A 60000-nucleotide genomic window follows, 5' to 3' on the forward strand; every position below is an offset into this window, starting at 1 on the left:
TAGCTGTGGGGGTATGGCCCCCGGTATCCACAAGACAAGACATGGGCCACACCATCAGAGGTGGCTCAGCCCATAAGATCAAGGCGTGCACGGTACTGCTTGGCGTGCACCGCAAGCTATTGTATAGTACCAAATAGGATACTTTCCTTGTAACCCTGCCCCTCCAGACTATATAAGGAGAGGCAGGGGTCCCCTAGTGGACAAATCTATCTACTACATCTCAATACAATACACCAAAGACATAGGACGTAGGGTATTATGTCGATCAGATGGCCCGGACCTGTCTAAATCGTTGTCTCTACGCCTTGTGTCACCATCTGGTTCCTGATTACGCGCACCTCCACCGACAAATCTACCATCGTGGGATACCCCTCGGTGGACTGCCAACGATATTCTATTGACACTGATGCTACAATGCAGAGTGCTTGAGGCACGGTGACCGCACCCATGCGATGAAATCGGTCGAGAGCATGCCGCGCACGATTTTTAAAGCATTCTAAAAATCTAACCCTTTGATCCAATCACCAAACCACCTTTTCTATACTTAAGAGGGCATGTCAGGCTACTAAAACAAGCCATAAAACAACACCACTCCTTAACCAAATTACTCTACAAAATTTGCAAACATAGCTTTGTCAAACCATTTTTCAGCCTTAGAAATTCGACAAAGTCTTGATCGGATTCGCGTCAAATTCAATTTCCAAGATATTAGACCAGTTAGCTAGTGAATTCATTTTTTGACCATAGGTATTTTATCGTCATCTACAAAGTTTGTACTTCTCACTTTATTAAAGTTCTGTATATACATTCTATAGTGTTTTCATTCAATAAAAATTCACGAACATCCTTACTTGATAATTTCATAAGTCACGAACAACCTTTCATTTTAAGTTTTTACGGTTCGTTTTGAGTTACAAAACTTGATCTACACTCCATATTTCATGCACCAACACACAAAACTTGATGCTCATGCAGTGTTTTAGTAAGCGATTTACTGTGTAACACCAAGGGTGTTACAAATCTACCACCCTAAAACAAAATCTCGTCCCGAAATTTCATGTGACTAGTGTGGTAAGAGATAAGAAATACATTCCGAATTTTAAACAATTACCTCGGTTAACTAGAAAGAAGGTGGGGATAATGCTTCAAGTTATAGCTTTCTTATTCCCACGTTGCTTCGTCCTCCGGGTGATTTTGCCACTAAACTTTATAGAATTTCAGCACACTATTTCTAGTCATTCTTTCTTTCTCATCTAAGATCTTGATAGGATACTCAATATACGTCAAGTCAGGCTGGAGGGGAAGTCCTTCAATTTCCATAGCTTCTTTAGGGACCCACAAACATTTCTTCAACTAAGATATGTGAAACACATTGCGTACCGTCGATAAAATATCTAGAAATTGGAGATAATAAGTGTCGGTGTTTCGGACGGGGGGGGGGGGGTCCTTAACCAACGAGTGAATTTGTGCTGCGTGCCCCTAATCCCCGATGGTGATGCAAAGAGACACAAGGTTTATACTGGTTCAGGCAATCAACGCCCTACGTCCAGTCTGAGAGATCGATCTTGTATTCCTTGCACCGGAGTGCTCGTAGTAGGGGGTTACAAGCTAGGTGAGAGAGGGAGCTAGCCCCAGGTCTCGGCCGAGGGTGGTGCGGGCTGCTTGAGGCGTTGTTCTCAAGCAGCGTAGAAGTGTGTGGTTCTATTGGTGAGTTCCTCTTTCTGCTCCTCGTTCTCCTCGTTCCTAGAAATGGCCCCGGCCCCTCCCTTTTATACACTAAGGGAGAACCAGGACGTACATATGTTGCTACATAGCGTCCGATAAGTGGGGATGGCATGTCCGAGCCCTGCAGCCGGCCACTGTTGTGGTATGGTCGATGGAGTGGCCCCGTCCTTGTCGTGCAGAAGTGACGCGCCGGTCATACTTGATCTTGTGCGTCGTGGGGCTCCAGTACAGCTTGAGGCAGGGCATGGCAGGTGACGTGCCGGTCATTGTGCGATGACGTTGTAGGGGGCCGAGGCTCTGCAGATGCCGAGGCCGAGCCATCGTGGGGGCTCGGCGGACATGGATCCCCAGGCTGCCGAGCCCCTGAAGCAAACTGCCAAGGCTTTGGAGGGAATTATTGGTCCTGGGTACCGATTCCGAGGCCATAGTATCCCGGTCGTGGCTCCCCACGCCGCATTGTTCTCAGAGCAGGAGTTGGCAGCACAGTGAGGCATGGGCGTCAACCATGTGCATAGCGGTGGGCACAGTGGCGGGTAACCCTTGTCCAGTCCCGCCCCCCGTCCTATTGGCCATTCTGTTGTACTGTGCCAAGCATGTGGCTGATGTTAGTGGCAGTAGTTGGCTGAGTTAATGCGATGCGACGTTTTGTCAGAGGGACAGGTGAAGGAAGAGGCAGCGGAGTGTTGCCGAGCCCGCCTCGCGTGAGGTGGAGGATCGGTGACCCGGCCGAGGCCTGCGACGAGAGGGGGTCGGCCGAGGCCTTTGGTGGGGGATCGCCCGAGGCCAGTGGTGAGGGGGCCTCGAGCGATACAGAGAATTGGCCGAGGCCTTTGGTGAGAGGTCGCCCGAGGCCAACGATTGTTAGCTGGTTTCGATCTTTACGAAGTCTAAGCAGTCGTTTTTTGGTTCTTGCTTAGGGTACCCCTTCTCGCGGTATCCGATAGTAGCCCCAGAGCCTTGGGGGGAGTGGAGGCACTCCCCCTGAGGTTTTGACAAGAATTGGCTCTTGATAGTTCCTGTTGGGATGGTGTTTCATACTTAGGGTTTCGGTGGGTGCGCGCGAGCGCACCCACCGGGTGTAGCCCCCGAGGCCCTGGAGGAGTGATTTCACTTCTTCTGGGGCTTTTGTCTCTTTCGAGTGAGGGGTTTTCATTGTGTTTGCCGAGCCTGTGGATGCAAGTTCGAATCGCTGGGCCTCGACGATGCTATGGGAAGAGCCCCTTAGCCTCTACCTGGAGCGAGAGGGCCGTTAGGGGTTCTCCCAGCTTTTTGTACTACCCTCACGCTTCCTTTTCGCTTGGAAGGAGGGGTGGAAGATGCCATGCTACCCTCGGTGGGCGCAAGCGATAGCATTTCTGGTGAGCTGTTATCGGGTAAGTCCGAGTGGAGGCCTGTACCCCATTCGCTAGGGGTAGGCTAGCGGTCCAGGGATGCACTCCAAGAGTACCAGAGGGTTTCTCTAGTGGGTGCTGAGGCCGTTCGCTGGGCCTCGGTGGCTCGGTGCCTCCCTACGGTGGGATCCCATTCAAAGACCTCCCTGCCGGTCTCGGACACGACACAGGGCGTCCCAAGCGTTTGCTTGGGCCTCGGCCTCGTACAGGCTCACCCGTAGTCGCCCCTGACTCTGTTGCCCTGGGGCGGCTGTCGAAACCCCTAAGGGCCCAGCCTTTGAACCTCTGGACCATAACGGGCTTGGGTCGCTTGCCTTTATCTTGGGTGCAGGAAGAGCCCCTGAGCCTCCGCACGGAGCGAGAGGGCGGTTAGGGGTCCTTTCGACTTTTTTATCCATCCCCCGCATGTCCTTTTCGCTCGGACGGGGGGTTGTTTGTTGAGCCCACTCGTGTGCGAGCCTGAGCCGCTGGGTCTCGGCAAAGTTGTAGGAGGAGCCCCCGAGTCTCTCGCATGGAGCAAGAGAGCGGTCAAAGGTCCCCCTGGCTTTTGGTTCACCCCTCGTGCGTGAGGGTTTGTCTGCCGAGCCCCCCTCAGGTGCGAGCCTAGGTCGCGGGGTCTTGGCGTCTTTGCAGAAGGAGCTCCCTAGCCTCTACACGGAGCAAGAGGGCCGTCAGGAGTTCTTCTAGCTTTTTGAATGACCCTCACGCTTCCTTTTCGCTCGGAAGGAGGGTTTGTTTTGCCGAGCCCCCTCGTGTGTGAGCTTAAGTCGCTGGGCCTCGGCAATGTTTTACAGGAAGAGTCCCTTAGCCTCTGTGCGGAGCAAGAGGGCCATCAGGGGTTCTCCTGACTTTTTGTTTGACCCTCGCACTTCCTTTTTGCTCGGAAGGAGGGGTGGAATGTGCCACGCTACCCTCGGTGGGCGTGAGCGATGGCATTTTCGGTGAGCTATTATCGGGTAAGTCCGAGTGGAGGCCCGTACCCCGTTCGCTGGGGGTCGGCTAGCAGTCCGGAGACGCGCTCCAAGAGTACCGGAGGGTTTCTCTAGTGGGTGCCGAGGCCGTTCGCTGGGCCTCGGTGGCTCGGTGCCTCCCTACGGTGGGATCCCATTCAGAGACCTCCCTGCCGGTCTCGGACGCGACACAGGGCGTCCCAAGCGTTTTGCTTGCTTGGGCCTCGGCCTCGTATAGGCTCACCCGCAGTCGCCCCTGACTCTGTTGCCCTGGGGCGACCATCGAAACCCCTAAGGGCCCAGCCTTCGAACCCCTGGACCGTAGTGGGCTCGGTGCCTAGTTCCTTTACCTAAAAGGAATCGGGTGGGGGTTATTTCTCTCCCTACAGCTAACAACGGCAGGCGTGACTTTTGAGGCAGCTTTTTCGGGGAGGCGAAACGGCACCTGTTGCTGCTGTGGTTGGACGCGACGTGGTGTCAGCCGATGAGACGTGACCGTATGTGCAATTAATGAGGAGGGAGTGGGCGCGTGGGTGGTAAGACCGGATCTGGATAACCACAGCGAATTTTTTGGGGGTAACTTCCCCGATTTTGTCGCCCACGATTTGCTCCCTTCCTGCATAAATACGAAATGAGCCTCGCCCCTTCTCCCCTTACCTTGCCTGTGTCTGCCTTTGCTGCCTTCTAGCTGTTGCTAAAGAAAAACAGAGAGCACCAGGAAGAAGGGAGAAAGGGGGGAGTGAGAGGCGGAAAGCGAGCCTTACCGCCGTAGTCGCGACCTCCACCGTGCGCATGGCCAACGTCGTGGTCCTCCTGGCAGACCCATGGGATCGGTCTGACGTGACCGTGGGAGTGCTGCAGTCGCTCGTCGATGTCGATCTCCTCCGCCCGATCACCGATCCTAGCAGGCCAGAGTGGATGGCTCTGGGAGGCGAACCAGAGCCGAGGCCTCGCGATGGCTACGTCGTGAGCTTCGTGTCCTTCCACGAGCGTGGTTTCGGCCTTCTGGCAGATCGGTTCATGCGGGCGCTCCCGCATTACTATGGCGTGGAGCTCCACAACTTCAACCCCAACTCCATTACGTAGGCGGCCACCTTCGTCGCCGTCTACGAGGGGTACCTAGGAATCCCTCCCCATTGGGAGCTGTGGCTTCACCTGTTTCGGGCGACGCATACCACCAGGCCAACGGGTATGATGGGCATGAGGAAGGCAACGAGGACCGGTGGCTGCACTCTCCAAGTGCGTCAGGACTGGCTGAACCTCTACGTCCCAGCCCAACTTACGTCGTCCAATCGTCGCTGGTACTCCAGCTGGTTTTACCTCCGCAATGACGACGGCGGGCTTCCTCCTTATACTGGGAGGGTAGTGGAGGTTCAGCCGGAGCACTAGCGGTATGGCATCCCGAGCGAGGAGCAACACAGGCTGCGGCCACTGCTAAAGGCGCTGGAGAGGCTGCGTGATCATGGCCTTACGGCGGTAGTGGCGATGACAGCCTTCCATCGCCGGAGGGTGCTGCCGCTGATGGCGCGGCGGTGACGTTTGTTCGAGATGACACCAGACGAGCCGATCGACGGCATCCGAATGTCCGCCGCGCCCCTCTCCAATGAGGAGGTTCTGCGCCGGGTGAACGAGGTGGTCGAGGGGCAGCAGAAGATCGGTGGCCTATCCCTGTTCCCGATGCGCCCAACGCCGGGGTACCATTCCCTGGTGAGTTGTGTGCGGCTGCAGCCTCCGAGGCTGTCGACGAAATATGGTCGGTAGTCTACCTAGGGGTATGCCCAAGGTAGTAGATTATCGGCAGATAGATGTGCAAGCCCCAAACAGGACGGTGACGCAAGACGGACACGAGGTTTTATCCAGGTTCGGCCGCCAAGAAGGCGTAATACCTACGTCCTGCGTCTGATTTGTATTGCTGTATGTCAATGAGAGATGTTTTTTAGAGGGGTCCCCTGCCCGCCTTATATAGTCCGGGGGGTAGGGTTACAGATCTAGAAACTAATCCTAGTCAGTTACAATTGCCATATGTGGCCGGATAAGGATTCCTATTCTAACCGACCAGGATCCTGCTTGGTCGCCAAATCTGTCTTGATTCCTTATGCGGGACTCCGATCAGGTTAACTGGGACGCACGTCGTCTTTCGGGTGGACTGAACCCATCAATATAGGCCAGCCCAAGCTTAGTTGTAAGGGTATAGGGGTTAATACCCCCACAGCTAGTCCCCGAGCATCATGCATTATGCTGCGACACGCCATTTTAACCTTCTCCGACAAGCGAGGCTTGAATCCTTGACGCCTCCAACCACCGTCATCACCGGAGAAGTAGGTTGTCCGAAGAATGTATGGTGCTCTTAAGAAAAAAGAAAAAGATTTCTATCCTGAGAAGTGTGCCCACTTGTATTTCTGATAAGAAATGTAAGTGGTCTTGAAGCATAGCGTCCTTGAACATCAGAAGTGTAGGGGTCGAAAAACAAACACATTCACCGCAAGGTGAAGTGTGCCCACTTAGTCCCCGAGCCTGGTAGTAGGTGACGTAGGCACGTGGTGCCAGGGTCTAAAAAGAATTCATAGTTTAGTTGAAAACCGAATTGTCGTACAGGCAAAACATGATGCACCGGCAGGTGCATCGTACCGACGTAGTCCCCGAGCTTGCTAGAAGGCAAAGTATGAGCCTTATAGCAAGGTCTAAAGAAATGTCTCTTAATTGTATGTGAGTATAAATCACATGTAGCCAAGGAGAACCATTATTCAAGCGGTGGTCGGGGCAGTCCCCGAGCATATTAATAATCCTTATAATCATTCAAAGCATAGGGGTCGATTTAAACAAACACATTCACCGCAAGGTGAAGTGTGCCCACTTAGTCCCCGAGCCTGGTAGTAGGTGACGCAGGCACATGGTGCCAGGGTTTAAAAAAGAAATTCCACTAAAGTTAAGAATCCAATTGCCGTACAGGCAAAACAAGACACACCGGCAGGTGCATCGCACCGACGTAGTCCCCGAGCTTGCTGGAAGGCAAAGTATGAGCCTTGTAGCAAGGTCTAAATAAATGTCTCTCAACTGTATGTGAGTACAAATCACATGTAGCCGAGGAGAGCAAAACTATAAGAAGTGGTCGGGAGAGTCCCCGAGCACGGCGGTGGTCATAGTAGTTCCTGAATATGGTAATGGTCGGAGCAGTCCCTGGGCACGACCATGGTCGGAGCAGTCCCCAAGCACAAAAGTGGTCTGGGCAGTATCCAAGCACAGTAGTGGTCTGGGCAGTCCTCGAGCACAGTAGTGGTCTGGGCAGTTCCAAGCACAGTAGTGGTCTAGGCAGTCCCCGAGCACAGTAGTGGTCAGGGCAAATCCACGATCACTTGCGCTGCTTGTATTATTATTTGGTGTACTTATTTTTCTCTATTCTTTTCCAAGTCCAGTTTGACACGTCTGGTCAAAAAAGTAAATAGGTATAGTACGTCATTCTGTCTTCTTCTTCTTCTTCTTCTTTTTTGCAAACAGTCGGTTGACACCTGTATTGAGGTGTGTCAGTGTGGGCCCTCTTACACCATCAATGAAGAGGCGCGTACACTGTTAATGAAGGAGCGCATTTATTGGCGCAGATTTCGAGGTTGTGTGAACAACCGTCTACGGCGCGTGCGCACGACTCCCAATATTCTCGGGCGAACGAAACGACGGTGCTCTTTGGTTTTATATAATGTAGATCTGGTAAGTTACTCACACCGTTCCCCATTGTCATCCGCCGCCACAACCTTCTTCTTCTTCCTGCCGAAACCCTATTCCCCCAAAAATCATCGCCAATCCCCTCGGTCTCCCACATCCACCCACTTAGTAAGGATGAACTAATGGCGAAGAGAGATGCCCAAAAGAAAGGCGGGGTCATGGCGAAGGAATGGTGGAAGTCGCGGAGCAATGAGCAGACCATCGAGGACCTCGTCGCCATGGGAGTGCTCCACAACAAGGCACTTGCGGGATGGCGTGCACCGGAAGGAGAAAGCTTCCCCGATCCACAACCAGGTGAGATTGTGGTCTTTGTAGACTTCTTCAAATGGGGTTTTGGGATTCCAGTGCACCCTTTCCTTCAGGGTCTCTACTTGTACTACGAGATTGGGATTTGCAATCTGCATCCCAACTCGATTCTTCTTGTCTCCACCTTCATCCATCTCTGCGAGGCTTATGGTGGCTTCTAGCCCCATTTCAAGCTCTTTCGCCACCTGTTCTGTCTTCGGAAGAAAGGGAGCGGTGTTTCAAAGATCGCCGGAGGCGTCTACCTGAACCTGTGTGACAGCATGAAGGCTCAATACCTGCACTGCCCCTGGAACACCTCATTGGACGAGTGGTACAAGAAGTGGTTCTACATCCGTGAAGAGCCGAACACCATCACTCTGTGCAATGTGGGGCTGATTCCAGAGAAGAAGAGTAGCTGGTCGGAGAAGCCCGAGAACTTGGAGCAGATCGCCGAACTGCTCGGGATGATCCTGTGGGGAAGGCTTGATGGCCCGAGCATGGTCGGCAACTTCATCAGCCGAAGAATTCAGCCCTGCCAGAAAAGGATTCATCCTGGCTTCGAGTACCAAGGAGGCACTGATCCAACGAGGACCAGGAAGGAGCCGCTCGACAAGATGGAGATCAAGGCCAGGATTAGAGGGCTGTTCAACCTGGCCGATCCCAATTATGTTGCACTGAACGCCATCGAGCATGCCTTCAAGCTGGCTCGACCTCCCCCAAAGGTAAATGACGCCTCCTTTTAATTGTAGAGTCATGTTGTATCAAGAAAATAACTGTCTTTTCCTTCATTTTGCGTCTCAGTGTAATGGCCGTGACCGGGCAGAAGTGTTCGTGTCGCCTCCCCCCGGTGTAGAATGGCCGCAAGCTACCGGCCCAGCCGCCCAGACCAGTGCCAGGACCGACGACGTTCACTAGGCGGTTCTTGAGACCATAGAGGACGCCTCGACCAGAGCCGCTGGCAAGCGTCCGGCTGCCAGCAAACGACGTCAAGCCATCTTCCCCCTGTCAGATGACGAAGCAGAGGATGCGGACATCTTCCGGCTCGTCCCTCGAAAGAGGAGAAGGCAGGTGGGACCGACGGAGCAGGGTGGCTCCTCTGGGCCAACAGTTGTCACAGCACCGACCACTGCGACACAGAGGACAGGCGAAGGAAACATGCCACATCATACTCCGACACCCGTACCGGAGGTTGAAAAAGTCCTGTGGAAACTGCTGAGGAAGCGGAGCAGGGGCGGTCGAGGAGACGTTCCTTCACCACATCCTTCCGCAAGTCGAAACTATAAGTATCTATGTTTTTTATGTAAGCTTGCATTTTGCATTGGATGCTATTATCTTCTGAATTTGTCTCTGAATGCATTAGATCGGCATCCACCAAAAGCCCCGACCAGCTAGCTGGGTGCGGAACGTCCTCACCAACAACGGCGGGACAAACTGCCCAGCACCCAGCCGTGGAGGAGCCCATGGTAGGGACTCCGCCTGGGCCTCAGCAGGCGGACGACCAGACACCAGTCCCTGAGCAGCTGGTCAAGAAGACAACCGAGCAGAATACAAGTGCTCCAAGCACGAACCCTGCTGAGGCGGATACCACGGCGCCAAGGGAGCTGGATCTAGCCGAGGGGCAGCAGCCAGAAGTTGCCCAGGACATGGTTGTCGACACGACGGCTCGTGGGAAAGCCCTGGTGGTCGTGGAGTCTGCGAACTCTAGACCAGTGCCGCCTCCCGAACAGGAGGCTGAAGAGGAAGAAGTGGAAGAAGTCTTGGGCCGTCCCCAAGATAGGCGACAACATGTATATGTGTCGCGCTATCGGAACGACGAATGGGTCATGCACGAGGAAATCCCAGAGGTCGAAGAGACCTTAAGAGTCGAACGGGCGGCCAAGCGTCTGGTGACGGAAGTCCAGGTATATTTGGCTTGAGTTCTTTGACCCTGTTGTGTAGTCGAACCGTCTGACGTAGCTTGTCTGAATGCAGGACTTGATGAAAACTACAAGATACCGAAAAAGGTGCTTCGACCAGATAGAAGGAATCACGATGACCAATAAGGAGCTGACGGCTGAAGTGGAATGCCTACGGCACCAACTTGAAGCCGCCGACCAGGAGAGGACAGACCGAGAAGCACAGAACCAAAACTTGGTCGGCCAGCTCAAAAACAAAGAGCGGGAGAGAACAGGTAAGTTTTCACCGTATCATAGCAAGTGCGGGACTTGTGTTATTGTGTTCTTGGCAGTAATAGCTGTAATGCAGGTTTAGAAGCTGAAGTGACCCGCCTCCAGGGGGAGAACAACCGTGTGCTTGCAGAATGTGGTCGCCTGAAGGAGGACAACGAGAAACTGGCACGCAGCCAGTCGGAACTCCAAGACCACACTAATAGAATGAAGGACGACCTGAAAAGTAAGCACTCCAGACCACCTTTCTCATTCTATTGCCCACCTTGCCTTGTCGTGTCATCACGTTTGATGTCTTGTACTACTTTTAGTTTTGAAAGTCAATGCCAAGAGGCACCTAGAGGCCGTGATCAAGGAGCGTGACGACTGGAAAGCACAATGCCTTAAGGCCACCGAGGAGCGGGACACGTGGAACAAGCGGTGCCAAGAAATGGCAACTGGCATTGTGCCCGTCCTCGACCTTATCGACCCGGCGCTCACAGAGGAAGAGCTAAGGACGCCCTAGCTCGGACTGGTCGAGAGATGCAAGCAAGCATGGGGATGGTTCCAAGACTTCATAAAGGAGGCGGGTGAGTACACGGGTGCCCATGTGCTAAGCATGGTGCGTGCTCACTACCCCCTGATCGATCTCAAATGCTTGGAGGCTGGGTACCCGAAGGAGATAGACCCAAATAAGGCCGAAGAGCTTCGGACGGCCCAGCTGGATTTGTCGTCAAAGATAATTGGCGATATTAACCTGTGCGGAGGTGGGACAACACCTGTGCAGGGTATGCCATCGACAAGCCAGCTGGAAATGCCATCAGCTGTAAGCCAACCAACGAAGCCTGTGGTCTCGACCAGCCAGGCACCGGCGGGGCCATCCCCTTCAGCTTGACTAGCTCAAGAGTCCCTGAGACTCGAGTACGGTATCAGAGGCGGTGAGCAGTAAATGCTATGCGCCCCGACCAGCCAATGTAATAGGCTTAGAGCTGTAGAAGGAGGACATAGTTGTGTTATTGTAAACTTGAGCCTTTTCAGGCAAGCTTGTAATAACGTAACTGTATATCATTATAAGCTTGTTTGTTTTATACAAAACGTACTTTAAGCTTGAAATTTTTTGTTGGTGTAACTAAGTGGGAACGTGTTAACGTTCTGTTTAGTTGTACCGTTTTGCTCGACACGTCATCCTGAAAAGTTTGTGCGGCCCTAGTCTGGCATGTGGTCAGAGTGTGAGGTACTATGACCTGTGCACACGTGGACGCAGACAAGTCAAACCAGGGGGGACCTGCCGATCACCCGCAACGTAGAGAGCAGATCCCGTGCACGTGTTGGGAGGAACCGGAGACAGGGCCTGCTCCAAAAACCATAGAAGGAGTGGTGGTCGGCTTGTACTGGCTTAAGTTAGAATAACCATAAAATTCGGAGTGACACATTAGAGTGGTCAGAGAAATCATAGTTGCTTTAGTAAAGTAAATCGAAAATACAAGTAGAGTATATATCTCAGTAGTTAAGCATAGAAACGTCTAAGCTTGTCAATGTGCCATGAGTTCGGTACGTCCATACCGTCTAGATGAGCTAACCTGTAAGACGTTGGACGTGTGACTTCCTTGATCATGAAGGGTCCCTCCCATGGGGTTGCGAGTTTGTGGACACCAGCCAGGTTCGTCTTCCACTTCAGGACTAAGTCCCCGACCACGAAGAAATGCTCTTTAACGTTCTTGTTGTAGTACCTGCGCAAAACAGCAAGGTATTTGGCTGTGCGTACGCAAGAGTCAAGCCTTTTCTCTTCTGCGCTGTTGACTTCTAGCTCCCGTACTTCATTGACCTTGCCTTCGTCGAAGTTCTCTACCCGTGCTGATCTGAAAGCTATATCTGGTGGGAGGACTGCCTCAGCGCCGTAAACCATAAAATATGGTGAGACGCCGGTGTTATGACTGGGCTGAGTTCGGAGGCCCCAGACCACGGCTGGTAACTCCTTGAGCCATCTTCCAGGAGCTTTATCGTTTTCTCTGTACATCCTCTTCTTCAATGCGTCCAAGATCATGCCATTTGCCCGCTCGACTTGTCCATTAGCTCTAGGATGCGCCACTGAGACGTATTTTACAACTATGCTCCTTTCATCACAGAAGTCCCAAAAAGCGTTCCCGGTGAACTGAGTACCCAGATCAGTAATGATGCTGTTGGGCACGCCGAAACGGTGGATGACCTGGTCGAGGAATGTGACAGCTTTCTCTGAGGATGCCTGTACCAGAGGCATGTATTCTATCCACTTAGAAAACTTATCAATTAGCACGAAGACGCATGTAAATTTCCTAGGAGCTGGTTTGAAAGGCCCGATCATGTCCAGTCCCCAGCATGCGAAGGGCCAAGAGGCTGGAATCGTCTAGATCTCATGTGCTGGTACATGGATTCTCTTGGAGAAGAACTGACAACCCTCACAGCGGTGGACTAGCTTCTCTGCGTCGGCCACTGCTGACGGCCAATAGAACCCTGCTCGGAAAGCCTTACCGACTAGTGTTCTTGAGGCCGCGTGGTTGCCGCAGGAGCCAGAGTGGATTTGGTCTAGGAGATGCTTGCCTACCTCCTGGGTTATACACTTCATCAGGATTTCCTCCTTAGCGTTTTTGCGCCATAACTTGCCATCGATGAGCAGATACTGCTTACTACGACGCATCAGGCGCTCATTTTCTGTTCGATCGATATAACCGCTACCATCTATTAAGTACTTGATGAAAGGTGTTCTCCAGTCCTTCTCATGAGTGGTCGGAAGCGGCTCAGTTGTGCTCGGCGCCGGAACCGTAGCCACTAATTGCTGGTCTGAAACTTTGTCGATCGTTGAATCTTCATCTTCAATGGAGGGCGTGAGCAGGTCTTGGACGAATACGCCATGTGGGATTTTGGCTCGGGATGATCCTAACTTTGACAACGCATCCGCTGCCTGGTTCTTGTCCCAGACCACGTGTATGTACTCGATGCCATAGAACCTGCCTTCCAGCTTTCTTATCGATTTGCAATATGCGTCCATCTTTTCACTGGTCGTGTCCCAGTCCTTGTTGAGTTGGTTGATGACCAGAGCCGAATCTCCGTAGACATAGAGACGTTTAACTCCAAGCTCAACCGCAATGCGTAGACCATGCAGGCATGCTTCATACTCGGCGGTATTATTAGATGCTGGGAAATAAATCCTGAGGACGTACCGGAGCTGCTCCTTGGATGGTGACATGAAAAGAACTCCTGCTCCCGCACCGTCAATGTTGAGAGAACCGTCGAAGTACATCGTCCAATATTCGTCGGATCCCGGAGAGGCAGGCGTGCTTAAGTCTGTCCACTCGACGATGAAATCGACGAGTGCCTGAGACTTGATTGTAGTATGGCTTGCAAATTCCAAGGAAAAGGGGCATAGCTCCATTGCCCATTTGACGATGCGCCCGTTCGCATCCTTATTGCAAATGATGTCCCCCAAAGGATACTCGGTCATGACCACCACACAATATCTGTCGAAGTAATGTCTCAACTTTCAGGATGTTATCAGTATGGCGTAGAGCAGTTTCTGAATCTGTGGGTACCTGGTCTTGGATTCGTTGAGTACCTCACTAATAAAATAAATTGGCCGCTGTACCTTGTAGGCGTGGCCTGGCTCGTCGCGCTCGACCACCATTGTAGTGGAAACCACCCGATCAGGTTGCCGTAATGTAAAGTAGGAGAGTTTCATCTTCTCTGGGAGTAGTAAGTACTGGAGGTGACGTGAGGTATTGTTTCAGCTGCGTGAAGGCAGCGTCTGCTTCCTCCGACCACTCAAACTTCTCGGACGCTTTGAGCAGTTTGAAAAACTGGTAGTCCTTTTTCTCCTAATCTTGATATGAAATGGCTTAGAGCAGCCATGCAGCCGGTAAGCTTCTGGACATCCTTCACCTTTTTTGGGGGCTTCATGTCTAAGACAGCTTTGACTTTCTCCGGGTTAGGGCATATGCCATCGTAACTGACGACGTTGCCGAGCAATATGCCAGAAGGGACACCAAAGATGCACTTCTTTGGGTTTAATTTCCATTGGAACGCATTAAGGGCTGCGAAGGTGTGTTCCAGATTGTCAACAAGGGTATGTGCTTCCTTGGTTTTGACAACTACATCGTCGACGTAAGCCTCGACGAGGCCATCTTTTATCTTGTCGTTGAGGCAGGCCTGTATAGCGCGTTGGTAGGTAGCACCGGCGTTTTTGAGCCTGAACGACATAGTCAGTGTAGCAGTAGGCGCCGAAAGGCGTGATGAAAGATGTCTTGATCTGGTCAGTCCTTTTTGAGAGCGATCTAGGTGATAACCAGAGTAGTAATCGAGAAAGGAAAGCAGCTCGCAACCGGCGGTTGAATCTACGACCTCGTCTATGCGAGGTAAGCCAAAGGGGTCCTTAGGGCAGTGTTTATTGAGATCAGTGTAATCAACGCACATTCTCCATTCATTATTCTTTTTGCATACAAGAACTGGGTTGGCTAACCATTCCGGATGATACACTTCTTTGATAAATCCAGGCTGCCAAAAGCCGTGTAACTTCTACCCTAATCGCCTCCTTTTTGTCGCGAGCGAACCGTTGTAGCTTCTACTTGATTGGTTTGGCCTTGCTGTTGACATTTAAGGAGTGCTCAATCAAGTTCTAAGGTACACCAGGGCATGTCGGAAGGTTTCCATGCAAACACATCCACGTTGCCCCTTAAGAACCTGACGAGCGTCGTCTTCCTATTTGGGATCCAGGTCGGCCCCGATGAGGGCCGTTTTGCTGGGATCGCCCTCGACCAGCTGGATTAGTCTTGTGCTCCGTGGACCTATGTTCTTGCCGGGAGCCTCGAGCTCTAGGATCTCCAGGTGATCGGACTGAGGTCTTCTTAGCGTCGAGCATGGTCTCGGCCATGCGAATAGAGAGGTCAGTGGGCCTCTGCTATTTTGAAGCTGTCGTCCTCGTAGGTATAAGCTACGTATATCGTTGCCCCTAAGGGTTAAAACTCCTTTCTCAGTAGGCATCTTGAGCACCAGATACCTGTAATGAGGTATGGCCATGAACTTGGTGAGCGACGGTCGACCAAGAATAGCATGGTAGGTGCCGTCGAAATCAGCGACCACGAAGTTGACGTAGTCGGTGCGAAAGTGGTCCGGAGTCCCAAATTGCACAGGTAGCGTGATCTGCCCGAGAGGTGTGGAGCTCTGTCCGGGGAGAACGCCCCATGAACTGTGCCTCGTACGGCTTCAGGTCCGCCTGGGCTATTTTCAGAGCAGGCAGGCTGTTCTTGAATAGTATATCAATGGAGCTGCCGCCGTCTATCAGTACCCTGTCGAATTGAACCTTGTTGATACAAGGATCGAGGACCAGGGGAAAACGCCCTGGCTCGGGTATGGCGGCCCATTGGTCCTTCCTGCTGAAGTAGATTTCACGGTGAGACCACGGAGGAAACCGCGGATCGGTGAGAAGGTTGTCGGTGTTTGCCACGTTCAAGCAAGCGCGGGCGAGCAGCTTGCGTTCTCGTTTGGTCTCAATGGACACCTTGCCGCCGATGATGGTGTGCACGCGATCAGTCGGCTTGACGTATTTATGATGAGGGTCAGCATCGTCGTTGTCGTTGTCCTCGTTGCGCTGTTCCCCCCGCGTCGTTAGGCTTGTCGGATGTATCCGGAGCCTGTTGACGCGTGTAGATAGTCTTGAGGATGCGGCAATTCTCCATGGTGTGGTTCGACTTAGGATGGAGCTGGCAGGGCCCCTTCAATGCTTTGGCGTAGTCATCCTCATAGTTACGACGTCCGCTGCCCTTTTTCACGGTGTTGACCTCGCCGTCGTCTTCCCGAGCGCGCTTGCTCCTGTAATCATCACGGCGGTTGCGCCACTGATTACGTTGATCACGATGGTCGCGAGAGTCGTTGCGCTGGTTGCGGCGGTCAAAATTGTCGTTCCGACCACGATTGCCGTGGTAATCATCGCGGTGTGGAGGGTGGTCGGAGCATGGAACCCTTGCTGCTTCTTCAATGATTATCTTTTTAGCGTCGTCAGCGTCCGCGTATTTCTTAGCGGTGGCCAAAAGTGCTGTTACTGATTTGGGTCTCTTCCAGAGGAGCTTGTCTCTTAGGGCGTCGTGGAACCGGAGGCCGGTGACAAAAGCCTCGATTGCTTCGTTGTCGGAGATTGATGGAACCTTGATGCGCATCTCCGAGAAACGCCGAACGTACTCGCGCAGTGGTTCATCCTTCCGATCTCGGATCCGTTGCAGGTCATACTTGTTGCCGGGTTGTTCACAAGTAGCGATGAAATTGTCGATGAAGGCCTGCCTGAGCTCCTGCCAAGAGTCAAAATAGTTCGCTGGCAAGCTAACCAGCCATTGGTGACCTGCATGACCAACAGCGATTCTGAAGTTTCTCGAGTTTGAAATTCTTGGGCCATATGACTTGGCGAAGGTGTGGAGTGAACTGCTTCAAACCCGGCGGGCCGTGGGCAGTGTCATATTCCATACGGCAATAGCTTTCATGGGATGCATGATCGTTGGCTCTCTAGTTGATGCGAGCGCGCAGATCACGTCCGACGAGGTAATGGCGGAGATCGTTATTGCCATCGCGGTGATCTCGATTGCCATCTGGATTAGCCCTGCGACCGTGGTTATCACGGCGATTGTTGCGGTTATCTCGGTGGTTGTCGCCTCGAACGTCGTGGCGGTTATCCTCCCGGCGGCGGCTGTTGTCCCGACCACCATCATGACCACCGTTTCCGCCTTGACGGTTGTCCGATGGGTCGTTATTGTGCGAGCCACGTTGGTTGAGTGGCTGTGAGCGACTTGAGTATTGGCGGCTATGGCTTGATTCGACAGAAATGGATGGAGCCTGGGCTTGATTCATCTCTGCGGTCTGAGCCATGGCAGCTGTCAGATAAGCTTGTATGTCATCACGGATCGCTTGGGTCTCGGGAGTGTTGGGCAGCCGCTGTATTGTCGCCATGGCGACGGCTACGTTGGCGCTTGGGGTCTTGAAGACTTGTTTGTCCCCCACCCTATCGAAAGCATTGTTGAGGTCACGTGGTTGGACCCTTATGCGTCGTGCCTTCTGGTCTGCTTCAGCTTCAATTTGCCGGCGATTAAACCGGTCAATATTGCGTGCTTCGCGTGTAGTCTTTTCTTGTTCTGTTTCGCCAACTGCTGGCAGCTCGTCGTTGCTGACAACATGGATCAAATCCCCTCGTCTTGGCGGGAAAGACGGAAATTGGGGGAAACCCGGGGCATGGTCTGGTAGATCCAGATCGTATTTGACGCCTTCATCTTCGTGATGCTGAAGCTTGGTGTGGACAGATGCGTTGGATGCGATGCTAGATGAGGAGCTAGAGTCACCCTCTCAGACTGTGTGGATGGATCCTTCTTGATAATCTTCAATCCGGACCATGTTGACGATGTTGCATGGCTTCGGCCGGGATTGGTGTATAGGACACAGATCCGAGCGGCGTCACAGGTTGTTTGCGTAGCAGGAGGCAACATTTTGCAGGCCGTAGGGCTGGACCTGGTGGTTCTCCATCGGGACTTCGTACTCGTAGAGTCAGAGACCCGTCGCGACGGCTGGCCGGCGACGAGCGAAACGCCCCTCAGGAGTTGATACGACCACAAGATCTGTTCCAAGTCGCGTAGGGCGACTGGTCCAAACTGGTCGGATAGATCTATTATGGGGAGCTGTTACCTGCTCGTTAGGTTGGCTTTGAATCGTACTTACCAAAGCCAGGGTTTTAGCGAGTTGGATGCCGACCCGATCAACGGAGTCGAGCAGGTCAGTGTTGTCGATCTGCTTTCCTCTGTAGCGGGGAAGCGGATGACGGGTTGTCGGCGTGGCTGTTGGCGTGGTCGGAGCCAGATGTACCGTGGTTGGAGCCGTGTTCGTCGTGGTCGGAGCCGTGTTCACCGTGGTCGGAGCCGTGTTCACCGTGGTCGGAGCCGTGTTCACCGTGGTCGGAGCCGTAGCCGATGTAGGTGAAGTAGTCGTCGGCGTGGGTTGAATCCACGCCTCCTCCGTGATCATGGCGATGGAGACGTCAGGGCCGGTGGTCCAAGTGATCTGGCCGACGGTGAACGTGAGGCCGTTGGGCGTAGCCATAGAGCCGGAGATGATGACCATCTTGTTTGCTTGGAGAGCAGTACGCACACCCCCTACCTGGCGCGCCACTGTCAACGAAATATGGTCGGCAGTCTACCTAGGGGTATGCCCAAGGTAGTAGATTATCGGCAGACAGATGCACAAGCCCCAAACAAGATGGTGACGCAAGACAGACACGAGGTTTTATCCAGGTTCGGCCGCCAAGAAGGCGTAATACCTACGTTCTGCGTCTGATTTGTATTGCTGTATGTCAATGAGAGATGTTTTTTAGAGGGGTCCCCTGCCCGCCTTATATAGTCCGAGGGGCAGGGTTACAGATCTGGAAACTAATCCTAGTCAGTTACAATTGCCATATGTGGCCGGATAAGGATTCCTATTCTAACCGACCAGGACCCTGCTTGGTCGCCAAATCCGTCTTGATTCCTTGTGCGGGACTCCGATCAGGTTAACTGGGCCGCACGTTGTCTTTCGGGTGGACTGAACCCATCGATCCGGGCCAGCCCAAGACTAGCCGTAAGGGTATAGGGGTTAATACCCCCACAGAGCCTCAAAGCATCACTAACGTCAGCCCCAATCCTCGTCGCTCCTGAACGGGGAGAACCCCTCCTCCTCTATGTCATGGCAAGCAACCATGTGGTAAGTGCTGCCCTGGTCATCGACAGGGAGGAGCCACGACGCCACCTTAAGGTCCATCAGCCCATATACTTCATTGAGGAGGTACTCACCGACCCCAAGGTCCAGTACCCCCAGGTGCAAAAACTCCTATACACCGTGCTGATAGCGACCCGAAAGCTCCTACACTACTTCACCGACCATGAAGTCACGGTCGTCACTTCATACCCACTCGAGGACATCATTCACAACCGTGACGCCACGGGATGGATCTCCAAGTGGGCACTCAAACTCATGGGCCACAACATTAGGTATATCCCCCATACTGCTATTAAATCTCAGGCTCTCGCGGATTATGTCACCGAATGGATGGAGGTGTAGCTACCGACCCCGAACATCACCCATGAGTACTGGACAATATACTTCGACATGTCCGTAATGGCGCTCAGGTCAGGAGCTAGAGTGGTTCTGATCTCCCAGGAAGGGAGTAGGCTCCGCTACGCCATCCACCTCTATTTTTCGGCCTCAAACAACATCACATAATATGAGGCCCTCATCAACCGGCTGCGCATCGCCATCGAGCTCGGCGCTACGCGAGTCTACGTCCACGATGACTCGGAGTTGGTCATTGACCAAGTCATGAAGGAATCCTCTTACAAAAGCCCCCTCATGGCGGCATAATGCTAGGAGGTACGCAAGCTCACAAACAAATTCTAGGGGATCGAGCTGCATCACGTCCCCCTAAAGGACAGCGATGTCGCCAATTTTCTTGCAAAATTGGCCGCCAGGAGAGATCCATCTCCAAGCGGGATCTTCATCAACGAACTCCACGAGCCATCCGCCCACATCCTGGAAGGTCCAATCCAGACACACCCCGATGCCAAGACGACACCCGGGGGCTCCAACCCTAGTACCTCTATGACGACATCACCCGTTGACATCACCGTATTGGCACTCAATCAAACCAACTGCCGAACACTGCTACTCGCCTACCTCCTTGAGGAGGTTCTCCCACCCAAAAAAATTGAAGCCTGATAGATCACTCGACGTGCCAAGACCTTCGTCACGCTCGGTGATGAACTCTACAAATGGAGTCCATCGGGGGTGCTCATGAAGTGCATCCCCACCAACTAGGGGAAGCAGCTCCTCCTCGAGGTCTATGCTAGGATTTGTGGACATCATGCGACCCCAAGGTCGCTGGTTAGAAAAGCCTTTTGCTAAGGTTTTTACTAGCCCACCACACTACAAGATGCAAAGGAGGTTGTCCGTAGGTGTGAGGGATGCCAATTCTATGCTCGACAAACTCATTTGCCAGCACAAGAGCTTCAAACCATCCCCATCACCTGGCCATTCATGGTCTAGGGCCTCGACATGGTAGGACCCCTCAAAAAGGGCCTAGACGGCTTCACTCACCTACTCGTAGCACTTGACAAGTTCACCAAGTGGATAGAGGCTAAGCCCATCACCAACATCTGCTCAAAAGAGGCGATCAAATTCTTCCTCGACATCATCTACTGGTTCGGCGTTCCTAACTATATTATCACTGACCAAGGGACTAACTTCACTAGAAAGAAGTTCTAGGACTTTAGTGATAGATACGGCATCAGGATCAACTAAGCCTCGATCGGACACCCACGTACTAACGGTCAGGTCGAGCATGCCAACGGCATGGTCCTCCAAGGACTTAAGCCATGCATCTTCGATTGGCTCAACAAGTACACCAGGCAATGGGTTGTAGAGGTCCCAACGATCCTCTAGAGACTGAGAACAACCCTGAACCGAACCATAGGATTTACACCCTTCTTCTTGGCCTATAGAGCTGAAGCAGTGCTGCCCTCCGACCTCGACCACAGCGCCCCAAGAGTAAAGGCTTTCGACCACGACTGAGCCATGGAGGCTCAGCAAGATGCAGTCGACCTGCTTGAGGAGGCCCACGAGACGACCGTCATCCGCTCTGCTCGCTATCAGCAAACTCTCCGCAGATACCACGAAAGGAAGATCAGGGGAAGGATCCTCGAAGTCGGCGATCTCATACTTAGGAGGACCCAATCAACGAAGGAGAAGCACAAACTCTCTCCACCGTGGAAAGGTCCCTATACGGTGACCGAGGAGATCCAACCGGGCGCCTACCGACTGAAGGACGACAACAGCAATGTTCTCACCAACACTTGGAACATTGAACAACTACGTCATTTTTCCCCTAAATTTAGTCTTACCGCTTTTTAGTCAAACACTTGCTCCTGTAAAGCGCCCTAGCCCGAACACTTTCAGCCCAGGTCGCTCGAGGGCTCCATGAGGGTACAATACTAAATACCACCTCTCTTTTTTTACTATCACATCCATGAGGGTACAATACTAAATACTACCTCTCTTTTTTACTATCACATGGTAAAAACTTTGTCCCTGAATGAAAGCGCATTACATTCCTTTGATTACCCTACATGACTTTGTTCTTACTCCCAACTGAACGCACCCCACCACGACCTACGATTATGAGCAGCCAAGCCCCATGGGCCATGGTCAGGTTCTTAAAAGCTACAGCCTACGGAATGAATGGGTAGGTGCAAAAAATAAAGGATAAAAACCAAAGCTATGCTAGGACAAACAACAAGGAATGAATAGTGATTCTATCACAAAAACAGAATTGATGTATTCGTTGATACAAAAACTATTCACATGGGGGCTCACCCATGAACTCAACGATTACATTTTCTGACTACTTCTACTCCAAATGCTACTGTGGCCGCTCGATAGCGTCAGCTAACACCAAAGGAGAGGCCGTGGCACATGATGCCGAACATAACCACCACCTCAAGGGCCCTGCCTAGTTCTGCTCCCTAGACATTGGCAAGCACAACGGGTACCTCAAGGGTGTCGCACCCATAGATGCTCAGCAGAAGAGCATGGAGCTCTTGACCTTCTCATGTAGTCAAGGTAGCTCCTAGGTAGGGGCGCTGCCCGCCAAGGTATGGCCGTCATGGCTAGAAGATATCACATCAAACTTTATGAACTAGACAACCTAAGCAGCTGCAAAGGGAGAAACCTCCCACCGGTGCAGTCCCAAGCATCTTCCTCTCCAACAAGGCTCGCCTGAAGAAGATTCATAGGAAGGAGTCCACGGGTGGCTCCATCCCAACAAAAGCCTCATAGACATGGACAAAGCCGGTGACATACGACACCCTCTAGTGCGCCACCTTCTTCGGCAGAACCAGCCCCTTCTCAGCGAAGGCGGCCAGCACCATCTCATCTACGTTGGGGGACCTCCAACTCGACATCGTGCCCCGGAATCACGAACGGGTCCGTGAGTTCTCCTTTCCTTCTCCCTTCCCCTATTTAAAGAAGAGGCAGAGTAGTTGAGGAAAGGCAAAAGGATTAGGGCCAGAAACCCTCTCCCTTCCCCCATTCAATGCGGATAGGAAACAACGGGACATACCCTGACCGATGGGACGCACACTGACCGATGGAATGGCACCTGGTCAGACGGGACGTGGCCTGGATATGGCCCACCACTACCGCATGACCGGGCACGAGAAACAAAGTGCCACCACACATAGGCGGCTCTCTGCCTTCCTAGGCGAGACTTGGAAAAACCCAAATAATAGGATCTCCGCCAGAAGAGACCATCGGGCTTCCTAAGTCAATTGAACGGCTCAGAAAAACACTGAGAGACAAGTAAGGAGCAAAGGGATGCCCCATGTGGGCCATGCCAACTCCATCACTAATGACGAGCAAGGATCCCAGTCGGACATTTCTAATTGGAGCACTTCAAACCCCGCCACTCGAGTCATCAAGGTAACATTACCAACCCCTACTATTTCTTTATATAAATCATTCATACATCCATATGCGCATTCATTCCATACACCCACACCCTCTAGACGATTCTACCTGAATCACCTAGGGGCTCGGGGGCTAAAGCATTGCGTATGCAGTCAAATGCATCACAACGCTCCATGTTGCATCACAAAGCGGCAATTGCCTCATTCAACATGAGCGACGACTGACCGAGGCTCGAAGGCCGGCCCACAAAGGGCTCAAGGCCGCCTTGCATCAAACAGAGCTAGGGGAGAAAATGTAGATGAGCCCCGAGTGGCCCTCGCCCAGTCTGCCTCAAAGCAGATATGGTTATCTCAACCTTCTCGTTCGATCCTAAACCTCGCCAAACCCATAGAATCTCCATCAAGGGGAGACCAGCGGCCCACCCGAGTTGGTCTCTAGAATGACCTAGGCATCTGCTGGGTTGTAGGTTAAGGAGCAGTGGAATGTCACAAGAGGGCTATGCCGACCCCGTCATGAACGACGGACCCAGATTTCACTCGATCATACCAGTTAGCAAGCTCACCAAGCGTGTCACTCGAGCCCGAGCGATCGAGGCAAGTGACGTTAGCTTAGCCCCTTCAGTTGTGAGAAACCATAGATGGGGTAACACACAAAACTCAACCGACCCCTATCAAGCCCAAATAGGGCTCAGGGGCTCAAAACACCTAAAACTGCCTTGGCTACGCGGGCTGCACCGATGCCAGGATCCACGAGCTCTATCTTGTCTGATCCCTAAACTAATTGCCTAGACTGTGCAGGCTGCACCAATGCTAGGATCCATGAGCTACATCTCACCTGATCCCTAAACTAACTACCTCGGCTACGTGGGCTGCATCGATGCCAGGATCCACGAGCTCTGTCTCGCCCGATCCCTAAACTAACTGCCTCGGCTGCATGGGCTCCACCGACGCTAGGATCCATGAGCTTTGTCTCGCTCGATCCCTAAACTAACTGCCTCAGCTACGCGGGGGGCACCGACACCAGGATCGACTAAAATGCAAGCACACATGTCCACTGACAAAAAAAACCCAAGCAATTCGGCCTAAATCGCCTAGGAGCTTGGGGGCTACACCCATGGGTGCGCTCGCGCACACCCACCGATGAAACAAAACATCCCTCACTGGTAACAAAATCCCCTAGATGATTCTACCCGAATCACCCAGGGGCTCGGGGACTACACCCATGAGTGCGCTCATGCACACTCACCATCAAAACAAAAATCTCCTAGACAATTCTACCCGACCGAATCGCCCGATGGCTCGAGGGCTCCTGTCAGGTTCATAAACTCGGGGTCCCTCATGGACTGGCTTCCCAACAAAGGCTTGGCCCAATAGACAATGTTGCGAGCAACACACAACTCATGGGCTAGCCCAAAACACCTAAAATGATAGGATAGAAGGACGATCCAATCTTCAACCGAAAGGCCTGGTCAAGAAGGAACGGCGCCCACTTCCGACTCCGGCCCGCCTCTCCAATCAGAAGGCCTCCCTTCTGACTCTGGCCCACCTCTGAATGACCTCTCCGACCGGAAGGCCTGGCCAAAACTCCACTTTTGACTCCGACCCACTTCTCCAACCGAGAATGCACCGAACCTCTCCTTACAACTCCTCTCTGACTGGCGCAATCAGAGCCGACTAGGACCAATCGACCAGGGATGCACACTCAGTAAGGACTAGGAAACGAATGGAGAAAGTAAGGTGGGGCACTCAAGTCATCCGCAAGACTAAGGACCATACCCTGTACACCTATAGGATAGTATCGACAGGACATGTCAGAAGATTGCCCTACAAACTTCTAGGCATGTCAAAACAGTGTTGTAGGCACCGACATTTGACCTACAGTGTTATGGGCACCCACAACAACTGCCATATCAGATGAGCATGGTAAAACCCCTTGCATGCCTCTAGGCATCAACAGTATGGTGGGCACCGATGTCTGCCATACCAGAAGAAGATGACACAGCCTCCCACATGCATCTGACATTAAATAGTACTGTGGGTGCCTACCATCATCTTGTACCCACCAACGTGGGCAACAAGACTTAGTAACATACGTACTCTCTCTCACACACACTTGTAAGGCTATTCCCTTCATCTATAAAATGAGATGTGCTCTCTCTCAAATAGATAGATCGATCAATTCACTTATATTGATTCACCCTTTGTAACTTTAGATACTCTAAAGTTATACCAAGCACACGCTCAAACACTTAGCATATAGCGAAGCTCCTGTCACTCTTGACCCTTCAGACTAGAGCTCGACCAGACCTCTTGTACCCCCCCCCCCATCTTTCTCCTTTCCATTTGTAACCCCCATAGCAAACTTTGAACACCTAGGCTCAGGAATAAAGTCACCGACCGACTCAAACTGGACGTAGGGCACATTGCCTGAACCAGTATAAACCCTGTGTCATTTAGTGCTAGGCCACCTCCGATCACAACATACAACAAAACTACAAATATTTACGTGGTGGTCACTTTCTGTACCGATAGCTAGAGAGCAGCGGAGTGGCGGAACGGAGCTGGAATGCTTCGCGATGCCTTCAAGAAGGACATGACGCCAAAGGCGCCAATGTCACAAACCCGCATGGGAAGGTTTTCACCTGCAAACCAAAATAGGCAGGGAGAAGAGGTATGAAGGACGCCTACAAGAAGAAAGTGATGCCTACAGACATCATCGTCTAGGCTTTCGCCATGACCTCTCACCCCCACCTACCACCGCCTGCCAATGGCCACCGCAAAGGAGGCAGTCATGAAGGAAGGCGCCAGTGACAAACTCGGGTGTCCCCGCCAACACCCAACGCCAATACGCATACCACGAGTGTCCTCGCAGCAAGTGCAACTGCATGACGACGCCCCCGACCCATCGTAGAGATAGGACACGGAGAGCCAAGGGGGTTGATTGCTAGACTAAGAAACTGGCGAGCCACTATGGTGAACAACACCATCGCCCTGAGGAAAGGACAACGGCCAGCAGCAGCCAAACCTACCAAGACGAGAGCCACATGAAGAGGAGGCCCACCACCAAGATCAACCAAAGCCAACCAGCAGCAAGCCGAATGGTGCAGCGGCAGGGGAGAAGCTAACAGGTAGGACAAGGGGGGCCAAGTAAGTGGAGGTAGAAGCCCTAGCTACCTAGCCCACCAACACCCACCCTCGGCCGCACCTAGCCGTCCTCCACGTGGCCCCGGCCATTGGACCCAAGGATTTGGCTGCCGGACCCATAGATTTGGCCACCACCAACCCGGGGGAGCCGCCCCCGCGCGTATCTAGCCACCGTCCACCGCAACCCGTCGGAGCCCAACCCAACCACCATAGCCCAGCCATCCCTCCTAGATCCAACCGCCTAGCAAGCTGAAGCGGCCTCCCCACTCCTCCCCATGGCGAGATCTGGCCAAGAATGGCCAGCAGCAAGCCTAGCTAGCCATGGCTAGCCAAAGCAAGGAAGAGGAGAGGGCAGGAGGAGAGGGCGCGAGTAGCCCCCCACCGCCAACCACGTGGCCACAAAGGTTTGGCCGCCAAGGGCAAGAACCAGCCAACCACGTGGATCCAGTCGTCGAACCTCAAAGCAAGCTTGTCAGGGCAAACTCGGAGCAAGAGAGAGGAGGGAGGAAGGAGAGGGATGGGGGAGGAGAAGGGCGAGAAAGCCCAACCACCGCCCTCCTTGCTGCTCACCGGGCCTCCAGCTGGCAGCTCCGGCCTTGGTCTGTGTAAATCTTTAAGGACCTAGATGTAGGACGTACGATAGCATGCATGCCATTCTAGTAATCACAGGAATAGCACTCGAGAGCTACTATGTATCGATTCCAATTAACCACTGCTACCAGCAATATAGCTGCAACAACTAAAAAGTGAACCAGCCATCCAGTTACTAGGCCATATATATTAGCTTGTACCTCACCAATATATATATATAGTATTACTATATGGTACCTGGGTACCAAATAGTTATTCAGTACCTAGAGTACTATTTAGGTAGGCAAACAGGACCACCTCGCCGTTCGGGCCTGAGGCTCATAGGCCCAGCCCACCCACCAAAGAGGTTGAGCGGTAGCTCCTAAACTCCCCCCACCCACCCATGATTTCTTTGTGGTTCCAGACCCCATCAGCTCGGTCACCTCCTCCCCTCCCTCTGCCGGCATCGCTCATCCGTTCCCTCTCCCTACCACTGCCGTCGCCAAGCGCTCCGCCGTGCCAGGTGCCGTCGGCATGCCCCAGCATCCCGCCGCGCTACGCCGCTGCCCAGCGATGTGTGCCATCATCCAGACCGTAGACACAGTGCACCGCCCATCCGCACCCTCACCGTAGCACTGGTGCTGCTTCACCGTCTTGTGCCTACCGCTCCTAGGTGAGCGCACGAGTTCCATGGTCTATGGTCTACTGTTGGCCCTATCGGGGGCATCATGAGCAGGTGAGGGGGCAGCATGAGCGAATGAGGCGGCCAACCCTATTGGGGGTGGCGCGAGTAGGTGAGCCCTGGCCCTATCTCTCTTGCCCTAAACTCTCTCTCTCTCTATCTCACTCCTCATAGATCCAAGGTGGAGGAGCCCTAATTCGTGTGTGCTCTTGTTTTGGCTTGAGGTCAGTGCGTCGGCTCGTGTATGCGGACGAGGATGCCAACTGCGCCTTAGACAGTTAGACGGCATGCCGGAGCTCCTCCCAGATTAGGACCCTATCAAGATCCGCACCAGGTGAGCAAATCTCAACTTTGCCTGTCCTTTCGTTGCTCATCCGTTACGTCGTATCTCGCCTGTGTGCGTGCATGTGTTCGACTAAATTGCTCATTATATGCTTGATGGAAAGCACCAGAGACAATCTTGAGTGTCATGTCGTAGTTGTTTGCTTGTGCGCAATTGCGCCATGAGAGTGACATAGCTGTTTGCATAATCACATGGTGCTAAGGGGTGCCTTGCCGAAATCGATTTCCAACTACATTGATTCCCAAAATGTTTACTGCATGCTGCATCTGCCTTGCCACTTTGGACTTTGGAATACATTTTTTAGTTGGTATTGCCACTTCCCATTATGTTGTAGTTGCTATATGTTGCCATAGAATGCCTAGTTTTTTTATGTCTTTCAATTCAATGAAATCACTAATAATGAATAATGATGATAAATCTACGCTTGTTTCTCATGTTGAATATGTGTCCCACAGGGTCTTTATGGTGCACTCTTTTGTCTTTGATTATTGGTAGTTTGCCTTGTGTTTGAGAGCTTCTATTCATTTCTTCTCAGGTTTGAAAATTGTTAATTCGATCATAGTTAATCAGCTCAAGATAGTGTGTGGGAATATTCCAACTGGCAAAGGAGCATGGTTGGTTAGTTTTTGGAAGAGATTTTTGACAGTTTGATTTGTAGGTAGTTGGGAAGGATTCTCGGAGTTGTTTATCTATTATTTCTTATCTTCTTGTAGGTACAAGTCAGATGTAAATTAAAGGGATATGGACTCAGTAAGGCCAGAAGTGATGGATTATTATTCTAATTTGGTAACTACTGTATTTTTTATATGTAGCATTCCTGGTTGAAAATGACATGCTAATGCTTGGTAGCTGAACCATATAGTTGTCCTGCTTTCAACAACTGTCAATGGCACTTTCGATTGCACATGTATAAAGGATTAACGTTTTGCCTTCTGCATCCATGTGAATATGTTTGAAGTTCTCCTTTGGCTGGCAATAACGAACTAGATATCGAACCTTGATCTTTTCTCCCTCAGATTCCAACTACAAGTTGTAGGATATCATCTCTGTTGGTCAAATAGTCAATTTAATTAATCATTAAATATGTCAATTACTGTGTGGATTGAGAAAATAGAATTAGTACTTCTGGATTCTTCATTGAAAACACATTTACATTGACGGAGGGTTGTGTGGTCGGCTGGTCATAGGAGGCAGGCTAGAGTGTTGCTCTTTGAGGCTGTGAGTTCAATTCTAGTAGGTACCAACATTTAAGCCTTCTTAAAAGGCTGGGACTCTCCCACTACCATTTTTAAAACAATTAGTTACATTACAACATATGTATTTTTATTTGAGGTTACATATATTCTTAGAAATCAAAAGTTTGAATGTCACATTTTAGACTGTGGTGTTGATGCAGGTGTCAGCAGATGAAAGAGTGGACTCATGAGGTGGACCGCGGAAAGGAGATGTGAGCCGATGACTGCTATCATGGTTACCTCATGCAGCAGCTCTGTGGCCTGTGCAATCCAGCAATGTGAGGTCGCCCCACATTTTGGTATGCCTTTTTCTATTTCCTTTTGAGCCGATGAGTTCACACATGTTGGGCCCCTTTAGTTGATGGCTTGTGACAGCCCATTCGAAGTTATGAAATTTTTTTCTTGGTATCTACCACTAACACGTCTTGTAATGCTAAAATTGCTATCTGATATGGCAGAATGCTTCCCCACCAGATAAGAAGTAGCATTAGCATTATAATACCACTACTTGTGAAATCTACATATTTTATCAGGATCCCATTTTTGTATCTGTCACAAAAACTAAACTAAACTGAAACTGTCAACTTCTATCAATATAATACTGAACTTGTTAATCACTAATTTTTTATAGGTATAAGATTATTTTATAGGTGACTTTCTGAATGTCCGCTTGTCTGTTTGTTTAGGAGGACCTTAACAATCTCACCAAGATCTATATGGAGTGTCATCTTTGAATTTTATCACTTGATCTCATCATCAAAAGGTACTCCAGATTTTTAAAAGTCGATTTGTTGTCCATCTCTCTGATTTCCAGTTTATCGAATTAGCATATTATCATATTGTCATAAATTAAGAGCTTCAATCATGTGTGTTCAACTGTTGATGTTTGATCATCCCTTATCCATTGGGGGGCAACTATTAGACTTAGTTAAGCAACATGTTTGTGTGGACTATTCCATATGCAACTATGCGTTCCTCCATCTATGTTCTAAATGCCTGTGCTGCTATTCTGAATTTAACTATGTGTTTGGAGCACAATTTATAAAATGAAAAAAGTACTAAACTATGTACATGATCAGAAATCATTAATCAAATGGCAGACAACTATCCTACTATTCCTGATTCCACTTTCATACTATCTTAAATTGGAATTCTGATGATTTGTAGGAAAAATACAAGGCTATGGATATTATAGAGAGAATTTTCAAGATATCTTGATCAATAGGTCAAAATATTCTTTAGAATCTAGATCAAAGATAGGTGTGTATCTAAAGAAAATAGGATAAACTAATTTAAATATGATGACAAAAATACAGATATGGATATTACTGGAGATGGGCTTGTATTTATGCTTCTTTCTTATTTGTGCTAATGTTTTTTTACAAAAAAGAACAATTCAAGTTCCAAGAGGGTGTTCAGGTAGATGGCAGTTAAGCCCTGATTATTTACAAATTTAGTGCATAGTTAAAATAAGTAATCTGTTTAGGTCGTGCACACATTCAGTGATTCAGTATGCATTCTGTATGGTTCATTTCAGCATTTTTCACATGAGTTGTGTGCCTATCCGCTTCATCTAATGCTGCAACTAAATATGCTTGAACTACTAGTAGTAGTTATGGACTCTGTAGCAGTACGAATACTAGTGGTAATAGTGCTAATCTAATTTCTCTTTTCAGCCATGTGTATGTGTAATGTATCTCTGCAGTTATCTCAAATAGAACATATGGGTGTGATCTTATCATTTTTTTGTTCTCTAATTGACTAATTGATGATATCTCCGTGGTTATTTCAAATAGCCTTGTTGTGCATAGGACCAACTAAGAATTTTTTATGCTTCATTACTAGCTGAAACATTATCGATGTCTAGCAGTTCCAGAGTTAATGTTAGTTTTTCAGGATACATGCCATTTCATTTCAAAGTGCCCTGGTCATAGATAATTAAGATCTCTATGATACACTATTCATAAGATTTCTATGGTACACTTTATAATGACCACACATAGCACTATTTGTGACCATAATGCTTTGATGATAAATAAGAATTTAAGGTACACTATACTTTCATTTTGAGTGACCACACTACATTTACAAATTAGAAAATATATTTTATGGTCCACTATACTATTTGATTTTGTGTAGATTTGATTCATTGCTTGTATTTGGCATCTTAGCATCTGTGTAGATCCGTGGCCACCAATAGTTTATCTTATCATTTAGGAATTTATTACATATGTGAGCATTGAAATTTTGATTCATTGTTTGTATTGTGTGCCTCCTGCTGCTATGCAAGACGCAAGTCGACTCCAACACTCTGGTCCCACAGTGCCAACCTGGCACCAGGTAAATTCAATCCCCTCAAATTTGTTGGATTTGTCAATTTGATTGATTTGTTTGAAGAAAAGCTGTGAACTAAGATAATTTTTGTTGTTCAATTGAATTAGGTGAGATGAACATGATTAGCACTGGATTTTGCATCTCTGCACAAAATCGAGAATCCACACATTGAAGTTTAGTCTTAGTATATCTGAACCTGCAGCTAGAGTTGCTGATGAGGATTTCTTCATATTAATCTTCTCTTGGCTCTTCTAGCACATAAGGTTCCCTCTCCACTCTCTCTTTCGATTTCTCTTGTTAACTCCATTAATGGTGTACGTGGCAACACTTTCTAAAAATAGATGGAGGGTTGAGTTGTATGTGGTTTATATTTCCCCTTAGGATGGGATTTACCGATTTAGGTTCTATTTGTCACATCTTTTCACACTGTCATATTCAGTCAGCTATGCTACACACTTTTTCGTCCATCATGTGTGCTGTATGATTTATATGAGCCATTGAAATGCTCTTGATTATCATTGCCTGATTGATTTCTATCAATTGGATATAGGACTTGAGATGGCATGTTGAGTCTAGGTCTAAATATCTAATTTTTTTGTTGCTTTATGCTTGTGAGCTTTTCTACTTATTATCCTATGAATGTGTGCAACAACAGTCACTCGATTGTCATTCATTTTCAGGCTTATTGATGGCAATTGTATCCACAGATCATTGCATCACATATACCCTGTAGGTACTGTCTTGCTGCATTTCTTTAATTTTCTGTGGTCATCCAGTTCCCAGTCTTGCTGCATTTTTTTCAATTTTTTGTGGTCATCCAGTTGCCTTTATTGTGTTTTCTCTGGGCGGTATTCAGACAAATCAATTTATTGTATATTGTTACTGATTTTCCCGTAAATAAAATCACCAATTTGACTCGTTATTTGGTTTTTAGTCTGTTCATAAGTAAGGGATTATGTTGTTTGCATCCTAGCAAACTGAGCAGAGCATGAGATTATCTCTTACTACTCCTGAATTTTTGTACCATCTTTGCCAGGATTCTCCTGTTTTGAGTCACCCTTTCTGTCCTCTAATTAGGAATCTCTAGTCATGTTTTCTAGTTCCATTTTTCAATATATAATCTGAAATTATCTTGCACCGAGTTCTCTATCATGTTTAATGGAACTACTAGTGCAACATTAGCAGTCGCCTATATTTTTGTTCAAGTAATTTTTAAAACTCATGCAACCCCTTCCTCCTGCTCGACGAGTTCTCGGGTCTAAGGAAGAGGAACCTTGACTGATTTCCGCCCAAAATTCCAGTCTTTTGCAAATTGCATTATCAAATCTTCGTCTTACCTTAATTGTTGCTCACCCTCTCTGTCGGTTCGTCTCGACCATGCAATGGGACAACTATGATGATGTTTATTAAATTAAGTTCATTAAATTAATAAATTTGCTACATCTGAGAATTTGTCTCTAGTGGGGTCATTGTAACTTGCATGTCAATACTTTGTATACTAGATATTATGTAGGTACTCCGACCAGTGATGCCGTAGCCTGATCGCTTGGTAGTGCTCCTGATAATGATCTTATTTGGTCCAATGACTATTGGAGGATGTAGTTATTTCGTCATTAATCTTGTAACAGAAGCTGAAGTACGAGTCTTTTTCTGTTCAGAGCAACTTGAAGTAGGCAATATTAGTCTGACTATTGTCAAAACTCAAAATTGTGATGAGTTTCCTTTTTGTTCATCTACTACAGCGTAAAATGTGTCTCCTTTTCCACCAGTGAAGCTGGATATGTCTCCTGATATCTATCTGCAAGGCTAATGGATTGTCTCTGCAGGTTTGGTATTAATTGAGCTATAGATCTCCAAAATGTTCTATTTGTATTGTGATTTAATTTCAGATGTCATCATGTAGGGTGATCGTTGCATATTGTTGCGGCTGTAGCTGCAACTAGTGTTGTGCAGGCTGAGAAGATTGAGAGAAGATTGCAGAGGCAGCGGCAGTCGGCTGTAATGAACAAGTGAACAAATCCATGACTTGTACATGTGATTGATGCTCAAACTATTCCCTTCAATGTTGTAGTTCAAGTTTCAAAGTGTGAAGATCTAGTGTTCCGGTGTGTAAGTTGCAATATAAAATACACATGGCAAAACTTGCCTCAAATCGCGGACATCAAGCTACACAGGAAAAAAATCTCGTATGACAAAAAACTGCACAAAAATAAACTCACGGACTTCAAAAAGCTGCATGGAAAAAAATCGTGAACTTAAAAAACTGTCAACAAAAATAAGAAAACTGCACGAGAAGAAACTCAGAGAAGTCAAAAGCTGTACGGAAAAAATCGTGAAAACTAAAAAAACGCATGAAAAAAACTCACGGACGTCAAAAGCTGTACGGAAAAATCACGAACGTAAAAAACTGCCAAAAAAACCTTGCATGGTAGGACCGTCTCAACCAAAATAGTCAGGAAGGCATTCTAGGAGAAGTAGTTTCCTAATGGTAAACTTCCGTTTCTTACCATTTCCTGTTCAGCATGATATTTTGTTTGCTCGATGGGTGGCAAAGCATTCCATGTTGCTTTGGAGTGCACACTTCAGAGTTTAGTCACACCCTAAAGTTTGATCAAGTGAAACTATTCCATTTTAAGTTAGCACTCTCTTTGCATCTTTACTAATTTTCTGCATTCATCATACTCGTAGATTCATAAGCCTTTGTGCTATCTGTGATACTCTTTAATTTTGCTATGACAAATTATGTAGGTTAGCAGTCGTTTACATACACGATGATCCAAATCTTCTTATGACACTTTTCAATGAAAACTTGGAATATGGGAATTAGAGCACTTTCTCCCGCTTGTCTGCATCACTAGATTCACCATTAAGAAAGGGTAACAACTTAACTTGCTATTTTGTGTTGTCTCTGCATGACAATGACTAAGAAGTACCATGGTCCCAGCAGCACTAGGAAGTGAGAGAGCCATTAGTTCATCTTTTGCTTACCAAGACTGAAAGGTAAGAAGCTAGAACCATTAGTAACACTAGGAGTAGTAGTATTTGATTTGTCACTGCAGTATAAGTCTTATAATATCTGGAACTCTGATCCAAGATAGGTGTCTTCTTTCCAACAATTCAGCATGGTGCATATGCATACCATACAGTGCATGTCTAGAATTTTTTTTTGGCTAATAAATAAAGGCAGCTTACTTGAACTAATAGTACTCACTTGGGTAGCCAATGAAACGATAATAATAATTGGTGGTGAGTTGTTTAGTGAGGAAAAGGAAACAATGTCTCAAATGACAATATCTGTGACAAGGCTAGTTTGGCCGCAAATATTTGAGGTTTTTATGGTTCCCTAGTTTTTCAGCACAAGCAGATCAAATTAGCAATGGGAAAAAATTAAAGAAATAAAATCTAATGTTTTTTAGCTTTTATTGACTACTATTGATTTTGTCTGAGTCAAGCAATCAATTACTAAATGAATTTTATACATATATCTTATATTGCAGGTTTTTAAGAAGCAACTATCATAATGCCTGTGTGTGTACTTAATGGATGTGTTAACAAGTCGGGTCTGGGTGCTATGCAAATGAAGGTGTGGTGCATTGCTGCAAACTACAAATGACATCCAAAGCCCTCAATGATGCAGATTTCAGTTCGTCAGAAGGAAACACATAGATGTCTGTGCATCATCATTGCAGTTCTTCAAAAACAGATGAATGTTTGTGCATCATCTTTGTAACTATGATAACGAACCAAATGGTGGTACTATTTGTGATTAGCATCACGTACGATTGTAAAATATTATGAGAACATCGTCTCCCGGGACCGATTCACAATTCTAGTAAGATTGTTGTCAAATAATATTTTTCTTGAAAACAAATATTTGGTATCATGTCATATAAAGATATGAGGATATGGTTAAAATATTTGTGGTTTGAATAATAGCTACAAATAAATTATTATTGTTGACAAGTAATTCATCACAAGAAACCTGGTGTACAAAGAAAAAAAACAGCCAAATATATGCATCCCTGGAGGTTTAGCGGAAAAAATGGCCACATAACCGAATTCTGTCCAGGTAGAAAAGAACAAAAAAAACGACAAAAAAATTCGTCCAGAAACACACAAAGAAAAAAAAACGGCTAGAAACACCCGCAAGTGGCAACACCCACGGAAGAAAAAAAATCGACGGCCATCGCTTAGCTGGCCGAGCGGGCGTGGGGATGGGCTCGGGTAATGAATAGCTATTTAATACCTGGTACTATTTAACGGATATTTACCTAGTAAACCACTTAGCAAGAAGTTATTATAATATCATAAATTAACATAGTAATTATCGTAACTCAAAGTGGCTACAGAATAAGTTATTTTGTAGCCATACTTGCCTACCTATAGGTATATATAATACATATACATGCATGGTTACATTTGGTATAGGCGTACATATACATCATCTATCATTTTGTAATTTACAAAAGAACAGAAAATGGAAAACCTCTACTGTGTACGTGTACCCCCTCCCTCACTTCACGAACGGGCCAGCCCAACGCTGCCCTCGGCCCAGCCCCGTCCGTCGCGGGCAACAGCCCTGGGCACCGTATCGCCGCCGCGTTACCGCGAACGCCGCGGCCTTCATCGCGAGCACGTGAAGAATGCTCCCATGGCTGCCGGAGATATTTCTCCGCGAACCGCCTCTCTGCCTTGTCTCCTTCCGCGACGACCTTACCCCTCCGAGAAATTCGTCGACACGAAGCCGCGGCCGTACGAACGCCATCTCCATGGCCGGAGATATTTTGGGCGCCACCGCCTTGCCGCCCGCCTATAAAAGGCCGGCCATGGGTGGCGTCGACGAGCACTCCACCAAGCTCGGAGCTCGGAGCCGCCGCCGCCAAGGCCTGCAAGGGAGCACGGCGCCCCTGCCTTCGCCGCGCCGGAGCCGCGCCCGCTGAGCTGCCCTCAGCTCCCCCGCGCCGGAGCCGAGGAACGCCGCCACCGCCGTGCCTGCTTCCTGCTCTGCCCCGCCGTTTTTCACTCGCTGCTGCGCACGAACGGCAGGGAGACGCCGTACGCCGCGCCGGCCTGCGCCTCCGCCAGCTCGCGCTCGAGGCCGCCGCCGGCGCACCGTCCTGCTGAACTCCCTCCTCTCCTTCTCTCCCGCTGCCCTCTCCTCTCTCCTGCTCTGCTCTTCTTTTTTTCCCCCTCTGCCTTCTTCCCCGTCCTGCTCAGCTCCTCCATAGGACCGTCGCGCTGGAACACCGGCCAGCCGCCGACGGTCGACGGTCGTGTTTTCGTTTGGATGTGTTCCTCGGACCTTGATTTCTAGTCCGGGCTGGGCTGCAGCGGCCCAGGTGCATGGGCACGCTCAGTCCCGACGTAGGATGCACCAGCGCCTATAGGACGCTGGTACCAAATAACTCAGTAGTACCTGGGTACTAAATAGGGTTAGCCCCCCTTAATTTTGACCCATGCTCCGTCACTGGCTCCGGCGGCGGCGGCGGCGGCGCTAGGGTTGCGGGGAAGCTCGGGGGTGGGAGATGGGCGAGCCACCCGGCTGAGCGACGCCGGGGCGTGAATGAGTTACGTTCTCCCACGCACTGTTATTCGCTTTCGACTCCATGCCGATGCACTCCAGTACGAGTAGTCGGGGCGTAAGCGTAACAAGTACTTGTTCCTCCACCGGTGCAAGATCGCACTATCGTTTCTCTAGCAGATTCACATGCGATATTTTCGAAGGTTTATGGAGGAACCCGTGTATCACGCTCCATTTTCTAGATAACATTTTTCACCCTTTATTACCAAGTGCGATCTGAGCTCAAAGATCTTTCACAGCAGAGCCGAGTCAGCATGCAGAGGCCACGAGACAGGCAAGTTCAACGTCGACCATTGCTCACCTCCAAACAAATCCTCATCAGATGATCGCGATTTCCAGCACCCATGTCTGATGTCAATGTCCTAAAAACGACTAGCTACGAGGTAAGCTACGACGTCAATTTTACCCTCAAGATAAACCTACTACCGAGTGGAAAACCGTTTCATGCCTCATGACTCGCGAGCGCAACAACGAGCGCAGCAATTGGAGCCTTGGTACTTATCAAACGCGATAGTTTGAGACTCGTGGGATCGACGGCGATATTGGTCATGTTCACTTCTTTTATAATCTGTCTTTTTCAGCTTGTTTTTTCAACCGGAACAATGTTTCAGTTTGTTTTTTCAGCGAAGCGAACGGGGTCATTATCTGTTGCCGAAACTGCCCGCACCACCGCCGAATCAGTCTCGTTAGGAACCGCAAAAGCGCGAAACCAAACTACCCGGAGTTAACAAGTCCAATCATTGACTTTTTCCAGCTCCTCAAGGTGGCAATAATTCGCACGTTCTTTCCGGGAGATCTGACGCGATTCCTCCATCGGGTTCCTTTCCTTCCTCTGACGCCGGAACAGCAACGTGCACCGGTGAACCGAGCCGAGCCGGGGTGAATATCGTCGGTGCTTTCAGCACTCGACCGCATGATAAGGCGATACGCAAATACGCCTGACGCGTCACCAGCATGGTGGCTGCATTATTGGCGTCCTGCAACTCCGTCGACCACACGCGCTGCGGCACAGGGCACACGCGTCGCTGTGATGCTTCCGGTAGTGGAAGGCCCGGGGAGAAGCCACTACGCGGGGAAATAATTCATTTCGCCGACGGGCGACGGCCCAGCCGGCAGCTCCCATTCTGGACGGGCGGGGAGAAGTTTCCAACGGTCCGAGTCAAAAGCGTGCTTCACGCTTCCGCATTATTTCAGCGGTTTATTGCGATGAACAGCGCTAAACAAAGCAAAGCTCTGCACCGAGAAGATGGTTTGCAATTGCAAGCAAACAATGGAAGATAGCACATGGTATTACGAGTAAAACAATTGTATGTAAGTCTGACTTTTTCATGAAACGGTGGCCGCATCACCATTCTGAGGTGGTGGAAGTCTATGACCCTTCGGATTCGTTCGGATGGACGTTTCTGTCTCTCAAGTGCTCAACTGACAGATCGAGTGGTTCAACATTTACGGTTTTAAAAATAAAATAACTATTTATCAATACAAAAAATTATAAAAATAGGTGTTGCTTTTACCGTCGGCTTTTGGCAAGCCTACTAGCCGTATCCGATAGGCCTGCCAAAAAAAAATTGCTGGCTGATTGGCCTGACGGTTTTCTTCTTGCCGACAAGCAAATTCCCTCACATCCATTTCTCTATTTTTAATACAGAAAACTCATGGAATTACAAATTGTGGAAACGGGGATAAATTTGAATGCGTCCGTGTCTGATTACTGATGTTCAATTCAAGAAACTGAAATGTTTTTATGTGAAACTAACCTTTACTTGTTTCCAAATTTGCTGAAGAATTAAGGCAAAAAAAAAATTGGAGACATTTCTAGTGATTCACGTCAGAAACGAAACTGTTTCTCACGTCCAAACGAGCCCTATGCGGGCGCTCCATCCAGCTTAGGGGTCTACAACAAGGCTGATGTGAACCCGGACACTGCATAACTGTCGATGTCCTGTTCGCTTGGCTGATAAGTCATGACTGAAAGTACTGTTGGCTGATTTATTATGAAAGAAAAATATTGTTCGTTGGCTGAAAAAATACGGATTATAAGTCAAACGAACATGGCGCAAGTTTCTAGTAATTGTAAAAATAGGTGTTGCTTTTACCACCGGCTTTTGGCAAGCCTACTAGCTGATAGGCTTGCCAAAAAAAATTGCTGGCTGATTGGCCTGACGGCTTTCTTCTTGCCGACAAGCAAATTCCCTCACATCCATTTCTCTATTTTTAATACAAAAAACTCATGGAATTACAAATTGTGGAAACGGGAATTTTTTAATAGGGATTTTTTTTATATTAAGGCTTTTTGGTAGCAAAATGCAATCACATATATGTAACACTACGTCTGTGGATCTGGATAGAGCGTTGCCTCCGGTGCCAACTTTCCGCAAACTAAAGTGGCTGTGTGAATTGAGTAACGAAATATTGGTACAAAGCAAAACATCATCTTTGCTCAAGTGATGGGGTGGCCTGGAGCCCTCCGTCGGCTGTGATGGTGCCTCCTTTCCCGTGTGCGACCCTCCTCCTTCTCACGTGAGTGTGTGCGAGACACAACAACAACAATAGCCAGGCCATGAATTTCGGTAATTTCGATGGTGGCCGAAAGAAAATCCAAAATTTTGCAACACACTAATTCATGTGCTATATAACTCTAGACTCATATTTTCTATTGTTTATGGTGCATATTCTACTCAATAGATGTGTAGTGATAAATCATGCTAACATTCATTTAGATCTATTTTTTAGAAAAAAAAAAATACTTCGTGTGTGAGTCCTTAAAAAAATTCACCGAATTTCGGTAATTTTAGGGGTGGTAAAAAAAATTTAATATCAAAATTGAAAACCCTAGTCAACAGTATCTTTGCCTGTTGGTTGAGAGGCCTACCGACAATCTCGCCGCCGATAAAGGTGAGTCATCTACATGTTGATTCGCAGAGGCTAATCGGCCCTCATCATATATAGCTTGCAGATCACCAATATTGTACCACAACTGCTTTGTTCTTCTTTTCATATCATTAAATGGTCGCTGAGCTAATAACTAATCTCGTCAATAATCGACATATAAAAGAGTTCATACTGCGTACAATAATTCTTAATGTGAATACATTTTTAGCGCTTTTTCCAAAAAAAAGTTGTTGTAAGTTCTTATTAGAGGAGTTTCTTTTTGGTTCAATTGGTTTTTTTTTTTTTGAGGGGAGGGGATTTTTGGGTTCAATTGTTTTCTTTTTTTTTAAGGAAATTTTGGGTTCAATTGGTGAACGTGTAGTAGTAGTTCATGGGCTGAATGTTCGCAGTGGGCCGCTTCATGCTTGATGGGCAGAAGTTCTTTGAAGAACAGAACGCGTTGGACCTCACTTCCGAGTTCCGAGCTCCCGGTTCCAAGACGTAACTGTAAAACCCACTGAGTGATTCACCTAAAAAAAAACCAAGACTAAGTGATGCAGCTATGGAAGTGCTAATTTGCAATAAACTTATGTGTAATACTTATGCTAGTACTTATATTTGCAACATATATTTGCAATTGAAGGTACCACTCTTAGCTCATACCATCAGAACGGGCCACTTCTACAGTCTTGTACAAAAAAAGCGATCATGACCGCAGTATCACAGGTGAGAGAACGTCAAGAAACAAGAAATTTCCACTGTTCACAAGCACTGTGACTATTACAGTTAAATCTTCATAGTTTCACGCTATTTAGTCTCGGGCCGCTGCCGGGCCCCGGCTTCAACGTGCACCTGAAGCTGCCGGACCTCCGGCGCCTCCGCGCTGTCCGGCAGGGAGGGGGAGGGTTTAGCGGCGAACGGCGCCCGCCTGCACGTGGGGCACGTCTGCCGCGCGGCGAGCCAGCGGTCGATGCACCGCATGTGGAAGCCGTGGTTGCAGTGCGGCAGCGCGCGCACGCGGTCACCCTGCAGGAATTCCGTGAGGCAGATGGCGCATTCCGCCGCGCCACACCCGGTGAGCTCCACTTCGCGGGAGTAGACTATCCACGGGGGCAGCCCGGTTCGCGGCCCGCGCTTCCTCCTGGGCCCGGCCTGGCAGGAGGAGGAGGCCGCCGCCGACGCATCCCCGCCACCGCCGCCGGGGGGCTCCTCGTCCTGGCCGTAGCACACGCGGCGCGTGACGCGGAACGCGCACCGGACGACCGCGTGCACCACGAGTACGACCACCAGGCCGCACAGGAGTAGCGACAGCACCGTGATCACCGTCGTGTTCAGCGAGCTGAAGGGCGCTGCTGCGTGCGCGTGCGTGTGCGCTGCAGACACCTCCACCTGCACCGCCGTCGGTCCCGCCGACGGGGCAGCCGCGGCGGCGGCGTGCGACAGCAGCCTCCTTGCATGCAACTGTTCGACGCTCATCTTGTCGAGCTGTAAGCCTGTAACGCAGAGGCGCGTCGTAAAACGCGTTGGTGGTGGTGGTGCAGTGGGACTATGGGAGACTGTTCTCTCGTGGCACGGCGTGGGGAAGGGTTTATATAGGAAAACGGGAGGAGACAGTAAAGATATTTGGGGCCACCGTCAGTGGATTGTTTATTAGCGGCAAAATCCAAAATGAGGTTTAGCTTAACCTGATGGACTAGTTGATCGATTCTAAACTAATGGAACGTGGGTTAATGGAGATAACATCGAGTCATAGAGATAAGATACACCTCACTAGACACCTGATGAACCCATGCACTTGGGCGGCATAGTTCATTGATTGACAAAGCTTTTTCTTTGACTACAATTAAGAATCTGATATTGCAACAGGAAGTGCCTCATACATACCCACACGATTTTTTTACCCGCTTCATATTTAGATTGACAGCATAGTCTCTATTTTTCAGACTGATTGAACTGTAAAAACCTCAGCAATAAATATTAAGTACACAAGATGAGCACTGTTGTAAGTGATCAATGCAAAGTGGGGGCACAAAGTTATTAAGTAGTACACAAGATGAAGACGTGAGCTCAACAAACACCCACAGATTGCGTGCTTAAGCAAGACTTTTGTAAGACCAAAATGCGCCGGGAGCGACTCGCTGAAACGAAGGCCGGACAGGCGCCAAACCGCACTCACGCTCATCATTAGCGACTAAATAATATAAGTTCAAAAATATGGTGGACATGATACGGCCCAGTGGAGCCTCCACTAACTGCGACCCGTCGGCGCGCGGGAGAGGGACACCTGTCTGCGGAGGTGCCACGGTGTCGATGACTTGTCAATGCGCGGCTGGTTCGTCCCTGCCCCGTTGGATCGTGTCTCCGTCCGACGTGTCTGTCTGTAACGTTCCTTCGCGTCGGCTTCGCTTGGGCTCTGTGAGTGAGCATAGTATTAGACTACTATGGCTGTGGAGTTGTGGGCTGGGCTATATTAAGAAAACAGTATGGGCTAGCAAAAAGTTGCCATGAACTGAAGTATGTTTTCTTTCAAGGTGAGATGGATGGATTTCATGTGCTCAAAATAATAATAGAGTTGAATGGGAACGTACAGTTTAAGCTTCAAATTAGCGCATTTCAAATGTGGCCTGGATTCATTTTTCTTTTTAACGCCATAACTATTTCTCTCTTTTACACGTACGTCGTCAGTCATCACATAACTCTCAATCGAATAAGAAGGCCTATCAATCTTTCAAGTAACGAATTTCACGTGTTGTTTGTGTAATTGTGTTTATAAGACTACTGCCATTTGTGAGGAAACAAATAAAAGGACTAACCACCATCCACCAGACACCGTATCGAGTGGCTCAATGCCGGATCCAGGCAACTTGCGTGGCTACTTGCAGAATGGGGCCGGGCAGTGGATTTTAAGCAGGTTATCCATCCACAGTGTCCACACAGATGGATCGGTTGGCCATCTTCAATAGTCGGAGCCGTACTGGACGATGCGCGGGACTGGAAAGAGCGTAGCTTAGCTCCTGAGAAACGACTGCCAGCAATTATATATTAAAATATATAAATATTTATGCTAAGTAATTAGTATCATCGAAAAGATCTTTTTGTCTAGTTTTTTAACAAATTTATTTGAAGATGTAAATATTACACGTATTTTCTATAAATCGAGTCAAACTTGTGGCACGAAAATTCAAAACGTCGTTTATTTTGGGACGGAGGGAGTATATATTAACGCAGAGGCACCCAAGAAGTGGCCAGCAGCCGTGTCACTCGTTCCAATCCGCTGAGGCACAGCAAGCAAACACTGTCCAAGCATTACTTCAAGTTGTATAGAGCGATTAGCTTAAACAAAGTAACGGACGTACGTCAGTAGTAAACAAGTACTGTAGTGGCTGGACCTCGATGGTTGTGGCCCTAGGGGCAGGGGCTACGAGTTCATTCTCTATCCTTTCAGATGTGCAGGGGTGCGGGGCAAGAGTAGCAGCAATTTGACGCCCGCTGATACGCTAAACAACTAAGGTTTCAGAGCAAGTACTGTAGTGCCGATGGTTTTTGTTTGCCCGTTCCACCATGTTTTGATGCGATCAAGATTGGTAGCTTTTTCCAGGTCGAACTCGGACCACCTCGGTCGGCACCTGTTCGCGACCGGGGCGCGGCTGCGATGCGAATCACGACCTCAACGTCTCCGGCCGGTTCCGGTCCTTCCACCCGGAGCAATCCACCGTATTGCATATCTACGGTGAGGGCGTCCGTACGCCTAGACGCTCCTCGGCGGGCCTGCGGACCGCCCAACAAGCTTGATCCCTTCTACCAAATTAACTGAACGTTTTGACGGTTTCTAAAAAAAACTAGGCGTTGCGATATTTCCCTAGTCCACCTCGTAGGGTGTTCTCCACCGCCGCACCGCGCTGCCCGCTCGCTGCGGCCGCCTACACCGAGCTGGCGAGCCTTCTCGCTGCCGACGTCTGGCCACTTGCTGATGCCGCTGGCTAGCCGGGCCAACCCAGTAGCAGCCGCGCAGGCGCCCGGACGTCACATGTGGCCAGGCAGCCAGGAGAGGGGGGGCGTCGCTGGTCGGGCCCAGGGCAGGCGCAGGCGCAGCTTACTACTGCCAGGCCACACCACCATCCTCCGTCGTCAGCTGGGCGGAACCGGCCGTTCCCCGCTCTGCTCTGCGTGACACAAAAGAAGAAATGTGAAAAACACATGTTGCAAACGTACGTTTTAAGTGTTTCAGATATTTTAGAGGTATATTATAAGTGTTTTAGATGGATATTATAAAAGTAGATCGATATGTTCCATATGTTATAATGGTTGTACACGTATGTTGCAAGCGTATGTTCCTAATGTTTCATCTGCGTTTTTGGACGTGTATTGCATGTGTGTTTATCTGGATGTTGCATATGTTTCACACATGTGTTGCAAGTATTTTATATGAATGTTGTGTATGTTTGCAATGGTATTCAAGCGTTTTCAGGTGTTTTTCAAGTGTTTCATAAGCATGTTTCAAGTGTTTCATGTCTCCAGACATGTGTTGCAAGTGTTACATTTGGATGTTTCAAAATTAAATCAGATGTTGTACATGGGATGCGTGTGGGAAGCGGGAGGGGTGCGGGTGACGTCCAGTCGGCGTGGGCCCTGCGTGGGCGTGCAAAACACAGGCGTAGACATGCTGACGTGAGCGCGTGGCGTGGAGTGCAGGTTTCAAGTTTGCACACATGCATAAATATGAGATTTGTGGGAGTGTTACCACTACTAAGTGATGCTAAGATGTATAGAATAACCTTTAAAGCGTGATACCAATCGGAGTTGCACTTTTAACATCATCCTTAGCATCATGAGTAGCTAGACAACAAAAACACTAGAAACCTCATGAAATCAACATTATAAGCAAGGTTCTAGTACCACTTGTAAAAACACAAGTCTAGCTACCATCCTATGCATGCTAGTTATCAAATCATCATTCAAGTTATATAACTAGTATACAACACACAAGCATGCATATCAAATTTAGAAACTTATGCAATGCAAGCAAGCACATGACTACGCATATATCAAATGCAACCAATCAAAGTTCATGAGCTTGCTCTCCCTACTTGTGTGCTTCTCTTGTCTAAGAATTTTGACCCTTCTCAATTTCTAAATGTTGCTCCCTCTTTGTCCATATTTATGTCCAAATCCAACTTCTCTCAATATCTTTGTACTAATCTCTCCCAAAGCTTTCATATCTTTGTACAATATTTTTTTCCTTTGTCATCAATTTCTATAAAAGGTGTGCTTCTTGCTTCTTATTGATGCAAATGCTTGTATTTAGGGTAGATGGTTGACACTTGAATCTTTATTTTTGATGGACACTACTTGTATAGCTCTTTAGACACCATGTGTAGGATCTTATGACCTTGATACCAATTGTAGTGGGGCTCCTCACCCTATGTCCAAGTATGGGTCATTCTCATGATAATCTTGAGCTCTTCTAGATGAGCAAAGCATTCTTCATTTGATGATCACTTAAAATTGAGGATCACTTGTGGAACCACCATCTTGTATGAATGATACCATGTGTAGAGATGTGATACCACGTGTATGATTGATTTATCAATAAAAACTATTTCTTGAACATTTGTTATCTTCATGAGTACCATTTGTAGGATATCACTTATGAGTTGGTCTAGACATCACTTGTGAATTCTTGATGAAATATTTGAGTTTAGATACTACTTGAAACAAACAAACTAGATATCCATTTGCATTGTTGTTTTGTGCTTGTACTCTTGTTGCTATTATGAGCTTCTAAGTTGACTTGAACTAAATTGATTTGCCTAAACTTCCAAATCCGGTTTGAACCAATGGCAAGCTTCTTCACACTTCTTGTAAGGGTTATCTTGCCAATGTTATACTTGTCACTTGTTAGCAATCCAAAATAAATCAAGTACTTGGGTTTATTAGCTCATTAACAAACTCATACACTAACCACTAGATCAATTAATCATTCAAGCAATAGTGGTAGGCTATGAATTTCAAAGATTTTCATTTGCCATGCATAATCCTAATAAGCATGTACTATATGCACTAACCGCATACTAGTAAGGGATGAAATGAACATAAACATTACAATAATACCTTTGCTATATTAGAGTAGAGGATAGTCACATAGATTCCAATTCATTACTCCACTAGCAATGTGAAGTCCAATTTATAGCTTGGTGAAGACCAATCATCATATATAGAGTCAATTCTTCACCCATATGAATTGAGAACTACTTATGATCAAGTGCACTTTCTTGTTGTGGTTTGCTTGCTTCTTCATTTCATCTTTGCTTGCATGAGAGCATCAATGTGAGAATACCACTTGAAATATTATGACTAGTTCTCTTTTGGGTGTTGCTTGCTTTTCTTGATCAACCCTTTTGATTGCTTCAACTAAGCATCTTAAATGTTTCTCGGATCACCACTTCTATAATAGCTTTCCAAGTGCCACACTTGGTTTACCTACACATAGGCGGTAAGCCCCTACACTAGGAAGAAGTGACATCTCTCCAAACAACCATTTTTGATACTCACTTGAAATACCTTGATTGATTGATCTAAATGAAGGACTTAACTAGATGTGTAACTTTGAATCATTCTTTAAATCCTTTTTCTTTCTACTTATTTTAGTCCTTTTCTTTCTAACAAATGATTTCCAATAATCTCTAGAACTTAAACTTCAGCTTTATCTTGGCTTGGTCTTGATCTTTATTTTGAGTACTAAATATGTGCCAAGTACACTCCACAATCAAATAGCCTTGTACTCTTTGCATGTCGTACTTCTAGATCAATCTAAGACCAAACTTAGGTACCTCAAACACTTGTAAATATGTTTCCAACTTGAGGACCTTTCAATCAAAGTGACACTTGATCAATCCAATGATTGTCACTTTTCTGGCAGATTCTGTGCCCTTCAAAGAAAAATGCATATCTCCCAATGTACAGACCCAAATGCCACGAAATTTGGTGGAGATGTGGTTCACTAAGTCATCTAGCAGCTGTAAAAATTTGAGCTTAATTTGACTTCTACATTTCTACCAGATTTTAATTCTTCCACCACTGCTATATACTGAAAATTGCTGCACTATAGCTGACAAGACCTACTCCAAGACCGAAGCATCTCTTATACAATTCTTATGAAATTTCTACATCATCTCATACCATAAGTGTAGAGCATGCATACCAAATTTGCAAGGACCTGTGTATCTCATATTAAACACAATTAGTCCACCTAAGGTTGTCACTCAATTACCAAAACCAAACAAAGACCTTTCAGATGGAAGATGCATCACACAAATGAATGACATATTTACAAGGACTGCCAACATGCCTAAAATCAAAGTAACACTAAATGAATATGAACAACCTGTTGGAGAAACTGCTAGGAAGCTTGCTAGTGTCATTGGGTGTCAAGTGAGAAAGAAATTATCAATTGGTTGTAAGGACTGGAGGCTTGTTGATCAAAAAAAGAAGATAGCAGTTTGGAATGACATAAAGGTACAACACCTATTATTTAGCACTGATTTTTTTTCAGAACTGAGTGGCATATCGAATTGATAACAGCTATTGTGTCTTTCTCAACTAAGCAAAATACAATTATTTAGCACTGATTTTTTTTGTGAACTGAGTGGCATATTGAATTGATAACAGCTATTGTGTCTTTCTCAGCTGAGCCAAATACAACATGATCTGTATGTTTATTTCCGTGCACTTGATTTGAGCCAAATACAACATGATCTGTATATTATTTCCGTGCACTTGATCTTTTAATTTGTAACTTATTTTTACTTCTTGTACTTATGTAAATTGCTATGTTTATTTCTTTGTGTTTGTTTTTGTGCATATGATATGTACCAAATACAACATGATCTGACCCATGTTACCCTACAAATTAGGCATTCTATGACATGGATGAGGATTTCATTGAATGGTTCATGGATACAGCTGCAAGGTAATGGAAGGATTACAAGGAAGACTTAAAAGAGAAGTTTTTTGATGAATCATTGATGGATGATGAACTCAAGGCAAGAGTTGGTAATACAGTAAATGCTGCTGATTGGGATTACCTTATTCGCTTTTGGAGGACTCCTAAATCTGAAGTAAGTACCAAATGCTTTCAATCTTAGGCTTGTACAGCAAGAGCAAAGGCAAATCGTGCCAAGTTTCAGCAGCTTCATACATCAGGCAGTGTGAGCCATGCTTGTCGTAGGCATGATCTGGTAGATAAACCTATCCGTCACATTACTAATTCAAAATACATTGTTTTGAGGAATTTTTATTACTTCAAAGTTTGGAAAAAAACTTGTAGGGTAAAGAAGTTGGTCGCACCCCTCGAAGAGATGAAGTTTACATCAAAACTCATACAAGGAAAAATGGAGTACCTTTAATGCAGGCATCATCAACAATTGTAAGTTTCTTCTAGAAAAGTAATAGCAACATGTAAGTTATATATAAACATACTTATTCCTTTTTTACAGAATGAACTTAAAGCAGTTGTTGAAGCTCGTCAAGAGTTGAAGGACAGATCAATTCAAGAAGGAGATGCATATGCTGCTGTTTGTGGAGAAAAGGAACCAAAATGCCATGTCCGTGTTTTGGGTTTAGGACCAATACCCCAAGAGATTCGCACCCCAGGGTTGAAGTCATACATGTCAACAAGGCTTCAACTGGAAGTCTTGGCTCGTAAAAACTCTGAAATTGCGCAAGCAACCTTGGAACAATGTATCGCTACACTAGAAGATGAATCGGAAGAGCAAAGGATGGCACAAGAAAAGCAAAATGCTGAAACTTTGTCACAACATGGTTCTAATTCAAGACAACACATGGTAGTACTTTCGATATCTTTATCTCTTATACAACGTCTTAAGGCTCCATGTTTATGTAATCAAAATATATCTTCATACTCTTGATATGTATTATTTCAATGCGTGATGTAGAGCCCAAGGTCTGAAGAACACGTTGATGGACATTATGATGCTCGGCGCGAAGAATATGACAATATTGCACATAATGAGGATTGTGGTCAGGACATTAAAGCCTCACCAGTGTTTGCTAGCATGAACGCTATAAACACAGCAAGAAATAAAAATGCCTCTCGCTTTACACATGATGGGCTTGTAATGTTCTCCATCTTCTTGTTAAGTTTATATTTGTGATTTAATATTAGTTCCTCACATTTCTGTAATTCTCATGGATGTGTCATCTACTTCAGGTTGGAAAGGAAGTGATACTATTTGCTATGCTGAGACCTGATCTCCTTGTAGCTAAGGGAACTGTCCTTTCTGTTAATCCGAAGACCATGGTAGGAGGTCAGCCTCTAGGAAAGCAGTTTTATGAAGTTATGGTAGAACATGTGATAAGAAGGGATGCAGTTCTGCCTTGCCTTTATGATCATATGGATAGTATGGCTGGGGCTTATATGATGTCAATTGCGTGGCCATACGAGCGAGTAAGAAATTACACCTAACGTAATTTCCTTTTTGCTTTTGATGAGTGTCCAATGTTCCTAATTGATGTACTTTATATAGCTGAAACCTTGCAACAATGCATCTGGATCTTCCAAGGGTACACCAGGTATTTTGAGCCCCTTTATGACTCTTCCTTTGAGCTGTACATATGTTTGCTCGATGCTGCTATTTTAGCAGACACATCTGGAATGGTATATAGGTAGTACATATAGCTGTACATATGCTGCTGCAACCATATAGCTAAACATATGCTGCTGCTGCTGCTAGCCACAGTTGGAATGGTATATTGTGGCTAGCTAAAATGTTCTTTGAGATTGCAAATAGCTAAGATTGAGATGCAGATAGCTGAGATTGCAAATAGCTGTACATATGCTGCTATTTTCTAAGATATGCTGCTGATGAGACTGCAAATAGTTGTACATAAGTTAGCTGAAATTGCAAATAGCTGTACATATTTTGGCTGTACATATGCTGCTATTTTCTGAGATTGCAAATAGCTGAGATTGAGGTGCTAGCAATTTTTTAAGAGCACAAGCTAGTACTGCCAACATGCCTAAAAGTATTAGCAAATTTCATTGCACGGCTATCTGAGTTTGCAAATAGCTGAGACATAGACCTGCCGTTCCTAATTATTGTACTACTTTCAATCAATTTAGGTTGGGACATCCCCTGCAGTTCTTCCTGTTAATGATCAAATTGATGTTAATTTTATTTTTCAGGTAGCGTTGGGAGCCACTAGCTGCTTACAAATGAATGGGATGCCAACTTTTAAGCAACGACTGCATTTGGATCCAAGTATTTCTTTTGTTTTCTGAGTTTCTGGAAGAACTTGTGGACTTGACTCGTTGGCAGTGCAAGAACCTGCTGTTGGATCCATGCATCTCTTTTTGGTTGCTAAGTCTATCAAAGTGATTGTGTACCGCAAACAATCTAGTATGCTCCCATTTATGTTTTATGACTTGGTGTAAATTGCACATCTTACACTTTGATAGACTTAGCAACCAATGGTATATCTCTCTACATCGATGGTCTGTCTGACGGTAAAGGGACTTATACCGACAGACCGTCCGACTAACTTGGTCTGACGGTATATCTCTACATCGATGGTCTGTCTGACGGTAAAGGGACTTATACCGACAGACCGTCCGACGTTGTTCTGAGGCTGTGGTATAGTGCATCCAATGCTAATTACACATCTTACACTTTGAAAAGTCAGCCAATCTTAAATTTAACTAAATATATACAAAAATAATATTTATGATACCAAATAGATATCATTAAATCAATCACGTCATATATGTTCGTAGTAAAATTATTTAGAGATACAAATGTTAATTATAAATTATTTAGAGATACAAATGTTAATTATATTTTCAATAAATCTAGATAACCTTGTGATTATTTGACTCCTCGAAATACGAGACATGCACTTATTTTTGGGATAGAGGGGGTATCATTATTAATTGGAGATTTTTATCATTTTCAACATCAATTTCTATGAGTTGTTTTAAAAATAAATTCTAAAAATTCTCATAAAAACAGAAAATCTAGCTAGCAAACAAATGTTACCTTGAAGAGTGGTGTACTAATACTAGTTACTGTAACAACTCATTGCACATTATATTGTATAAATTGTTACTTTAGACAAGTCTATACATGTCTACATTATAGTATAATTGTAAGTGCTCTATTGTTTGTAAAACAAATGCTACTATAGTAATTTGATAAAGTAAATTGAATATCCTGACTTCCTGAGCAATTTCTAATTTTTTTGAGAATTTATAGAATTATATTTATCTATTTTTTTTCAGTGCCTCTTATTAGAATCAATGTGGAGACTCTATTATTGTAAGTGCTCTATTATTTGATAAAGTAAATGCATGAAACATATATACACATATAGAGCAATTCGTAACTTTGTAATCCAGATAGGCAAGCAAAAAATAATAGTATCTACATCAATAATTAGTTATTATAATATATGTCTATATTTATCCTTGAACTTCTAATGCCTACATCTCTCTTATTAGATTGTACCCGTGCGGAAGGATGGGTTGATCGGTTAGTATAAAGAAATGTAAACTGGTATATATGCATATGCGCGCGCGTCCCATTTTGGCAAGCTGGAAACCTAGAGGCTAGAGCATGCGCAGCAAATTACATACCCACCATCTGTAACTCTAAGCACAACCATCTACTAGGAATTGGTCCAGATTCTAGATTCCGAAAAAGTCCCCACTATGGAATCCACGTGCTGCGTGCATATGTTAATTTAGAGGTTGTGTAAGATTGCCTACTACCAAATGCGCAGAATTATTTTGTTCCATTGCTATCAACGTGCAAGGATTCGGTAGGAGAGGTGCTGATTGCTACATTGACAAAGTTGGAGACTCTGCTTTGCTAAGCATTGGGGATATCTTCTCTTTTTTTTAGACAATGAAGCATTGGGGATATCTAGTGTTTCATAGCTAGAAAGACGTCACTTTCAGTCTTAGTGCAAGATCATCACAAAATGTCTTATGTATTGACAGATCCTCCATGGAAATGATAATTTTACTAGCATGTAATTATGTATCACCCAGCTAGGCCTCATCATGAGCAGATTGCCAAGCATAAGAGCGACGGCGATGCTGACGCTGGCGTTGAAAGTACAGCATCAGCGACCAGCGAACAATCGATTTTTCGCGCCTGGATGATGCTTTGATCCCTACATATATTGCAGACAATTTTTTGAAACGATTAATTTTTTTAAAACGATATATTGCAGACAATAACATGCACAAGTTATTACTCCATCCTCCACGTCCTAATCTGTCGTGCCAGGGCAACGCTAGGGAACAAACGAATATCCAGAGTTTCGGGTCTTGCGGGTTTGGGTTCGGGGATGATTTCTCACCTACGGTTTTCGGGTTCGGTGTCCTGAAACCAATCGAGTTTGGTTTTCCACCCGTGGATATCCAATGAATATCCGAAATAAATCATTTGGAATTAAAACTCATGTTTTATAATATGCTAATAATAACTTGTTTACTTATATTATTAAATTTATTCTAAGTTGACTCATGAAAATATTTATTATTTGTTGCCTCTTTGTTTATACATGTGAATATGTGTATATATATCATGCATATGTTTATAGAAAGTCCTTGTTTCTCTTACTATGCTGTCATACAAAGCGGGTTTCGGGTATCCGCGGGTTTGGTTTTGGGGACGGATTATCATCCGAATCGGTGTTCGGTGCGGTTTTGGGTTTTGGTTTCGGGTTTCGGGTTCGGGTGCACAAAGACTCCACCCAATCCGAATCCGCCCCGTTGCCATCCCTACCAGAGGCCAGGTTTGTTGCTTGCGCGCCCACGCACTGCACTGCACCTGCCGCCTCCGTGCAAATCGTCGATGATCAGTTGGCCCGGCCGGGCTCCGTCGTCTGCGGACTGCGTGCATGCACGACTGCCAGGGCATCGTCTTGTCGGCATGTTCGCTGGTTGGTTTCTGGGCTGGTTTGGACTGACTGATGCTAGTTTGTTATGAGAGAAAAACACTGTTGGATGATGAATAAGTCTGAAAACCAGCGAGCAACAGGTGGTTGGCTCCAACCAATCCATCGTGACATCGTCCATGCACGTACGTCCTTCAACGGCCCAATCAATGCGTGTGGTCGTTCAACCATTGCGCTCTAGGCACTCATGATCCATCCCGGCCTGCATTACTGCTTTGCCTGCCCATTTTTTCCTCCCCACGGAGCAATCAATTGGAATGTATAAGGCCCAGTCGTGATTGTTCAGGCTAGCTCTCTATATCTGCGTCTGCGTGCAAAAACAGTCAAGGCTGTTGCGGTGCAGCTCGCGGCTGGGAGGAGTGTAGCTTAAGCAAGCTACTAGTGATGTATCCTCTCGCAGTCACAGCCAGGCGACCGAGAACAAAATCATGGAAGCAACCACCAGTGAGACTGGACGACTGAGCTATGGCTCCATGCCTCCATCTGTGCATGTGTGCTCTGTAGTGTAACAGCGTGAGAGCTGCAGTCCTTTTAGCTACACAAGAAACAATGTTGCTGAATCGATCCATCCATCATCAGGTAGATCTGACGCTACTCTTGCTATGGTCACTGCAAACTCTAAGATGGTTAGACGAATAATCACTTTTTGGGAAAACTTACTAGTCATATTTTTAAAGCTACTGATTGCATGGACAGATTCTTAAAAGTAGCCATCTTTTAAAACTCAACATACGGCCGTCTGTCAGACTTGGTCCATGGAAAGCTACTACAGCTACAAGAGTACGTATACCGACAACGTTAGTGGGACATCAATAATGCACGAATCATTGGTCAAGTGATCGTATAGAGAAAGTACACCGGGCTTCCCCGACCTGACGGCAGCACGATTGAACGAACAACATCGTTAGTCCTGTGTATATGTACTCTGCTGCCTGTCAGACAATCAATGAAGTTAGTATATCACTCCTGTGTAGATTCGTCGCCTGTCGCCAATTCATGTGCTGTGTTTTTTACTTTTTATTCTATTAACTTGCAATTATTAGGCTAAAAAATGTAATTACTAATAATTATAAATCCATCTTTGGTTTGTGCCAAAACAAATTAAAGGAGAGTCTAGTGCTCTGTATGCACAATCGAAGACTAAATCGTCACCCACGTGATGTGCTAAAGAATATACCATGATCGCACTGATAGAATGTTGTTGCAACTTAAAACCTGCAAGGTAAGTTTGCTTAGGATAATTCATGTCGTGTGTGCCAGACATTGTATGTAGTGCATCGACCGTTCGGCAATGTTTTAGCTGTATGAACGGACTGAAATCTCCTAGGCCACAGTACTGTTGTTGGCGCGTCCTTGGGTACGCTTCTTCCCCGGAACAGAACATTCCACTTTCTGTCGACTGCACGAACACTTCCCTTTTGAGCTGATCTGGCCCAGGATTACCAATTCAATCAGTGCGTACACCACAGTTTTTTCTATTGCCGTAGCCTACGATCATCACCGTTTTGTGTAGTTCAGGGAATTGCTTGTACTCACGAGAACGGATGACTGCTACTAATGAGAACGCAGCTTATTAATCTCTTTCTTTCCCTTTTTTTATATAAAAAAAGACAGAAAGCAGCTTATAGTAATTCCATCATATATTCTTCCGGGAAATGCATCACTGCGACTTCTGCAGTATGACACGAGTGCACCAAAACGAAACTAAATCAGTACGTATTTGGTAAGTGGTCCTTATACCCCCAGTACTCGAAGCACACACAATATACTACAGTTCTGCACCAATGCAACTTTGCATTCGTTATATCATCATCAAGTGCTATCCAGCCAGAATGGTACAGTGTACAGTATAAACATATATACCAGTTCGATCATGACATGCGAAGTTTGGAAGGATCCAGTCTCGATCCCTGTCCACCGTGCCAGTACGCCGCTGGGTCGTCGCAGCGCGATCCCGGCAGCGTCACCGTCAGAGAGGAGAGCACAGATCAGAGAGCAGCTAGCGCGCGCGCGGCGTTCACATCACATCGCAGGGACACGGTACACGAGCCGTAACAGTGCGCGGCCCCCAATGATAGCACGGCCTCCGGAGGCCGTGCAAGCAATCCATTCTCGTCGTGCGAGGCCGATGGATCGACGGATCCGCCAGTATTAATTCGCGTGCTTGCGGGTTACGGCTAGACAGCACAGAGCAGGACGAAACGCACAGCCGTGTATCACTAGCTTCTGGATTTCTGGCTGCGAACCCCGGCTCCCTTTGGCCTTGTCGACTTGTCACACTCCCATCCCAGTGACCCAGTCCCAGAGCTAGCTAGCTAGCTAGCGGCTAGCCAGAGAGCTAGCAGGCTTGCTCGCACGCACAAGCAAGTCAAATTTGGAGTTTATGGTTCGGTTTACGCCCTTAATGGCGCATGATTAGGACCTGCTGGAGGGAGATGGGATGGATCGCGTAGCGGTTAGTGTACCTCACGGAACCACATGGGGACTGGCCGCGGTTTTTCCATGCGCACAGCCGGCCGGCGACCGGGACTGTCCATCCAAAATGTACTGTGGGGTTGGAATGTAGTGTCCCGGCTATCCCCATCGAAAGCAGAGGCGACCTGCTGCAACTGCAAGGCAACAAAAGGCCACGGGCCCGGCCGGGTAAATGCACGGGCCTGGGCAGCGCGGCAGCAAGTGGCTTGCCGAGACCCGGGAGGCGTCCGCACCGCACGGTGGCCACCCGGCGATCGGTCGACGCCCCACGGACCACGGGTGCGCACATTCACCTGTCAGAGCCGTGTGCGCGGGCGTGCGCGAGCCACGCCGGCCGCGAGGACTCAGGATCAGGACACGGCCGGCACGGTGCCGCGCGCCGGTTGGGTGCACCGTACGTGTACCAAACCATCACCAGGAAACGATCGCAACGGATCGATCGGAGCAGCAGTGAGTTGTCACGTCGCGCTCGCTCGCTCTGCACTGTGCGCGTACGCGGCAGCCTTCCCTTGTTAGATGCCGTGTCGTGGTATCAGGTTACTGTATCAGGGCTAGCTGCAGGCCCCGCCGACGTACGGCCTCGCCGGGCGCCAGGCGATCGGCAGCGCACGTAACTGTCTGCTCCTGTTAAAGCACATCATCGATCCTGCTCCTGTTCTTTCTACTCTACATCATGCATAAGTTTCGAAGCTCGGGTCTACCTCAGCGTAATAATGACTGGTATCTAATACTCCCTGGCCTATTGAAAACCACCGATTAATTACGTGCATCAGATGAAAGCACCATGCATGTACTTCTGCTCTGTCTCCGATCCTTCCTAGCTACGACAGTAGCAATCCTATACGGCGAAAGTGTCACTAGGAATCGCTGATCAGAAGACGGGTAAGAATTGACCCGCACAGTCCAGCGAGTATGCGAGTGCAGTGGCCACCCGCGGCACACTGCCCTATGCGCCAGCACACGAGTCGACCGGGCAGCGCATGGCGTTGCGTCCCGGGGGATTAACCGTGTGTGGGAGCAGATCCCGCGCCCCCAACAGCAGCGTACCCGTCGAAGTCGAAGGGCCGACGGGCGGGCTCTCCCACGGAAACCAATAACAAACGCGTGTTGGCGGGTTGTTTGGTTTATAAGCGGTATTTTTTTTAAAGTAAATGAACAGTATTTTTTCTTTAACACCAAATCAGTCATCGGTACTTTCAGCTATGACTTATCAGTCAAACAAGCCCAAACAAACAAGGCGTTAGGTGATCCTGAGGGATTCGCTTCCCCCGCACCCCACCAGTCCGGAGGCACCTAGGATTTCACATGGCACGCCAGTGCATGGCGCCGCCACGTGAGTCCCAGCCCCCGGGCCACCGCGCGTCCTGCCCAAACACAGCGCATGCAGCCGCGCCCACCACAGCACAGCACCGTGCGGCCGGTGCGCGCGCTCCCGTGTTCTGCTCTAGCCTGGCCCGGCCGGCGGTCACTTGGGCGCAATCAGGGCTGGATCCAACGGTGGGGGGCTCGAAGCCATACCAGAGCAGTGGAACCCCAAGGCCCACATGAATTTTTAACAGCAGTTAGAGATATGTGTTGTTTAGCCCCTCTAAAAAATTTCGGCTCCGCCACACCGACCACGCCTAGCAGGCCTGTAGCCGCCTCATCTCGTCACTTCGACTCGGGGGGTAAACTCACATGCACATGCACGGCTGGAGCTGGACCAGGAAAAGCTCCCCGCCAGAGCTACGACCACCGTATAAAAACCCCACCACCTCCTCTCCCTCTCGCCCTCGATCGCCCCACCTCCATCTCATCGAATCTCTGGCGTCTCCAAGGTCACCTCCGACGATCCCTCTCACATCACAACATTCTTGGCGAAGATCCTCCCAGCTGCTCGCTCCAAGCTCCAGCTCTGACCACCACCGCGTACGTGGTGGTCTAGCTAGCTAACATGTTCTCTTCACACCACGAGGCCATGCTGCCGTATGCACCGGGGCCACCGCCGTCGCTGCTGGTGGACCGGCGGTACAAGCAGGGCGGCGAGGCGGCGCCCAACTGCCCGCGCTGCGACTCGCCCAACACCAAGTTCTGCTACTACAACAACTACAGCCTCAGCCAGCCGCGCTACTTCTGCAAGGGCTGCCGCCGCTACTGGACCAAGGGCGGCTCCCTCCGGAACGTGCCCGAAGGCGGCGGGTGCCGGAAGAACCGACGGGGCAAGTCGTCCTTGCGGTCGGCGGCGGACTCCATGGTGAGCGGCGGCGGCCGCGATGCGGCGTTCGGCCACCGGTTCCCGGGCCCTGTCCGGCCGGACATGGTCCTGGAAGGCATGGTCGGCAACCCGTCGAACCCAGCTGGCCAGGCGATGCCCGGCGGCGTGCCCGCTGCTGCCGATGGCTCCACCATTGATCTCGCAATGCTGTACGCCAAGTTTCTCAACCACCCGCCGGCGGAGGAAGGTGTCAGTGCCGTGACGCCGGAGTCGGCAGGGCAGGTCGACGAGGCGTTCGACACGTTCAGCGCGTCCAGCGACCTGAGCCCTGCCGTTCTGGCGCCGCTGCAGTTCGATCCGTGCCACGACGGGTTCGGTGAGTGGTCAGGCGGGCCAGTGAGCAGCACTGGCCCCTCGAGTACGGCTAGTACTACCACCGCAACCACCATGCTGTGCACTGACGTGAGCATGCAAGCTGCGTTCGGCGAGCTCAACTTCGCCATGGATCAGAGCTGCTTCGAATCGCTAGGGTTGCCCACGGACGACGTCGTCGGCAACCTCTCGTCGTCGTGGTGTTCGATCGTGCCAGGCTTGTCGATGTTAGAGGACGCCAAGTATGACTCGTTGGATTCGTTCCCTGGCGACGCCCTGAGCCTTCACGAGGGAATGATTAGCGGGACTGATCATGATTGGAGCGTGGATTGCCAAGGATTGGAGGCTCTCTACATGCCGTAACTACACATACGCATGATCAAAATTCTTCTTCTTTTTGCTAATTTGATGTTGTTCTTGTGATTGGTTTCCTACATTTTTCTCTTTTCTTTTCTTTCATTCAATTCGGTTTGGAAGAAATATATATATATATATATATATAGATATGTATGTTTCGAAGAGAGGTACAGTGCGGGACAAGTCGCTCATGTAATTGAATTAAGGATTCGGTATACTTGTGAGATAGATCGAGGCAATGCAATAATGAAGTTTGGAAATACTAGTCTCTATAAGTATATATCTCATAACATGGTGTTACTAGCATCAGTCTTTCTACTGCGCCAGTGCAGAGTTTATTCACAATCTGCAGTTTTTACATGAATGTGGTCGTTGATGAATGCATAGCATGAAAGTTGAAAATGCTCACTGCTTACCGGAAATGCTAGAGAACCTGCAGGAATTTTGATAGTACCATTTACTGAAGAAAACTGGAATTGCAAAGCATATGGATGGCAAACTGATTCGCTTGGAGTCTTGGTCAGAATCATCACACTGTGCGAATGGACTTGGTTATACTAGTTAGGAGAGGAGTAGGTTTATTAACTTCCGAAGCAAATAATACCTTGCATCCCAAGTATTGAACAGGGCATGTGTCCCTTGTCTCCCGTCTGCTCGTCCAAAACGGTTAGTCAAACAAAAGCAGTGTGATCAACTGAGAGGGGAGGAGTAGCTGCCATTGCCTAAATTGTTAGAGAATTGCTTCTACAGAACCATCCAATTCACCTTCATGATGACTTCTTTTATTTCTATTAATACTCCTATTTCATCAATAATCTACAAGTGTTTTTTACGATCCACGGTTAACGTAATTTAAAGGCAGTACTTAGTAGTTAGTCCAGCTGTTCATTCAGTAGCTATACTAGTAAGAATATTCCTGCTCGGGCAGATTTGAAAAAGATCAGTAAGCTACACTGCACTTCATATTCCTTTAGATAAAGTAATAAAAATTTATTGTAGCCGCTTGATCAACCAAGGATACACAAAGCCCTTCACTACTACTACTACAACAACTTAGCAATTGTCTAGCTTACTGCGTTTCGTATGCGTAACGGTTTGTAGTAACATTATTCTTAGGACTCGTTTGGTATGACTCAAACCGCTCTGGCTCCTTACTATAACGCGCAACGAAAGCATAGCCAGTGAAACAAGAGGCTACACAACTTCCTTGTTCATTTTGAAGAAAGATAAAAGACAACTCCTACAGGTCCACCAGACGGGACCTTAGTCGACTGTTCATTCAGTTGCTAGTGAGCATAATCCTGCTGGTAGATTGGAAAAAGATCAATAAGGTACACTACATTTTCGTATTTTTTAGATAAAGTAATTAAAACACTGTAGCTGCTAGCTAGATCTGCCAGTAATACAGTCATTCACTATTACAACCTCGTAGCAATTGGCTGACATACTGGACTTCATATGAACAATAATGGGCGGCACTGTAGCAGTACGTATAATTCACCAATCGCGGCATGTGCCCTGTTGAATTAGTGAACGTTTAGTTGTCCATTACAGAGTTGTTAAAGCCTACCATTACCAAAAGATAAGAGTAACTATCTTGATTGGCAGACCTTGCGTGCATACTCCTAGGGTCCTATGTGCATATATAAATGAAAAATGTTTCAACAGTCAACATCTTCGGTTGCATTTGACTATATGGTCGCTTACAGATTCACTGTGCCTCTCGGCTACCCCCTCTGTTCTGGCATTTTTAGTCACACAACTTTTATTCTGTATCTAAACGCATGCCATATCTAAGTGCATAACAAAAATTACATACCTAGAAAAATCAAAACATACTATAATTTAGGACATATGGTGATACTATGTATCTAAAGTACGTCCATTTTTTCGAGGAATATAAAGTATGTCCTCACAAAGAACAAATACATCGCCTAACAAAATTACAAGAAGAATCACACATAATTATATTTAAATACGAGTATACATTTTTTGCAGTTATCGATAAAAGATCTCGAGGAAATAAAACGGTATGGGGAAGAAGAATACTAGAAAGAATTTGGTTGACCAAGGCAGCTCGGGACCCGCGCTGGCTGATCACACTGCACTACCCGTGCGCGGAATATTTTACAGGGTCAACGCCTCCTCGCGACGGATA

The 60000-nt window shown here is 47.7% G+C and overlaps 2 protein-coding genes and 1 long non-coding RNA gene across 4 annotated transcripts; 2 read left to right on the forward strand and 1 right to left on the reverse strand.

Moving 5' to 3' along the window:
- The first annotated feature begins 30032 nt into the window (after positions 1-30032).
- Positions 30033-33061, forward strand: LOC136531132 (uncharacterized). 2 transcript variants are annotated; one of them, XR_010777965.1, is made up of 5 exons: positions 30033-31017; positions 31119-31274; positions 31692-31744; positions 32754-32837; positions 32915-33061. It is a non-coding gene; the product is annotated as an uncharacterized lncRNA (long non-coding RNA). The 2 variants fall into 2 exon arrangements; XR_010777966.1 differs by having other exon boundaries at positions 32781-32837.
- A 7134-nt stretch (positions 33062-40195) lies between these two features.
- Positions 40196-41004, reverse strand: LOC136531133 (RING-H2 finger protein ATL79-like). The gene has a single exon (XM_066523843.1). The coding sequence runs from the start codon at positions 40937-40939 to the stop codon at positions 40271-40273; it is 669 nt and encodes a 222-aa protein (XP_066379940.1). The 5' UTR covers positions 40940-41004; the 3' UTR covers positions 40196-40270.
- A 15706-nt stretch (positions 41005-56710) lies between these two features.
- Positions 56711-58072, forward strand: LOC136531134 (dof zinc finger protein DOF1.1-like). Its single transcript, XM_066523844.1, has one exon. The coding sequence runs from the start codon at positions 56853-56855 to the stop codon at positions 57846-57848; it is 996 nt and encodes a 331-aa protein (XP_066379941.1). The 5' UTR covers positions 56711-56852; the 3' UTR covers positions 57849-58072.
- The last annotated feature ends 1928 nt before the right edge of the window (positions 58073-60000 follow it).

This window comes from Miscanthus floridulus, unplaced genomic scaffold, assembly GCF_019320115.1.
Source record: "Miscanthus floridulus cultivar M001 unplaced genomic scaffold, ASM1932011v1 fs_286_1_2, whole genome shotgun sequence".
Taxonomy (NCBI): Eukaryota; Viridiplantae; Streptophyta; class Magnoliopsida; order Poales; family Poaceae; genus Miscanthus; species Miscanthus floridulus.

Coding starts and splice junctions, on each gene's coding strand:
- LOC136531134 (XM_066523844.1), top strand. CDS start 56,853: ATGTTCTCTTCACACCACGAGGCCATGCTGCCGTATGCACCGGGGCCA.
- LOC136531133 (XM_066523843.1), bottom strand. CDS start 40,939: ATGAGCGTCGAACAGTTGCATGCAAGGAGGCTGCTGTCGCACGCCGCC.